The 72,089-nt window shown below is 36.6% G+C and overlaps 1 protein-coding gene and 2 non-coding genes across 3 annotated transcripts; 2 read left to right on the top strand and 1 right to left on the bottom strand.

Moving 5' to 3' along the window:
* Positions 1-38,436: 38,436 nt before the first annotated feature.
* LOC110865884 (probable diphthine methyl ester synthase) lies at positions 38,437-42,131 on the bottom strand. Its single transcript, XM_022115219.2, has 7 exons — positions 41,957-42,131; positions 41,289-41,512; positions 41,076-41,200; positions 39,792-40,021; positions 39,303-39,342; positions 39,107-39,198; positions 38,437-38,813 (listed from the first exon to the last, which is right to left on the bottom strand). Exons 2-7 carry the CDS (start codon positions 41,436-41,438, stop codon positions 38,632-38,634), a joined length of 819 nt encoding a protein of 272 aa, XP_021970911.1. The 5' UTR covers positions 41,439-41,512; positions 41,957-42,131; the 3' UTR covers positions 38,437-38,631.
* Positions 41,571-41,652, top strand: TRNAS-UGA. The gene has a single exon. It is a non-coding gene; the product is annotated as a tRNA-Ser (tRNA).
* A 26,453-nt stretch (positions 42,132-68,584) lies between the features above and the next one.
* TRNAK-UUU lies at positions 68,585-68,657 on the top strand. The gene has a single exon. It is a non-coding gene; the product is annotated as a tRNA-Lys (tRNA).
* The last annotated feature ends 3,432 nt before the right edge of the window (positions 68,658-72,089 follow it).

Raw genomic sequence — 72,089 nt, 5'->3', positions numbered from 1 at the left:
AAATTACTGTTCAATAAGTTATCTGAATGGCTTAAAATGACCATTTTAACCTTCTAACATTGAAAGAAATATATGCAGATCGATAAACAGGGATGGGAGGTCTTACTGTAACACCTCGAAAAATTTCGTCCAATAATGTCTTGACACGTGTCATAAGGGTCCGGTATGTGAAAACATACTTTAGAGGGACTAAAAGTGACAAACAGTGAAAACTATGGAACGTAAGGGTCCAAAGTGTCAACAATGGATAAATAGACTCTATGATAACCCTACATAATGTTCATAACCTTAAACGGATGGTTCATGGATCATACGAAGCGAGAAATGCACAAAAGTGAGGGATTACAAACTATAGGGGCCAAAAGTGTCAACATGTTGAATTTATACCTCTGAGTGAACTTTTGGCAGACCCGAAGCATTTTAATGCTAAAATATACTCACTAGATTATGTGGTAAAAATTTCGTGAAGTTTCGTTAACGTATAAGAAAGTTATGGCCAAAACCGTACTTGAGGGGCTAAAAGCGTCAACGTCGAATTTCATGGCTTTTCGGTTGAGCGCAAAGTTATCCGAGGACATTACCATGTTGGTAAATGTCCCAAGGTTCTTAAAAACCAAGTTTGGGGGTTTACGAGTCAAAATAACTAGCCGAAACATCGCGTGCAAGAACAGGGACCAAAGCTGCCAAGTTTGAAACATTTTTGGGCCTGCAGACCCCAGGCGACCCGCCTGGGAATCCTTAGGCGGGCCGCGTGAACCCCCCAGCATCAGAACTTCGCGAAAATTGCAAATTTGGTCCGAATTTGAAGTGGTAAACAGCTGTTAGCACCTCCTTTTGCTCCAATAAAAATGCTTGCATGCCTAGGACAACAGTAACCTCCCTTCAACCTCTGAATTCCTTCATATATTAGATCAAAGCTCTCATTTCTTTGGCACTTGTGCTTGTAAACAAGAAACACACATCTTGCAAAATCTCTCAAGACTTCTGGAGCATATCTGAACGACAAGGCCACCTCTAAGTGTTAACTAAGCATCAATAGGACCTTTGTAAGCTTCTATATCAGTCTTTAATTCGTTCTTGCATCGATTAATTGCTAAAAGTCAAACCGTTGTTCTTGAACTTTGACTTTCTGATTAAACGAGTTTTACTCAGTCACTTCTCAAATTGAAACCACACTTATGTTGGTATTCATGTGGGAAACAAACCCTCAAAAGGGTATTCTCTGATTCCCACTTTATGCATGCTAATTGTCGAGTCAAAGGCGTTCTTAAAAAGTCAACAGAAGTAGTTTTTGCAAAAATAAGCTTAAATGGTAATGTAGAGGACATGCAATCTGTTTGATCATCATAAATAACTTATAATATATGTAAGAATGTGTTTTATCATAATCAACTCGACAATCTTGAGTATAAATACGAATCGGAACCGAAAGTCTTATAAAAAGATTTTTTTTTCGTAGACTATCGATTCGGATCCGTACATGCATGTTTGAGACCTGTATTGGAGAGTACTTTGAACCATTTTTATTTTGGTAAAACTCTCTGGAATTTTTATATCTCGAGTCTATTCTTAGCCGATTCATTTGCATGTTCCGATTTATGCTTAAAGTTGACTATTTTGCCCTTTTTGATATAAACGTGATTTTTGGAAAAGTGAAAGAGTAGAAATCTTTATTTCTAATATATAAACTTGCACCGAAAATTTGAGACCCGTTGGTGGTCCAGATTTTGAATTATGGCCGATAGCGTAAAACTATATCTTAAAGTTACATAAACGGCGCATTTCGCATATGACCCATTTCAGGCCACGTTTTGATACAAAACTTTTTACCCACTGATGTTATATAATATTTTGGGATTTTTGATGATTTTTATTTGATTTTTGGCTGAACGGATCATACGTCGCTAAGTCGATTCGGTGGATGCCGGTTTTGACCGTTTAAGCCATAAAATGAGTTTTATACATTCTTTTGACCTCAAACCTTTTTCTACTGATCCTATTTGTTAAATAAATTATTTTGAGCGTTCTGGAAATATAAAAATCTCAGCTTTCTTTTGAAAACCCGGAAACGGCTCTAAATCGCATTTTTAGCGTTTTTAGCGCATAGTAAGCGTTATACTCATTTTAAACATGTAAGACTCGTACCTACTGATGTATTTGGTATATTTTCATATAATAACGGTAAGTATAAATGTTTGAACTCAGATTTCCAGTTTTGGCATTTTTAGCCCTTGTGAAATTACTAAAATACCCCTACGGTGTATAGATTGATTTTAAATGTTAAGTTTGGTATATGGGTCATACCCTACTGTTATAATATGGCAAATTAAGTATATTTACTGTATAAATCAGACCTGTAACTCAGATTACCAAATTGACTCTTTCATAATCTTTTAAATGACCAAAATGCCCTTATGAGGCGTAAATTGAGTTTAAATACATTCGGGGCATAATAGGACATAACTTGCTGATATTATATCATATTTAAAGCATATTATCTCAGGGAACTTGCATATGACTCTTTTGGTTACCCGTAACGCCCTTTTTGCGTTCGGTTCGGTTTACGTAACTAGTTTGCGTAAATTGACCGAAACGGGTCAAACGTTATCATTTTTATCTCAAAATCCAGAATGTATTTAGTATACCCACATTATACAAGTATTCAAACTTGTCGGGTCTAAATCACATTCTATCCGGTCTTTCGCTTAATCATGCGTCTTAACCGTATATTTCTTTAAGACTAACCGGTCTAAGCTTAGGCTTAATTAAAGACCCGTCAGCAGTCTAATTGGTTATTTATACCATCGTTCCAGACTAGAGCTTTCTGGTAAATTGTACCTACGCTTACTTAGGAATACGGCTGAGTTATTATTCTTGCTATTTAAGACAGGAGCTAGCTCAGGTAAATACTTTTAACTTATTTTCCCTTATACGGGCTTGGGATAGGGTATTATAAAAATACCGCTTGGTCGGGTGTAGAAACTGTTTAATCGGAGATGATTAAATTGCATAATCCCGTTTTAATCTGTGTTGATTGATAACAAATAACATTGGGGGTTAATGACCGTGTCCTGGATATCCTTGGCTCATTTTAAAAAGTGAATGGCCACGACGTAAGCACAAGGTGTAGGCAAAACACCTCCTGTTGCATATGTATAACGTATACTCACTCGTGAGAGTATCTTCTTGTGAGATTATATTTGTGGTGTGTCGATTAATCTTGTCCGGCTTGTATTGTATAATCACCGGCCCTAAATGTTGGACAACCATGTAAATCGGATACAAGATTTTTATTAATAAAATTGTCCCAAGTATAAAGATTAATTTGCCTCTGTGCATTTTAATCAATGTGTCAAGATGTTTTGTGCCGTTTGCACACGAATCACTTTTCAAACTCTTTTTCCAAAATGAGTCAGTTAATTGTATTTACCAGTGTAAACTGACGTATTTTCCAAAAGGTTGAGTGGCAGGTACTATGCGTAATTGGCTGGGAGCTCGGGGCGTCACTAGGGAATCTTGCAAGTTCTAGATGCCTAAAGCCTATTGAACAGTTTTCTTTTATTGATCCGCCTGTGGATCCTTTACCTTCCGTTGTAATACTTTGACATTACTTATATTCGGAATGTAATATATTTATCTTTTGCTTCCGCTGTGCATTTATATATTGTGTTGTTTGTCTATGATGATGCCAACTACGTCACTATACTCCCCACCGGGCCCACCGGTGACACGTGGAAAATTGGGGTGTGACAGGTTGGTATCAGAGCCAACATTGAGTGAATTAAACACTATCCTAATGTGTTTAATCTCAGTGACACAATTGCACATACTTGAGTCTAGACTTAACATAGGAATACTCCCGATTCTAATATGGAATTTACTGCTTCCGATTATTTTTATATTGGATACGTCGCCAAGCGAAGAAGCCGTAATAGGAGTTCTCCACACCGGAGCCCGAGATGCTGAGTCTCGTACCGCGGCTAAAATGGAACGAACATCCAAGGAGAAAGCATTCAGAAATAAGATGAAGAAGAAACTCCTTTTACTGAAAATCGTTTTCCTTATTAGTCCTTATAAGGACATAATTATCTTTTAATGCCTACGGGCCAAACTTATTTAAAACATCCATTAGTGATGTAGTGCCTACGGGCCAAACATATTAAACATCCAATAGTGATGTAGCGCCTACGGGCCATACTAATTGTCATATAAGACAAAAGGCAGTGGTGGTCTATGACTCCCTGTCAAGAAAAGGTAATGAACTTTGATTCACACCTAAATGCCTCGATCCCAGACGGTCATGGCTTATAAATTAAACTTGTCCACGTGACTAAGCCTTTTGTGCTATTACTAAATGCCTCGATCCCAGACGATCATGGCTTATAAATTAAACTTGTCCACGTGACTAAGCCTTTTTTTGCTATTACTAAATGCCTCGATCCCAGACGATCATGGCTTATAAATTAAACTTGTCTACGCGACTAGGCCATTTGTGCTATTATTAACTTATAAATTAGGATTTATGATAAAATCCTGAATAAAATAAATATCCTTCCTTCCCTGCCAGTAGGCATTTTTTTTTAAAAAAAAAAAAGAATCTTAAAGGTGAAATCTAGCCTACGCGGCCAAGATGGTGAAACCTACCCAAGGGATTCAGATCCTTGTTAACGCCTAAGAACGTGTTAGCACTCCTGACAAATGTGATTCGATAAATCACAACAATCAAACTTATATTGGATTCTTCCAATTTTCTTATCTAGCCTAGTGATTTAGAAATCATGGCTTGTGTCATCCTATAAGATGATCACATTATAAACATCCGATAGTGATAAAGTGCCTCCGGGCTAAACTGGTTGTCCGATAAGACAACGACAGTGGTGGTCTTGACCTCCTGTCTAAAAGTGTTGGACCAGGTCCAAGCATCATAGTCGGTAGGATCCATACGATCTCGACTAATAACATCTGAGAAGATGATCATATTATAACCATCCCTCAGAAGGGGAACGCCCACGGGCTATGCCTATTATCCTAAAGGACAAAAGACAGTTGAAGTCTACAACTCCCTGTCAAGAGAAGGTAATGAACGTGATTCGAACCTTAAATGCCTCGATTCTCTGAAATCATGGCTTACCAAAATTTAGAACTGTCCTTGTGACTAGGCCTTATGCGCCACTTTAATATCCTTAATGTTTTATAACTAGGATAAATTATAATGGAAAATACTAGTTAAATATAACTAACAAGATAACCAATATGGTTTATATTACCATGGTTGATAAATCGTCAAAGATAATGATTCCATAATAATCTCTGAATAAATCATTGTTAATAATTATGTAGCAATCAAACTACATGGCTGGATTAGATGAAGTTAACAGTCATTTGAAGGAGAGCAATGATACTACCGGAATTAATGTAACTGGAGCAGAACTGCAGGCAATAATAGATTATGCTGTTACTCGAGCTCTTGATCGACAGAATCATGAATCAAATGATACCCACTCCAAGACTCTATCTATGGCTCGTAGTAAGCCCCCTCCTAAAACATATGAGTCAAGGGGGGACGATGATCATGACTTGTCAAATCAAAGGAGTATTCCGTCTAGACAAGTTGTGTTTCATCAAAAGGCACCAGTTAAGCCCTGTTCATATAAATATTTTATCTCCTGCAAGCCCAGAGACTTTACAGGAGAAAATGGAGCCATCGATTGCATGACATGGCTCGATGAGATGGACGCTGTTGTTGACATCAGCGGTTGTGTGGAGCAAGATGTTGTGAAATTTGTTTCACAATCATTTAAAGGAGAAGCGTTGGCATAGTGGAGATCATTGCTCCAAGCCACGGGGAAAGTTCTACTCTACAACTTATCTTGGGGACAATTTGTTGCTTTAGTCAAGGAAAACTATTGCCCTCAGCATGAAGTAGAAAAGATAGAATCAGACTTCATGACTTTGGTCATGGAAGATTTGAATTGTCCGGCATATGTGACAAGTTTCAACACTATGTCCCGCCTAGTTCCTTATTTAGTCACCCCTGAACCTAAACGCATAGCGCGTTTCATTGGAGGCCTAGCACCAGAGATAAAAGGAAATGTTAAAGCATCTAGGCCAACCACATATAGGTCCGCGGTGGACTTATCCTTATCTCTCACCTTAGATGCAATCAGAATTAAGTCTGTTAAGGCTTCTGGCGAGAGAAGAAGAGAAAGAGAGGAGGAAAACTCTCATCAAACTAACAAGAAGAAGAAGGGAAGCTCGGAGCGTGGGAAAGATTCCGAGTTTAGGAAGAACTCGAGTCAGTCTGATAACAGACCCAAATGCAATAACTGCAAAAAGCAACATTTTGGAAGATGTACAATAGACCCACGCGCTAAATTGTGTGGAATTTGCAAGACCAAAGGCCACAAAACCTTAGATTGCAAGGGGTTAAAGAACGCCACATGCTACAACTGTAACGAGGAAGGGCACATCAAAACCAACTGCCCAAAGCTTATAAAGAAGCCTGAGAGGCCAGGAAAAACAAATGCATGAGTCTTCCGGATGAATGCCAGGAAGGATAACTATATAGCAGGTACTTTTCCTTATCAAGCAGTTTATGCAGAAATTTAATTGATACTGACACATGTGATTCAATAATGAACGATCACTGTTGGGAACTGTTGTCTCCGTCTTAGTAGGACTTCGGTCATTTTATACGAAGTAGAAATTGGCCGATGACACTTAGAAAATGCTCCAACAAACCTTAGATGGATATTTTATATCTAAATAGGAATCACTCTTTTCTGATATTCCTATGGAAAGCTTTCAAGCTCCCTAAATTCTTTAATATAATAAAGACAGATATGACGTTTTGATTCTCTGTCAGAAAAGTAATGGACTAGGTCCAAACCTTTAATGCCATTGATGGTCTTTTGCGACCTAGGCTAAGTAGTATTAATATATTTTAAATAACGTTCATTAATAATGTTAGTGCTATAATAGCCTGTATAGGTGATTGACACCATGGTTAGTATATATTAAGACCATCAGAGTGAGAAATAGCAGTTGTTGGATTTCAACTAAGAAATTGTTTTATTGGTATTAGGAACCAATATCGAGTATGGCAAACTCGGATAAGATAACAGTCAATCGCGCCATTGATGACGCGACGCATGCTAATGATGCTGAAATTGTAAACCTTAGAATTTCCAAAGATGTTCTTCAAAATATGATAGACGCAGCCGTTGGAAAAGCTGTGAAGAAGGCTGTGAAAAAGTTAAAGGAGCCCCATGCTGCTCAGTCCAAGTTTTATCTAGGACCACATTTCCTTACTCTTAAGGAGGATCTCGTTCATGCCTCGCATGCAAAGGATGAACTAAAAAGGAAAAGGGAGGTAGGTAACTCCCAGAGTTCTAAGAAAAAGAACAAACAAAAGTCCGACCAGAAACCAGTATGTGAGACCTGCAAGAAGTGCCATTATGGGAAATGCAGGTTCGAACCAAGATCCAAATCACAGCCCAGGGCTTGTGGGATCTGCAAGTCTAAGGGACATAAAGCATTGGACTGTAAGGACATGAAGAATGCAGTTTGTTTTGGCTGTAATGAGAAAGGCCACATCAAGACTACGTGCCCTAAATATGTCAAAGGAAATGCGGCGGAGGAAGTAAAGCCAAAAATTGAAAGCGCCTAAAATGCCTAAGTTGGCCCATAAATAATGACATCAGGTACAATTCCTTGTTGTTTTATCAGTAATTTAAATGCTAAGAGTTTTATTTTGGTTCGGATACCAGTAAACCCTTCGTAAACTATAAGTATATCAAATTTTAAAACTCTTCATAAGGACTATATATATATATATATATATATATATATATATATATATATATATATATATATATATTAAGTGTAAGGTAAAACTTACAAGTAGAAAATTTACCAGGACTATTTTTCCGTTCCTGTGAGAAATCGATAAGTCGCAAAAATGGTAGAACCGGCCGTCCCCGGAATCGAATCTGGGTCTAGGCCGCACCCTTTCGCGCGCATAGCCAACCGAGCTAGGCGCCTAGTTTGTGAAAACTCCCATTTTGATTAAATATAAGCACATGTATAATAATAAACCTTCATAAACCATAAGCCTAGTAAACTTTTATATTAGCCACAAGGTATAAATTACCAAGGAAACCTTAGTAGCCGATTCTTCTTGTATCGGCAAGGGATCCTTCCGAAAGATCTAAGAGTACTCTTTCTTCGCATAGAATACGACAATATATGTTATTTTAATCATTTTTTTTTCTTTTTTCTCTTTTCTTCTCATTGTTTTATATCGCCTGCGAATGCCAAACTATGTTTGATAAAAGTGCCATATGAGGATTTGCGTATCCTAGTGTGTCCCATAGATTGCTTCCATGCCTGATCAGTATGGAGGTTTAATGCATGGGATCCCCGAAGATATCCCAATCGTCATATTGTACTAAAGTCGACTAGTAGTATTCAAAGAAGATATCCTATATAAAAAATGTCATTATAAGTATCTCTACTTAGGGCATCTTTGCAATGGTAAGAGGAATGTGTCATTTATCTGACACCGACAGCGATAGATGAGCCAAAGCCTGAGAGTACGGAAATCTCTGACATCTTTATGTGTCATAATTAGCTTCCTTATAAGAATTACCATGTTCACCTCTTGAGAGGCAAGTAGAGTTAAGATCTATATCCCATTTCAGGTTATTATATTATGAAACCTTCAAGGTAGCTAGTACCATCATTGGAAGAATCGAAACCCCAAATAAGTAAGTTTTAAAATAAAGGATCCATATAGCCTAACTCGATATCCTGAAGAAATCGGCATTGTTAATTAAGAAAGAAGGTTCATTCTGCTTATGCATTGAATGCCACAACCCCAAATTAAGCAACAATTGAGAATTTCCATCAGCTGCCCAGGATCGTCGATTGTTCGACTAACTGAGAGAATTAACTATCCCTTAAGACTAGTTTTAAGTAATGGTTGGAAGAACCATCTCACATTAAGATAAGCATTTCTATAATAGTGATGTATAAGTATCAAGGCTACTCCTTTGGGGACCTTGCTTAGATGGGATGTTAGTTATCTACTGCTAAATAGAAGATTGGTAAGTCCAATCATCCGGTCTGATGGTTGCCTTGGAAACAACGAATAAGATCAGGCAAATCCATGACCATCTGTAAGATTGCCGGTTTTGGCAGAAAAATCAAAGAGTTGTGAAAATAGCAACCCTCCTAAGTCCTTGTTAAGAAATAAGGTTCATCAAAGACATCACTCTGGAAGGGTGTGCTAAATTAATAAGTATCAGGATAGTTAAACTCTGATTATATATAAAAATCATTCGAAGGAATCGAATGTATCATAGATCATATAACTTATGAGCTAAAAGCCTATTTAAGGAGCTTGGTGGAACTCGCAATGTATTACACCCTAAGGATTAAGGGATATGTTTCGCCAATAAGCCAAGAAGCACTATCACATAACGGTTGGAAGACTTGTGATATAATGATAAACCCGTATCGAATGCGGATTCAAGACGCAGAAATTTTCACTTCGAAGTAGGTGATAAAGTGTTACTTAAGGTATCGCCCTAGAAGGGGGGTGATGCGATTTGGTAAGAAAGGCAAGCTAAGCCCGAGATACAAAGGACCTTTCGAGATTTGTCGAACGTGTCGGGTCAGTCGCTTATAAGTTGAAATTGCCTGAAGAACTTAGCGCTATTCATAATGTGTTTCACATCTGTAATTTGAAGAAGTGTTTCGCTGACGATTCACTGGATATACCGCACACAGATATGCACATAGATGAGAGTCTGAAGTTTGTGGAAAAACCTTTGTCGATTGAGGATCGACAGGTGAAGAAGCTTCGAAGGAAGCACGTGCCTATTGTTAGGGTCAAATGGGATGCCCGTAGAGGTCCCGAATATGCGGGGGAAGTGGAATCCACGATGAAAGAAAAATATCCCCATTTGTTTCAGTAAATCTCGGGGACGAGATTTCTTTTAAGGGGGTGAGGATGTAACACCTCGAAAAATTTCGTCCAATAATGTCTTGACACGTGTCATAAGGGTCCGGTATGTGAAAACATACTTTAGAGGGACTAAAAGTGACAAATAGTGAAAACTATGGAACGTAAGGGTCCAAAGTGTCAACAATGGATAAATAGACTCTATGATAACCCTACATAATGTTCATAACCTTAAACGGATGGTTCATGGATCATACGAAGCGAGAAATGCACAAAAGTGAGGGATTACAAACTATAGGGGCCAAAAGTGTCAACATGTTGAATTTATACCTCTGAGTGAACTTTTGGCAGACCCGAAGCATTGTAATGCTAAAATATACTCACTAGAATATGTGGTAAAAATTTCGTGAAGTTTCGTTAACGTATAAGAAAGTTATGGCCAAAATCGTACTTGAGGGGCTAAAAGCGTCAACGTCGAATTTCATGGCTTTTCGATTGAGCGCAAAGTTATCCGAGGACATTACCATGTTGGTAAATGTCCCAAGGTTCTTAAAAACCAAGTTTGGGGGTTTACGAGTCAAAATAACTAGCCGAAACATCGCGTGCAAGAACAGGGACCAAAGCTGCCAAGTTTGAAACATTTTTGGGCCTGCAGACCCCAGGCGACCCGCCTGGGAATCCTTAGGCGGGCCGCGTGAACCCCCCAGCATCAGAACTTCGCGAAAATTGCAAATTTGGTCCGAATTTGAAATGGTAAACAGCTGTTAGCACCTCCTTTTGCTCCAATAAAAATGCTTGCATGCCTAGGACAACAGTAACCTCCCTTCAACCTCTGAATTCCTTCATATATTAGATCAAAGCTCTCATTTCTTTGGCACTTGTGCTTGTAAACAAGAAACACACATCTTGCAAAAGCTCTCAAGACTTCTGGAGCATATCTGAACGACAAGGCCACCTCTAAGTGTTAACTAAGCATCAATAGGACCTTTGTAAGCTTCTATATCAGTCTTTAATTCGTTCTTGCATCGATTAATTGCTAAAAGTCAAACCGTTGTTCTTGAACTTTGACTTTCTGATTAAATGAGTTTTACTCAGTCACTTCTCAAATTGAAACCACACTTATGTTGGTATTCATGTGGGAAACAAACCCTCAAAAGGGTATTCTCTGATTCCCACTTTATGCATGCTAATTGTCGAGTCAAAGGCGTTCTTAAAAAGTCAACAGAAGTGGTTTTTGCAAAAATAAGCTTAAATGGTAATGTAGAGGACATGCAATCTGTTTGATCATCATAAATAACTTATAATATATGTAAGAATGTGTTTTATCATAATCAACTCGACAATCTTGAGTATAAATACGAATCGGAACCGAAAGTCTTATAAAAAGATTTTTTTTTTCGTAGACTATCGATTCGGATCCGTACATGCATGTTTGAGACCTGTATTGGAGAGTACTTTGAACCATTTTTATTTTGGTAAAACTCTCTGGAATTTTTATATCTCGAGTCTATTCTTAGCCGATTCATTTGCATGTTCCGATTTATGCTTAAAGTTGACTATTTTGCCCTTTTTGATATAAACGTGATTTTTGGAAAAGTGAAAGAGTAGAAATCTTTATTTCTAATATATAAACTTGCACCGAAAATTTGAGACCCGTTGGTGGTCCAGATTTTGAATTATGGCCGATAGCGTAAAACTATATCTTAAAGTTACATAAACGGCGCATTTCGCATATGACCCATTTCAGGCCACGTTTTGATACAAAACTTTTTACCCACTGATGTTATATAATATTTTGGGATTTTTGATGATTTTTATTTGATTTTTGGCTGAACGGATCATGCGTCGCTAAGTCGATTCGGTGGATGCCGGTTTTGACCGTTTAAGCCATAAAATGAGTTTTATACATTCTTTTGACCTCAAACCTTTTTCTACTGATCCTATTTGTTAAATAAATTATTTTGAGCGTTCTGGAAATATAAAAATCTCAGCTTTCTTTTGAAAACCCGGAAACGGCTCTAAATCGCATTTTTAGCGTTTTTAGCGCATAGTAAGCGTTATACTCATTTTAAACATATAAGACTCATACCTACTGATGTATTTGGTATATTTTCATATAATAACGGTAAGTATAAATGTTTGAACTCAGATTTCCAGTTTTGGCATTTTTAGCCCTTGTGAAATTACTAAAATACCCCTACGGTGCATAGATTGATTTTAAATGTTAAGTTTGGTATATGGGTCATACCCTACTGTTATAATATGGCAAATTAAGTATATTTACTGTATAAATCAGACCTGTAACTCAGATTACCAAATTGACTCTTTCATAATCTTTTAAATGACCAAAATGCCCTTATGAGGCGTAAATTGAGTTTAAACACATTCGGGGCATAATAGGACATAACTTGCTGATATTATATCATATTTAAAGCATATTATCTCAGGGAACTTGCATATGACTCTTTTGGTTACCCGTAACGCCCTTTTTGCGTTCGGTTCGGTTTACGTAACTAGTTTGCGTAAATTGACCGAAACGGGTCAAACGTTATCATTTTTATCTCAAAATCCAGAATGTATTTAGTATACCCACATTATACAAGTATTCAAACTTGTCGGGTCTAAATCACATTCTATCCGGTCTTTCGCTTAATCATGCGTCTTAACCGTATATTTCTTTAAGACTAACCGGTCTAAGCTTAGGCTTAATTAAAGACCCGTCAGCAGTCTAATTGGTTATTTATACCATCGTTCCAGACTAGAGCTTTCTGGTAAATTGTACCTACGCTTACTTAGGAATACGGCTGAGTTATTATTCTTGCTATTTAAGACAGGAGCTAGCTCAGGTAAATACTTTTAACTTATTTTCCCTTATACGGGCTTGGGATAGGGTATTATAAAAATACCGCTTGGTTGGGTGTAGAAACTGTTTAATCGGAGATGATTAAATTGCATAATCCCGTTTTAATCTGTGTTGATTGATAACAAATAACATTGGGGGTTAATGACCGTGTCCTGGATATCCTTGGCTCATTTTAAAAAGTGAATGGCCACGACGTAAGCACAAGGTGTAGGCAAAACACCTCCTGTTGCATATGTATAACGTATACTCACTCGTGAGAGTATCTTCTTGTGAGATTATATTTGTGGTGTGTCGATTAATCTTGTCCGGCTTGTATTGTATAATCACCGGCCCTAAATGTTGGACAACCATGTAAATCGGATACAAGATTTTTATTAATAAAATTGTCCCAAGTATAAAGATTAATTTGCCTCTGTGCATTTTAATCAATGTGTCAAGATGTTTTGTGCCGTTTGCACACGAATCACTTTTCAAACTCTTTTTCCAAAATGAGTCAGTTAATTGTATTTACCAGTGTAAACTGACGTATTTTCCAAAAGGTTGAGTGGCAGGTACTATGCGTAATTGGCTGGGAGCTCGGGGCGTCACTAGGGAATCTTGCAAGTTCTAGATGCCTAAAGCCTATTGAACAGTTTTCTTTTATTGATCCGCCTGTGGATCCTTTACCTTCCGTTGTAATACTTTGACATTACTTATATTCGGAATGTAATATATTTATCTTTTGCTTCCGCTGTGCATTTATATATTGTGTTGTTTGTCTATGATGATGCCAACTACGTCACTATACTCCCCACCGGGCCCACCGGTGACACGTGGAAAATTGGGGTGTGACACTTACTGACTGCCTTCAGAATCTAATCGAAAAGGGTTACAGAAAAATCACACCTTTTTTCATTCCTTACACCATAACAAACACGGGTTCGGCTCTGCTCTGCTCGCTATTGATCTTGGATTCATGGGTCCAAATTACTCGATTTCAACCGCATGATGTGCTACTTAAATTATTGCTTTTATGCTGCTGCAAATCATATTCAAAGCTGACATGATGATTGCTGGTGGCACTGAAGTTGCCATTGTTCATTCCTATCGGTTTTGTGGCATGCAGGGCCCTTTCTCAGAGAAATGATGACCCGTAAACGGCTTCTAGACCATGGGATAAAGACAGAGATGGTTTTGTCATGGGTGTGTTGGTATGTTTTCTTTATTTTCAAAGTGATATATTTTTTTATTATAATTAATGTCTAATAACGAAGTTTTTGGAATTTTACACCGCCATGCTATTTATATTGACTATTATGCTCTATATCTAAAGAGAGGGTAAAAAATGACTTAATAATAAGTTTAAGGGTAAAATAGTCAATATTATACTGTGGTGGTGTGCAGACATGAAAAACTGATTAATGCAATTCACTTAAAAACAATGTTTTCAGAACCGTTCTTCTTACGAGTCCACTGGTCGGGCCGGTTGAACCAGACGTAAGAACCGGTAAAATCGAAATTTTTTTAATACAAATCTGGTTCAATCCCCAAAAAATCCAGTCAGACCCCCAGTTCCCTGTCCGGTTTTCAAAACATTGCTTAAAAACCACAAATCCAAATACCCTTTGATTGTGAGATGGTACGAGATGACCAAACTCTTTTAAGAAAAAAAATTAGGGTAAATTACTTTTTGAGTCCCTGTGTTTTATGGGTTTTAACCACTTGAGTCCAAAAGCAAAAAGTTTAACGATCTGAGTCCCCATAAGCATTTTGTTTAACCATTTGAGTCCAAATTTCTAACAGTTAAAATTTTGTTGTTAAATTTTGTTAAATGACCAAATTACCCCTATAATTAAAAAATAAAAAACTACTTTATTTAGAAACTCTCTTATACATCTGCAACTTTCTCTCCTCATTCATCATCATCATCAACATCATCTCTATCTCAAAAACAAATCGAAAACATTTCACAATCATCATCATCAATCGCGTCTGATACCGCTCAATCTGTTTTACACATCTTGAAACAGTTGGTCGGTTGAAATTCATAAGTCGGGTATCCGGATCCAAATAAATTACACTAAGGACAATCAGCCTGATGGTCTTCATCCAGAAGCAAACGACTCCGGCAGCAGCATGTAATCATTTTCTTATCATTTTCCGGTGATCCTCCTCACCTTCTGAAGAACCAAAGAATCGAATTTAGGCCGGAGCCTGTGATCGAGGGTTTGGATCTTGTAAAGAGCTTGGGAAAGGTTCCTGCAAAACAGAAAACCGTTAGGCTCGCCGTAGAGATGGGAGGGCCCCTCTGCGACCACCCTCCGGCGTGAGGATAAGTATTGGTAGAGAGAGAAAGTAGAAAGAGAAAATAGGGACGAAGGTTTAGGAAATCGTACTTGGCGTTGTACTTTGATGGGGTATTTATAGTGGTCAACTGAGATGACGTCATTCGTCCGGACGCACTTGAAGTGATCTCCATCCCCGGAGTTATGGAGGCCCGGACGTATCTTTGCGATGTCCTGGTACATAAGCGCAGGGGGACGGACATATGTTGGGTCCATCCTGGTGGAGCATGTCCGGTCACGGATATGTGTCTTCAAGTCCCCCAGTTTGTTAAGTTTCGTAAGGGACTTAACAAAATGTTGTCATGAGTTGTTTTGTTCGCGTGACGTGTCATTGCTTGAGTGGTCCGAGTTGAATGACGTGGTGTGATCTGAATGGTGCTGATGTGGTGTGGGTGATCTTAGGGATTTGACCGTCAGTCACCCACATGTGACGGTCGCGGAACCCCGCGTTGGAAACCGCAAGCGTCAGTTTGAAATGACAGCCTGATTTGATTGGCCCTTAACCGACTTAGAAGCCCTATAAAATCAGCTTTTGCCATTTCTTTTTTACTCTTTTCTTCTCTTATCTACTCCTTTTCCATTGTTACCCTCTTGGCTTTTTACTTGATTTCTTCTTCTACGAGGTGCGTCTGTCTTTCTTTTTTGATGCAATGGCTCCCGGTAAAGACAATATGTCTGAAAGCGTGAGCGTTCTTACCCAACGTCAGTTGGATAAATTTGTTAGAGATTACAGGATCCCCACGGACCTTCATCCGGTGCTTCCTTCTAAGGATGAGCCCATTTACCCTTTTCGTCAAGGGAAATTTCCCCTTTACACTCGCGTTTGTAACTTTGCGAACTATAGGATCCCGTTTTCTCGTTTCTTGATTAGGGTTTTGCAATTCTTTAGGGTTCACATCAGTCAAGTTAACCCGTTCGGATTAAGTCGTATTAGTCACTTCGAGATTTCCTGTCGTGCTCAGGATCAGAGGCCGGATTTAAATGTTTTTCGATATTTTTAAGAATTCATTACCGCCGGGGACTGGTATACGTTTGCCCATCGGAGGGGGGTACCCTATCCTTCCTCCGATGAACGATCTAGTTTGAAAAACTGGAAAGATAACTAATTCTGGCTGGACGATCGCTGTCTTCCGGAGGATATGAGGTGGCAATATAAAGACCATTCGATGTCCTTCGATCTGGACGACGACTTTGTTTTTGACAAAACTCTGGCCCGTGCCTTGGTTGCGCATCAGTCCCGGATCCGTCCTCTTCTAGAGCATTTTCTTTTATTGGGTCGTCTTTGTTTTTCTTGGAGCCATGGGGATAGGAAGTGGCCGGTCGTTCGCAGGAAAAGTGATCGTAAGTTCCGGCCTCTGACCTCCTCTTCGGCACTTTTACTTGCAATATTCTATTGACACTTTCCTTTGTTTTGAAAAATTCAGGTGCTATAATGTCTCTGAGGGATGCTTTGAAGGTTCCGAGCTTTGATGTTTTTGATTTCGATTTGGAGAATCAGGATGAGGATGAAGTTCCACTAATGAAGCAAGTAGCCTCTTCGGCTCAGGAGATTCGTCCATTGGCCGCCCCGGATGCGGCTGAACCATCTGCCGCTGATGGAGCTTCTTCCATTCCCACCCCTACAAAAGAAGCGGCTGGCTCCTCCGGATCTCAAGCTGGGAAGAGATCTATTCTGGACGACGTGGACGATGATCCAGTACGCAAGCTAGATGAAGCCCTCCAATACTGACCCTCTTCTGCTTCTTTGACCAGTAAAGGTGTCGTACCTGACCCTGCCCCGAAACCTCTTGCTCGAAAAAGAAAAGGTGAAACTGTTCAAATCCGTTCCTCAGACCCTCTTCCCATGCCGAGGTCAAAGAAAAACAAGAAAGGTTCCTCTTTTTCTGGGGGCGATGTGATGAATGAATTGGACGAGCACCTTACCGGCGGGAAGTTTTCTAGGGAGGAAGCTGCATTGGCTCGCACTAAACCAACCCCTACTTTTTCGGAGGCTTTCTTCCTAGCAATGAAGTGGAGAGTATGGAGACGGAGATTCCGGAAACTTCGAGTAAGGAGAAGGAAAAAACTCACAATGAACCTAAGGTGGTGACTTTTTCAGGTATGGCTTTGAGTTCATCTTTGGGTCCGGACTGTTTTACCGTTGGGGAGGAAGATCAAGTATCCTCTCTTCCTTCCTCTTGGTTCGGACCTGAGTTGATGTCCTTCTTTCGATATACAGATGTCTTTTCTGATGAGATGGAGATTGATCCGGCGATAGCTGAAGATAAATTCGTTCCTGACTGGGAAATTCGGAATAAGGACTCCGTGATGGATGAGCTGATCGCGAGAACGCTTCTTTTTAATATAAATACTCCGCTAGACCATTCTCGGAACCGTAGAATGAAAAGCCAGGACCTGGGAGCTGCAATCTTAACTAACCAGGCCCAGTCCAATGTCTTCGTAACCGAAGTTTACCGAAGGTGGGTCGAGGCAGAGTCCGTCAGAGAGAACTTGGAGAAAGAGATTTGCTCTTTGAAGCGCAAGGTTCAGAGATCTCCGAAGACCGATAAGAAAATCGCTCACCTTACCTCAGATCTTCAGGCTTAGTATGAGAAAGTTAAACTTTTGACCACTCAGAATCAGTCATCACAGGCGGCAGCTGCCTCCGCGGCTGAGAACAGGGATAGGGTAGCTGCGGAGTTGAAGAAATTCTCCGATTCTATGCAGGAGAAAGATAGAGAGCACAAGGCGGTCTTGGCAAAAATGGAAGAGTCTTTTAACAATGCGCGCCTTGCTTATGCGAATATGATGGCTGGTACGTACCATACTTGTTATGACTTTCTTTTTTTGTAATTATTGTTTCTAACACTCTCTTTAGAGCGGGATGTGCTAAAAACAGGGGAAGCCAATCTCAAGGCTCAGATTGAAGAGATAAAGTGTAATCATGAAGCCGAGGTTGGAGAGATCAAAAAAGAGAACGCTGTCTTGAAGGCCTCGGTGGATGATCTCCGAGCGACGAAGACCTGGCTTCTTTCCGAAGGGGCGCGGCTTCTTGCTAAGAACATTCACAAAGGTCGGGAGATGACCGTTGCTGTGGCCGCAGTGAATAACGCTATGAGCGCCGTTGGTGTTAACTCGGGCCTTCACAACGGCTATCTCCATGCTTTGAAGCTAAAGACTCCTTATGCGGCGGTCCCGCTGTTAAATCGCAATGCGGTGGAAGAACTTAATACAGCAGTTGCATGTTTTGACTCTCTTGTATTCCCTGTGGTTGAAGACCTTCCGAAGCTGATAAATGAACCGCTATCTAAGATAAAATAGGCTCTCTCTCCTTTGCAAACAGCGGATCTTCGGAGGAATAGGGTGGACATGCTTGGCTCCTTGGAGCATGCACCTTGGTAGTTTCTAGCTTGTTTAATCTGTAATTTTTATAAAGGTGGACATATCCGGTAATTTGGGGTATGCACTTTGTTTTGATTTGTAATGATGTTCTTACTTTGATAATTATCCTTTTATTGTAAATAGTTTTAATATCTTCTGGTTATGCATATTCGGTTGTTTTTGACGTAAACACTTTTTTGGTACATGCGTCCATGCCTTATGTGTTTATTTTTTCAATTTTTTGGAACGTTCTTTTTTAGGTACGGATCCGACTTTTATTATTTTCTTAGGATAATTTTCTAAGTGAAGGAAGTACGAGTGATGCCAGTTCGTCCTTGCCTTTTAGGGTTAGTTCCCCTGATTCGGCCGATGCTTATTTATAAGCTGTAACTTCGTGATAAATCTATATCATTTTATGTACTTTATCCGGAGCTGTGTTTCTCCGGTTAAGTCATGGTAAAAACATTTAAAATAGTCTGCGGGTAAAACCCTCCGCAGTTCTTGGAATTAATAAACAGTGCGGGAAAAACCATCCGCTTTACAAGGAATTCAAAGGTGACGGAGCTCATAACCTCCGTTTTACAAATTTATTTTAAGACATAAAGTTTTTCAAAGAACACATTTCTTAAGGTGCACTCCATTCCAAGTGCGAGGAATGGAGGTTCCGTCCATTTTGCTAAGAGTGTATGCACCATCTTTTCCAGTTGTCTCGATCTGGTAAGGACCTTCCCACTTCGGAGCCATTTTTCTAGTCCCCTCGGCCAAGCTTGCCTCGTTGCTCCGCATGACATAATCCCTGACTTTGAACCGGACCTCCTTGACCTTAGAGTTGTAATGTTTTTCCACCTCTTTTTTGTATTTGGCCTCTCGGATGGCTGCGAGTTCTCTTCTTTCTTCAACCAGATCGAGGTTCAGACGAAGTTCTTGTTCATTTTCTTCTTGGTTTTGTTGCATGCGAAGGGTGGGTATCCCTACTTCGTCGGGAATGACTGCTTCCGTACCATACGTCGGGCTAAAAGGAGTTTCTCTGGTGCTTGTCTTCGGCATCGTCCGGTGAGCCCAGAGGACGTGCGGTAGTTCATCCGCCCAAGAGACGCCTTCTTTCCCTAGGCGCTTTTTAATGCCTTCTACAATACTACGGTTGGCTCTTTCTACCTGCCCATTGGCCTGGGGATGGGCGACCGAAGCAAAATTTTGCTCAATGTGCATTTTCTCACACCAAGTTTTAAATGGTTTCTCTGCGAACTGTTTCCCTTGTCGCTGTTGATGCAGAGCGGCATTCCGTACCTGCATACTATATTCTCCCAAACAAACCTCAGCACTTGTTCCCCTGTGATAGTTCGGAGGGGTTTGGCTTCTATCCACTTTGTGAAATAATCAATGGCCACTAATAAAAACCTTACTCCTCCGGTAGAACTTGGGAAAGGACCGACGAGTCAATCCCCCATTTTTGAAAGACCATGCGGAAGTTACAGGGACCAAATTATTTTTTTGTTCGGGGACTGACGGGAGCGTGCCGCTGACAATCTTCACATGATTGCAACTCACTGACGGCGCTTTGGTGCATGCCCTGCCAAAAGTATTCAGCGTTCATAGCCTTGGCCACGACCATCCTTGGCCAGGAGTGGATACCGCATATTCCCCAGTGAATTTCCCTTATAACATAATTGGCTTCCTCCGGGGTTAGGCATTTTAAGAGCGGACCTAGGAAGGTCTTTCAGTAAAGCTGCCCATCATGGATCTGATATTGTAATGCTTTCACTTTTAGTTTCCGGGCCTGAGCTTTTTCCTCCGGTAATGTACCATCTATCAAATAGTCTAGGATTGGGGTCATCCAAGATTTTTCTGGTACGAAGATGGACATTACAGATTCCGCCTGACGGATGGCCGGAGCTCGCAAGGTTTCAACTAGCACCTCATTTGATAGGTGACAGAACGCTACGGAAGCGAGTTTGCTTAAAGCGTCGGCCTTCTTATTCTTGCTTCGTGGTATGTGGACTACTTTGCAAGAGTCGAACGTGGAGATCAAGCTGTTGACTTGGTCCAGATACCGGATCATATTTTCTTCTTGTGCTTCGTATTCTTTATTGACTTGATTGGCGACCAGCAATGAATCGACATGAGCGAGCATGGAGGTTGCACCAGCCTTGGCTGCAGTTTGAAGTCCTGCAAGAAGGACTTCATACTCTGCTTCATTGTTGGAAGTTTTGAATTCAAAACGCAGAGCGTAAGTGTACTCTATCCCTTCTGGATCTATCAGGATTAATCCGGCCCCTGACCCTTCTTTACTGGAGGCTCCATCAGTATATAGGTTCCATACTTTTGGGAGAGCGGACTTCCCTTGGGTGCTTTCTCCGACCGGTACTTCTGATAGAAAATCTGCCACTGCTTGCCCTTTCACCGAACCTCTAGTCCGGTAGGTGATATCAAAAGCGCTAAGCTCGATTGCCCACTTGGTGAGGCGTCTGGAGACTTCTGGCTTTCTAAGAATCTGTTGGATCTGGAGGTCAGTTTGTACCTCTATGTCGAAGGCTTGAAAATACCTTCGGAGGCGCCTAGATGCATGTACCAACGCAAGAGCCATCTTTTCTATTGTTGGATATCGAGTTTCGTAATCTTTCAGGATGCGGCTCACGTAGTAAACCGGTATTTGCGCTTGATCTCGGTGTACCACGAGTACTGCATTTATAGCGAAATGTGAAGCGGAGAGATAAACAGTGACGGTTTCTCCAGTGATCGGCGGGGTCAAAGTGGGTAGAGATCCAAGACAAATTTTTAATTCTTGGAATGCTGAATCGGCTTCCGGTGTCCATTCTATCTGACCCTTTCCAGTTCGTTTCTTTAATACATTCATAAATGGTATCCTGCGATCGGCTGCTTTTGAGATGAAGCGATGAAGGGCGACCAATTTTCCGTTCAAGGATTGAATTTCCTTGACTGTTTTGGGATGTTGCATAGAGACTACCGCTTTAACTTTGTCCGGATGTGCCTTAATTCCGGACTGTGTTATCCAAACACCCAAAAACTTCCCTTCTTCTAAACCGAACGAACATTTCTTGGGCTTAAGCTTAAGGTTGATACTCCGAAGCCGAGTAAAGGTTTCGAGTATGTCGTCGATCATGTTGTCTTCAGCTTGACTTTTGATGACCAGATCGTCTACGTATATCTCCAAGTTTCGTCCAATCTGATCCTTGAATGCTTTATCCATCAACCTCTGGTATGTTGCTCCGGCGTTCTTCAGCCCAAACGGCATTTTGGTATAACAAAAAAGACCTTCATTCGTTACAAAAACCGTTTTATCCTCGTCTTCCAGAGCCGTCTGTATCTGGTGGTAACCTTTATATGCGTCTAGAAAGCATTTGAGACGGAAGCTGGACAAGGAATCAATCTTCAGATCGATCTCCGGCAAAGGATAACAATCCTTCAGATATGCATTATTCAGATCAGAAAAATCAACGCACATTCTCCAAGTCTTGTCCTTCTTTGTTACCATTACCGAGTTGGAAACCCATGTTTGGTACCGTACTTCCCTGATGATTCCGGCGCTTAATAGCTTCCGTACATCCTCGGAGATTGTCTTTTGATGAGCTGGAGCCATATTTCTTTTTCTTTGAGCTACTGGTTTCACCGAATGCGATACTTTTAGCTTGTGTTTGGCCAGACACCGGGGAACTCCAACCAGACACCGGGGAACTCCAACCGTTTTTTGGTGCGCTCAGGGAGCTGGGCCCCAATGGCAATTTTCTGCTCTGGAAAGTGCGGATGTATGGCCCATTCTTCCGTCAAGAGGGATGGAGGTTGTACATTTCCTTCACTCTGTCGTACTTTTGCTACATGCGTTGTTGATTCGGAGTCTAGGGTTGCTACTCCCGCTTCTGTGGGAAACTTTAAAGACCCATAAATGGTAGAGCTGATGATACCGAAAGCGCACAACCCTAGTCTCCCTAATATGACATTATGGATAGACCTTGTCCCTACTACTAGGTATGTCAGATTGACGGTTCGGACTAACCTTCCAGTTCCCAAAGTTGTTGGCAAAGTGATTTGCCCGATCGGCTGTACCACTTCTCCGGAGAAGCTTACTAAGGGCATGGCAACTTGTATTAACTTTGCTTTTGTCTGCGGAGCTAGTTGCTGGAAACACTGTTGGTACATGATCTCGGTGGCGCTTCCGCTGTCGACGTAGATTCTTCGGACCTTGTGGCCCGCTATCACTATGGACACTATGATTGGTCCGTCTTTAATTTCTCTGGGGGTAATGGGAGGGAAAGCAATTGGCTGTTGCATCCAAACGGCCATATGTTGATTGGACCGCTTAATGCCTTGGCTATTTACTTTCCTGACCATGCAAATTGCTGGTTGATTGTTCGGATTTTCTGTCGAACTCCCTGAGGATTTTCCTTCTTTAACTTCCTTTACCAGATGTGACAGTTTTCCGGACCGCACTGCTTTCTCTATTTCTTGTTTTAAAGACCAGCAATCGTCTGTGTTGTGACCCCGCGCATGATGGTATTCACAATATTTCTTGGAGTTCTTGTCACCTGGATTTCGGAGTTTTGGTGGGGCTGGGAAGTTTGCTCCTTCGGCGCTGAGAATTTCACTCGGAGTTTTAGAAAGATCCGATAGATTATAAAATCTTGATCCGGAACTTCTTCCTCTCTGAGGCCTATCATTTCTGCTGTAGGGGTGTGATCGTCCCCTACTTCCGGACGGAGTTTTGTCGAACACTGACCCACCATTTTTCTTCCAGGAGGACATCTTATGATCTGACTCCGGGGCAGGATTACATGCGTTTTTTCCTCGAGCAAAAGCTCTAGCCCGTTCCATGAGTACTTCCATTGTTTTTGGGAAGTTTTCGTGTAATTTTTCGACCAGCTGGTTGTTCTGGACGCCATGACAGAATCCGGAGATTCTTAACTGTTCCACTACTCCACTGATCTGCATGCTTTCTCGATTGAATCGATCGATGAAACTGTCCAAAGACTCTCCATCCCTTCTCCGGATGTTGTGAACTTCAGTAATTTCTTTAGAATAGTGCCTTTGCTGGCTAAAGTTCTGGAGAAGGAGCCTTCGGAATTCTTCGAAATCATTGATGTCCCCTTCATTCAAAGTATCAAACCATACTCGGGCAGCCCCGGTAAGTGTCTGTGCGAACATGAAACACCATGTCGGCATCGGCCATTGCTCCACACGTGCGGCCCCATCGAAGTCAAACATATGATCGTCCGGATCAGTGGTACCGTCATATTTCTTGACTGTAGTAGGCATTTTGAGCTTCGGAGGGAGCTTAGCGTGTGTGATACGGGCACTGAATTTGGATTTTGCAGTCATGGAAACCAGATGATATGGTTTGGTGAGTTCCGGATCATTAGCTGCTTCCGTTTGTGTTTCATTTCGTGTGGCCATTGCTGGAGATGGTCCGGAAGATCCCTGCATGTACCCACTATAAGTTTCCGAAGTAACTACCGTGGAGAAAGTAGGTGGAGTAAAAATTGTAGGAGCCATAGTCCTTACCGGTGTTTCCTCATGGAAAAGCCTGGTTCGTAAACCGAGGATCTCTTCATCTCTGGCCTGTTGGGCTTTTAGTCTTCGTAGAATACTTGCATTTTTTGACAAAAATTCGGCATCAAATTCTGATGCTTGGGAAGTGGGAATCAGTATGAACGGTAGGGTTGTTCCTGGTCTTGAGCTCAAAGGAGCTGAAATTGTGGAACTAACACTTTCCGGTGCTGTAGTTTGTCTACTAACAGCTATGGTTCCCGAATTCATAGAACTCGAGGCCGCCATAGATCAGTTCGTTGCTCAAGAAATTCACTAAAGTGAAGGACTGTGAGCTTGTAAAATCGGATGGCGCCAATTGAAGAACCAAAGAATCGAATTTAGGCCGGAGCTTGTGATCGAGGGTTTGGATCTTGTAAAGAGCTTGGGAAAGGTTCCTGCAAAACAGAAAACCGTTAGGCTCGCCGCAGAGATGGGAGGGCCCCTCTGCGACCACCCTCCGGCGTGAGGATAAGTATTGGTAGAGAGAGAAAATAGGGACGAAGGTTTAGGAAATTGTACTTGGCGTTGTACTTTGATGGGGTATTTATAGTGGTCAACTGAGATGACGTCATTCGTCCGGACGCACTTGAAGTGATCTCCGTCCCCGGAGTTATGGAGGCTCGGACGTATCTTTGCGATGTCCTGGTACATAAGGGCAGGGGGACGGACATATGTTGGGTCCGTCCTGGTGGAGCATGTCCGGTCACGGATATGTGTCTTCACCTTCTTATCATTTTCATCTCTGACAAATCCTCCGGCAGCTCTAAATCTACTTCCGGTGATCCTCCTCATCTTCTTATCATTTTTAATCCAATCGGTGTGTTCCGACTCCGGCAGCAGCATAGAAGAATGGCAGATTCTCACCAAATACAATTTCTCATCTCAAATTCGCCTAAATCCTCATCTGTTCTGCATCGTCATTGTGCCATGTAATCATTCCTTTACTTAAATCTCTACTGAAAACCATTATGTGGGTTGATTTTAGGATGCTTTGGTGGTAGTGGTGGTATTGGAGGTGGGTGTTTGAGAGAGAGAGAAAGAGGGATGAGAGAGAGGGCGGATGAGAGATGCAGATCCTTTTAATTTGTTGTGAGTATTATAAAAGGTAGAAATAATACTTTGTGCATAGAGACTTGTACTGTGTGTAAATGACTAAATTACCCTTGTAGTTAACAGATTAGGTGGATGGAGTTAGAAATTTGGACTCAAATGGTTAAAGAAAATGCTTATGGGGACTCAGGTCGTTAAACTTTTTGCTTTTGAACTCAAGTGGTTAAAACCAATAAAACACAAGGACTCAAAAAGTAATTTACCCAAAAATTTATTGAACATAAAGAATATATATTATTTGAAGGTGATTAGAACATGCAATGAAAAGGGGTGCACCAATAATTGCCGAATACTTGGGCGGGGCGGTTATCATATGACTGATCCACGATCCGACGGTTTCTTCTTGTATTCAAAGCAGCCTTGAAGATGCTGGTGTGTCACCACACCAGAGGAGGTAATATTTTCAAAATAATATATAAAAAGAATTTTGTTAAAACATAAAATATAATAATTATGTTACATTATGTAAACATAGGTTAACTGCACACACAACGTCAACATTGGTTGGTGATCTGGCGGAGGTAAAGAAGGTGTTCAAAAGCACTGATGGGATCAAAATGAATTCAACCAAGGTGAGATATCTTTTCGGTCATTTGTATTCTTCAAATGTTAATATTGACGGACAACATCGGTTAATGATACAACTTGTTTTTGTTTTAGTCTATGATTCATTGGACACAGCCTAGGTGCAGCCGGAGGTCTGGAAGCCATTCAAACAGGATGGTTGCATCCCACCATAAATCAATTTGTATGTTTTATATATGTGCTATATAAATTGACTTTTAGTTTGTGTTGGCAGCACTCCGTTAAATCTTTAGTAACTGAGTTTGTTTATTCCATGTTGGGGTGAAGTAAGTATGATTGGATTTTGTCTGTTGAAATGAGCAGGGTGGTGGAGGAGACAGTTGTAGAGGTGGTTGATTTGAAAATGAGCTCAGATGGCAGGAGTCGAAGCAAGAGCCCCATGGCTTCACGCAGTTCTTATCGTGATGCTCCGTATTGGAGGGATTCTTGTCGGAGCTACAGGTTTCAGCTCTAAACTTGCAATTCGGTTTATATATTTCTGAACTTGGTTTAAACGAGTGCAAAACGCTCTGCGGCGCTTAAGTCTTAAAAGCTGAGGCACGAGTACGCGACCTGTTTGGTACTGAAAAACATTAATAACTTACATATAGATGATATATTGATATCTCAATTCTATAAGTACAAATCAGATCAAAGTTAACCCGAAAGTCAAAATCAACCAGAAAGTCAAAGTCAAATTGCTAGGATGTCCTCGGCTGACTTGAGAAGCACATGCGAGGTACTCGAGAGAGAGTATACAGAATGGTGCATAGAAAATATGCTGACCAATCAGAAAGGTACAATCGTTAATTGTAAGTGATTGTTTGGCATTCTTCTTATAGGGGTGTATGGTTGTATGTGATGGTGTTAAATGTTTAATCGGGTTGTGTTTTATCTCAAAACTTTTGCTAAAAAGGTAACACGTCAAACGGGTCAAATAAGTTAAAAGTTGCTCAAAGTTCATTTATGCAATTGTACGTGACATTTACTATTATAGAAGTTGGACAAAAGTAGCTGTTTGCGGGTTGGATAGTTTTATATGATATTTTTTTTAATTTTTTATGGTGGTTTTGCAGTTGAGGACGAGGGACTAAAGACGGCACTTGAACAACTATCAGAATTTGAGAGAAGGGCGAACAAGAAAGCGATTGAATCGATTGTACTCAAGGGTTTGAATCTTGAAGATACTAAACGTGCTGGTGAACGCCTTATTCTTCATGATGTTTGCATGAGTTTCTTTCAAAGACACCATAAAAAACCCGGCACAGGCACCTATTATGTTTTTTTTCTTAAACTTGTATATTTTCTCCAACTTTTGTTTTAGAAAAGTATGTAGTAAGGTATATAAAGATTCCCTCGGTTAATCATTCGCATTAGGAACGAACTAGCAAGTTTATGTGTCGCTACTAACTCCTTCGATTCATGCTCTTGAAGGTTTGTGATGCGTGTGGGACGTAACGAGCTTAACGGACCGAACTAACAAGTTTATGCGTCGCTACTAACTCCTTCGATTCATGCTCTTGAAGGTTTGTTATGCAATCATCTTGTGACGCGTGTGGACTTAACGAGCTTAATGAATAAAACATAAGGATCTTAACAAACCAAACTAACCCGTATTCTTTTGGTTCCGAGTTCGGTGATGATTTTTAATGGCATCTACAATGATAGAAGTGTCCGAATATGTACATTGTTGGGTGTTCTTAATCACCCAACAATCCTGTGAAATTTTCAAGCTTTAGAGTACCACATTGTAACTTGTTATCGCCGCCGCATCGCGCGGGTCCCTACTAGAAGGTTCAAATGAAAACCACTAGTTATTGTGAAAACTAGAAAACTAACTAAAACCCACTAAAAAGGAGGGGGGAAGACTTTTAATGAAGGAGGGGTAAAATTGGAACAAAAGATATATAATTTTTCAAACATTTCCCATTTCTCCATACGTTATCATTTTAAAACAAAAATGGCACCATAAGATCACAAATTTTCTTATCTTTCATTCAAGTATATTCGAGCATATTTTTTATGACATAAAAAAAGATTTATGGTGCCGTCTTGTTTTCAATACTATTATTATAGTAGTGCACATGTGCAATATAACATGTACTACAATGTGCATTACATGCTTAAAATTAGTTTTTTGAGTCTAGTTTAGCTTTTAGGGTTAGTTTTTTTGGAGGTTTAGGATTAGGATTAGGTTTTTGGGTGTGGGGGGGAGGGGGGTTTAGGTTTTTGGGGGGTGGGGGTGGGGGGGTTAGGTTTTTTTCGGGTTTATGTTTAGGGTTTAGTTTTAGGTTTTCGGGAGGGTGGGGGTGGGGAGTTTAGGTTTTGGGGGGGGGGTTAGGCTTTTGGTGGGAGGGTGAATTTAGGTTTTTTTTGGGGGGGGGGGGGGGGGGGGTTTAGGTTTTTGGGGGGTGTCGGTGGGGGGTGGGTTAAGTGGTTTAGGCTTTCCGTATTAGTGCACATGTGCAGTACAACCAAATTTTTTTTTTTTTTTTTTTTTGAAATTTTTTTTCCATATATAAAAAGTAGCGATTTTTCTAAAAAAATTGTAAAAAAAAAAAAAAAATTGTATGTTTTTTAGGTTTTTTTAGGCTTTTTTAGTTAGTTTTCGAGTTTTCACAATAAAAGTGGTTTTCATTTGAACCATCCCCTATATATATATACTAGGTTATAACCCGAAAATTTTCCGGGTAGGAAAATTTAATTTACAACAAATAAAAGTATAAAAATAACACTTTTAACATCTAAAGTATCATCTTTCCATTTTCTCCACCATAAATTTTTAATTCGGTTTCTTAAACTTTTTCTTGTTGTAAAGAGCCATAAAAACATACAAAAGCAAGAATGTATATTAATCATGTGTATTTTTTTTAGTATAACGGATTATTTTTTAAAAATTTATAAACACGTATAGACAATAACGGATTATTTTTTAAAAATTTATGTTGTGGTTAGCCACTCTCATTTTTTTAGCCTAACTATTGATAGAACATAAGCAAATCTATAATATGCTAAATCTGATGAGGAAAAGGAGAGTTGCAAAGATTATTTTGGCCTGCTGCTCATCGATTAGAGCTACCTACATAATGTTCACATTCACACCCACATCAAAAATCTAAATATCCAAAGTAACAGAAAAGGTTTAATGGTTCTAAACATACCTTTGCGATTAAGAGCAAAATAACAGGGAGGCGGCGATTAGATCAACATAACAGGGAGAAACACGGTGTATGTACGTGTGTGACGGATCTGCAACTAACGCCGGAGATGGCAAATCCCACTCATTTGCAAATCCGTGACCGCGTAAAAACGACTACCTCTTGACGCGGTTGAATGACGGAGTTACAACCAAGACACGGAACCTTGCCCCACCCACATCAGCTACAACAAAAAACATCAACCAAAAGATACATGTTTGGATTTAGTATAACCTTATCAATTTGTTTCATGAAGAAGATTAACATTTTATCAACAAATAAAGAAACTCAGACATAAATCAAGAATGAATACCACTGAAGTAGGTCAAGACAAAAACTTAATCAAACCCAAATGAAATCGACCAAGTTGCATTCATCCACTATTTGTTGTTTGTAATTTCTTTTTTATTCTAAAATATCATACTACATAAAATATCCTAAACAAAGGGACACCATGAAGGTATAAAACGGTAAAATCTTCTTCATAAAAATATTTGTGCGCCCAAATCCAAACTCTCAACCAAACATCATAGAACCCTAACAATTTTATCATAAATTCGTCATTAGCATGTAACCATTACAATCGAAACGAACCTCAGAAGAAGCCGCAGTCGAGAGACTCAAACGAAACGAATCTCAGCCCAGACTTCTTATTCCAAAATCACACGATCTTCACAACGAAAGAAGTAATCTGCAAAAAAAAAAAACAAAACAAAACAAAAAAAACAAAATTAGTTGTCTGCTTAATTTGGGTCAGACTTTTAATGCTCTTAATTCAGTAGCATTTGAAGTAAATCAATCAATTCTACCGATTAATTTCTTCAAAATTTGAAACATTCACAACTAAAAAATATCATAAAAGATTATAAAACGTACCTGTTTGAGGTTACCTTTCGGTTATGACAACACTCTGAGGACTGGCTCAACTAACTCCACTTACCACGTTTAAACCAATCGCGGTTCCAATGATAATAGCAGCAAACTAAATCATTCATTTGACCATCTCCACCTCCAGTCAACATTTTTAGGAGCTACTTAGTCAGTATGCTGCTTAAAAATAAAATCTTTAGCAAGTAAAAAAATGATCATGAGTCCTAACAACTGAATCCAATTAACAAAACCATACAGTTGTCAACAACGTGGAAAAGAATAACAACCTGAGCTTCAAGTTTAGCAATATGAGCGATTAATGAACCACTATCCCTTCGATTAATCGATTCTTCATCAAATCATGCTTCACAAAGACGAACTCTCAACATGTTATGATCCATTCCCATACCTGAAATAGATCAACGTATGCTGTCAGCAGCTATCAAAACACAAAATCCTCAAAACATGAATCAAACTTGGCAAATAAAGAGCAAAGAAACAATACACATTAAATCGTTAAACATCACCAAAATCCTAAAATTTCAGATCAAATGGAGTTAATGAGCTAAGATGGAGACTGCTTACATGGACACTCGATCTGGTCGGTAATCGCACCTCCGATCAGATCAGAAAACTGCATACTGAAATAGGGTCCTTGGAACCGAGGCAAGAGACGGAGAGCAGAGGTGAACACGCACGCATCACAAACGCGAGGAGGTATTTATATATTTTTTTATCTTTATGGTAGGTTCTATCATCTTGATTTAAACCATACTTTAAAGAAAGCAAAACACCTATTGCAAAAAAAAGGTAGAATGTTTTAATTAACGTAGATCTAAACTGAAAACCTAAACTCCAAACCTTTTATTTCCAAACCCTTTTAATTCTAACCGAATTAAACATCTTGAACAACAAAAAAATTGAAGATTTACAATAATGATTGACTTCAAAATTCAAATTTAAAATAATGATTGACTTCAAAATTTAAAATTTAAAATTTAAAATTTGAATTCTGAAAATTAATCACTAACATCCAATACCGTAAATTAAGCAAACTTATTAGGAAAGTCTAACATTGCCAAGCAAAATTGCTCCAACATTTATTTATAGAAAGAGATACCTTAATTTAGGAAAGCCATATAATACTAAAATATAAGAAAATAACGAAATCTTTGATGGATTGTAATTAATACATATTAAAACAGTACAAAATTTATTAGAAACAACCCAAATATTCAAATTTAAAATATATCATAGTTAGATTTGCAAAAAAAAAAAAATTTACAAAATTATACACATCAGCATAAACAATGAAACCTAAAATTATACCGAAAAAAATAAATAAAAAATTAAATAAAGCAAATTCCTTGTAAACAATGAATCATAGTTAGATACCTTGTAAGGTGGTTGTTCTCCCCACATTAATGAAGCAAATTCATTAGGTATTTCCTATCAGTGAAAACAAAAAAAAACAAATAAAAAATTAAATACATAAGTCTAAATACAATATGTTTAGTAATCATAAAACCAATAAACATACCAAAAAAATAGGATCATCGTCCTCAATCAACTTTAAGAATGAAGGACTGTTGTTACTCAAATCCATACCTGCACATTAAATGTGAACGGTTTTAAACACGTAAAAACGATAAATTATTTATAGAAATAAATTCATAATAGCGAGAAAACATATAAAACCGAAACAAACAAAAAAAGGTTTCAAAAAACGTAACACCATTTATTTATAGAAATAGAAACCTTAATTCCGGAAAATTATCATAATAAAAATACATCACTAACGAAATTTAAAATTGCTCAAAATTTTAAATTTAAAAGTTGATTCCGGAAATAGAAATAGAAACCTTAATCCCAAAAAATTATCATACTAAAAATAAACCACTAAAATTTACATTTGAGGTTTCAAAAATAAATCACTAACGAAATTTAAAATTGCTCAAAATTTTAAATTTAAAACTTGAATACCGAAAATAGAAATAGAAACCTTAATTCCGGAAAATTATCATACTAAACATAAATCGCTAACCAAATTTAAAATTGCTCAAAATTTTAAATTTAAAATTTGAATTCCGGAAATAGAAATAGAAACCTTAAAATTTTAAATTTGATGTTTCAAAAAACGTAACACCATTTATTTATAGAAATAGAAACCTTAATTCCGGAAAATTATCATACTAAAAATAAATCACTAACGAAATTTAAAATTGCTTAAAATTTTAAATTTAAAATAGAAAACTCAAAATTTAAAATTTAAAATTGGAATTCTGAAAATTAAATCACTAACATCCAATCCCGTAAATTATCATACTAAAAATTATCATACTAAAAATAAATCACTATTTATTTATAGAAATAGAAACCTTAATTCCGGAAAATTATCATACTAAAAATAAGTCACTAAATTTAAATTTGAGGTTTCAAAAATAAATCACTAACGAAAATTAAAATTGCTCAAAAATTAAGATTTAAAATTTGAATTCCGGAAATACAAATAGAAACCTTAAAAATTTAAATTTGAGGTTTCAAAAACGTAACATATTTATTTATAGAAATAGAAACTTTAATTCCGGAAAATTATCATATTAAATAAATCACTAACGAAATTTAAAATTGCTCAAAATTTTAAATTTAAAATTTAAAATAGAAACCACAAAATTTAAAATTTAAAATTTGAATTCGGAAAATTAAATTACTAACATCAAATCCCGTAAATTATCATACCAAAAATAAATCACCATTTATTTGTAGAAATAGAAACCTTAATTCTGGAAAATTATCATACTAAAAATAAATCACGAAAATTTAAATTTAAGGTTTCAAAAATAAATCACCTAACGAAATTTAAAATTGCTCAAAATTTTAAATTTAAAATTTGAATTCCTCAAATAGAAATAGAAACCTTAATTCCGGAAAATTATCATACTAAAAATAAATCACTAACGAAATTTAAAATTGCTCAAAATTTTGAATTTAAAATTTGAATTCCGGAAATAAAAATAGAAACCTTAAAATTTTAAATTTGAGGTTTTAAAAAACGTAACACCATTTATTTATAGATATAGAAACCTTAATTCCGGAAAACTATCATACTAAAAATAAATCACTAACGAAATTTAAAATTGCTTAAAAATTTTAAATTTAAAATTTAGTATAGAAACCTCAAAATTTAAAATTTAAAATTTAAAATTTGAATTCTTAAAATTAAATCACTAACATCCAATGCCGTAAATTATCATACTAAAAGTTATCATACTAAATATAAATCACCATTTATTTATAGAAATAGAAACCTTAATTTCGGAAAATTGTCATACTAAAAACAAATCACTAAAATTTAAATTTGAGGGTTCAAAAATAAATCACTAACGAAATTTAAAATTGCTCAAAATTTTAAATAAAAAATTTGAATTCCGGAAATAGAAACCTTAATTCCGGAAATTGTCATACCAAAAATAAATCACTAACGAAATTTAAAATTGCTCAAAATTTTAAATTTAAAATTTGAATTTCGGAAATAAAAATAGAAACCTTAAAATTTTAAATTTGAAGTTTCAAAAAACGTAACACAATTTATTAATAGAAATAGAAACCTTTATTCCGGAAATTATCATACTAAAAATAAATCACTAACGACATTTAAAATTGCTTAAAAATTTAAATTTTAAATTTAAAATAGAAACCTCAAATTTTAAAATTTAAAATTTGAATTCTGAAAATTAAATAACTAACATCCAATCCTGTAAGTTATCATACTAAAAATAAATCCCCAATTATTTATAGAAATAGAAACCTTAATTTCAGAAAATTATCATACTAAAAAAAGGAAATTACGAAATCTTTAATGGATTGATAATTAATACAATACAAAATTTGGTACTAAGAAAACAAAGACATTCAAATTTTAAAAAATATCATAGTTAGATTTTCAAAAATAAAAAATAATAAAAATAACAAAAAAATCACTAACATCCAATCCCGTAAATTATCATACTAAAAATTATCATACTAAAAATAAATCACTATTTATTTATAGAAATAGAAACCTTAATTCTGGAAAATTATCATACTAAAAATAAGTCACTAAAATTTAAATTTGAGGTTTCAAAAATAAATCACTAACGAAATTTAAAATTGCTCAAATTTTAAATTTAAAATTTGAATTCCGGAAATAGAATTAGAAACCTTAAAATTTTAAATTTGAGGTTTCAAAAAACGTAACACCATTTATTTATAGAAATAGAAACCTTAATTCCGGAAAATTATCATACTAAAAATAAATCACTATCGAAATTTAAAATTGCTCAAAATTTTAAATTTAAAATTTAAAATAGAAACCTCAAAATTTAAAATTTAAAATTTGAATTCTGAAAATTAAATCACTAACATCCAATCCCGTAAATTATTATACTAAAAATTATCATACTAAAAATAAATCACCATTTATTTGTAGAAATAGAAACCTTAATTCCAGAAAATTATCATACTAAAAATAAATCATGAAAATTTAAATTTGAGGTTTCAAAAATAAATCACTAATGAAATTTAAAATTGCTCAAAATTTTAAATTGGAAATTTGATTTCCTCAAATAGAAATAGAAACCTTAATTCCGGAAAATTGTCATACTAAAAATAAATCACTAACGAAATTTAAAATTGCTCGAAATTTTGAATTTAAAATTTGAATTCCGGAAATGGAAGTAGAAACCTTAAAATTTTAAATTTGAGTTTTTAAAAAACGTAACACAATTTATCTATAGATATAGAAACCTTAATTCCGGAAAATTATCATACTAAAAATAAATTACTAACGAAATTTAAAATTGCTTAAAAATTTAAAATTTAAAATTAAGAATAGAAACCTCAAATTTTAGAATTTAAAATTTGAATTCTGAAAATAAATCACTAACATCCAATGCCGTAAATTATCATACTAAAAGTTATAATACTAAATATAAATCACCATTTATTTATAGAAATAGAAACCTTAATTTCGGAAAATTATCATACTAAAAATAAATCACTAAAATTTAAATTTGAGGTTTCAAAAATAAATCACTAACGAAATTTAAAATTGCTCAAAATTTTAAATTAAAAATTTGAATTCCGGAAATAGAAATAGAAACCTTAATTCCGGAAATTATCATACTGAATATAAATCACTAACGAAATTTAAAATTGCCCAAAATTTTAAATTTAAAATTTGAATTTCGGAAATAGAAATAGAAACCTTAAAATTTTAAATTTGAAGTTTCAAAAAACGTAACACCATTTATTTATAGAAATAGAAACCTTTATTCTGGAAATTATCATACTAAAAATAAATCACTAACGAAATTTAAAATTGCTCAAAATTTTAAAATTTAAAATAGAATCCTCAAATTTTAAAATTTAAAATTTGAATTCTGAAAATTAAATAACTATCATCCAATCCCGTAAATTATCATACTAAAAATAAATCACATTTATTTATAGAAATAGAAACCTTAATTCCAGAAAATTATCATACTAAAAAAAGGAAACAACGAAATTTTTATTGGATTGATAGTTAATACAATACAAAATTTGTTACTAAGAAAACAAAGACATTCAAATTTTAAAAAATATCTTAGTTAAATTTTCAAAAATAAAAAATAATAAAAATAACTAAAAAGTTATACAGATTAGCATAAACGATTTAACCTATAACAATTATCGGGTCAAAAAACACCAAAACAACCATAAAATTAAACTTACCTCTTCAGTTCGACGAAGATTTAGAGTCCGACAGTTGCATAAAATTTAGGGTTTCTCAAGAAAAAACAAAAACCAAAATAATAAAATCACTAACAACATCACTCTTTGAAGACATCAAGAATAGATCCATTCATAAGATTAGAATCGGAGAATTAAAATCATCATCAACAACAAAAAAAATTACAGAAATAACAACATACCTTTAATTTTTATAAAATCAACTTTAATTTTTGATCGAATCTACATAAATAAGAACAAAGAAAACGTTATTAGCAATAGAAACAATTTTTATAAAATCAACTTTGTATACAATCGAATAACATAAATAACAACATACCTTTAATTTTTTTGGTCGGATCTACAGAAATCAGAAAAAAAATGGTTTTTAGCAATCGAAACAATCTTTATAAAATCAACTTTGTATAAAGTCGAATAACATAAATAACGCAGATCTTGGTTCGATTTGGTCTATTTACCTTTGATTTGAACTGGATTCTTGGTTGAAGATTGTGATCGGAGAACATAAACAAAGATTATTTCGCTTGGATCATGTAGTTTAGCTTTGATTTGTGAAGGATTTTTTGATTTAAGCTTGTGATCGGAGAAGGTAGGTAGAAGAGATAGAACAGAGAGAATGAAGATCACCGATTAAGAATTGGTATGCACAATAATTGAGTAAAAACAATTTAAAGGACCCATATTCAAAATGGGTAATCTGGAAAACCCGAAACCCGACCCAAACTTTTTCGGATCCCGCGTATTTCTTTGGTTTTAGGTTTGTGTTTTGTGAAAGTTGGTTTGTTTATAGAGAATTACATGAATTCCCTCCCAAAATCAAGGTTCACTAAACCAATGGATGCTACATCAGCAAAATGGCTCCACCATTCAAGGACATATAGCCCAAATCATCTCATTTATTAATATATATAGATAGGGATGGGCTCATGCGAGAACCACCCTTATTGTGAGAACCTTGAGAACCAATGTGAACACAACCTAAAATAGCTAAAAAAAACCTAAAAAAACCTAACCCCCACCCCCCCCCCCCAAAAAAAAAAAACCTAAACCCCCCTCCCCCACCCCCCAAAAACCTAAACCACCCCCCCCCCCCTCCCCCAAGCTAAAATGCTAAAAACTAAACCCCCAAAAAACCTAAAAAAATTTAAAAAAAAATCTAAATAAATTTTTTTGAATTTTTTAATATTTTTTATGTTAAAATCGCTACTTTTAGAAGCAAAAAAAAATTTTTTTTTTTTAAATTTTAAAAAAAAAAATTTTTTTTTTTGCTTCGAAAAGTAGCGATTTTTTTATGAAAAATATTAAAAAATTCAAAAAAAAAAAATTTTGTGTGATTTTTAGGCATTTTTGGTGTGTTCACATTGGTTCTCGCGGTTCTCACAATAAGAGGTGGTTCTCGCATGATCTTCTCCCTCTCTCTCTCTCTCTCTCTCTCTCTCTCTCTCTCTCTCTCTCTATATATATATATATATATATGTATGTATGTATGTAGAAACGGGATCAGGAGAAATCGCTTGGAAGTGTGAAAAAGGTGAGAACAGATCCTGGCCGAACACGTGGCGCGCGATATAATCAAGGCGGATGGGTTTTTGTCCTTTTATCTTCTTTTTCAATGCATTTCTCACAACACCGTTCTCATTTTTGGCGTGTAGGATTTTTTGGCGTGTAGTTAGAAACCAGGGCCGTCTATGGCCAAGTGCAGAATGGGCCTGTGTACAGGGCCCAAACCAATATAGGGCCCAAAAAATTCTTTTTTTATATATATATATTTAAAAAAATCTTTATGTTTTTTAAAAAAAATTATTAGGCCTGTGTTTAAATGTTACAGAGCCTGTTTATTAAGTTTAAATGGGTCTGTGTTAATGTACTAGTCTTGGATCCACCAAGTCCATCAAACTCCCCTTTTTGTTTTAGAGAAAGAGCCTTAAGAATGGAAGAAATATAATGATAATAAGATTGTGAGTTAACTGGGATTTATGGGTAGGATAATATAAAACTGTAGTTTCAGTCAAAGCGCTTTTACCCAATCAATAAGACAAATAGATTCTTCAGTTAGCCGATATTTTGTATTACTCCTTCCTGAAACGATTTCCAGTGCACGAACCCCAAAACTATTAGGCCTGTGTGTAAGTGTTACAGGGCCTGTTTATTAAGTTTAAATTGGCCTGTGTTTAAATGAACTAGTGTATGGGTGTGTGCACAAGAAATGAATAAACCCAACTGAAATGGGTCTACCTTAGTATAAAAGTTTAATAGGCCCAGATTAATAAACAAACATATTTCAAATCAAACTCATTAGAGGGTGCTGGGCATTGTGCGACTGTGCGGGAAAAGAAGACCATCAGACGCTGTGTTTGCTGTGACGCTGTGTGACCAGACTAGGCAATCATCATCATCGACGTAAAGGGTTTTGTTTAAGGGCGAAATTGAGGGTTAACCAGGATATCATCATCATCATCGGTGCAGGAATTTTTTGGAAAATCGAATCAAGGGTTTTGCGAATAGGGCCCAAATTTTTATCTACACAGGGCCAAAAAAAATTTTTCATTTTCGGAGACGGCCCTGTTAGAAACAATAACTAACTGGTGTTTTACTGTTTTTTAGAATGCAAACGATGATATAAAGAAACTGTGTTAGCGTTACAGTTTCTCTTTATATCACCATTTATCATACAACATATTCGCTTCATTCAACGTCACTCACTTTACGTGATCTCAATTTATAACATACAACTGTAAAAATACAACCATCCAAAACCCTAAGGTCCTCATTCGTCTTATTTTATAAAAAATAAATTGCATAACATGAAATGTCAAAACACCGTTACAATGGTAAAACCCAGTAAAATCTCACTTATAGCTTAACGGTAAATATATAAAACATCATATTGCATATTTGCATACACAATACTATTCTTTAATATCTTGCTGCATAAAGTCAAAAAAAATTGTCAAAATAACATTCCAAACAGCAAAATAGATAAAGTCAACATAGCATACAAAGGTACATAACTAATAGTCAGTACATTTAGCTGCAAAATTTGAAGTATTGTATCAATATTTTGTTTCAACTTCTATAGAAATCAAGCATTTCTTCTTCCACAGGATGAGTTTTGCCAACTATTGTGAGGCAATGAAGAGGTGGACCAAAGTCAACCGTCCTCAACTGTTTCATTGAACCCGCTACCACCATCTGATTCTCACTTCCTAGCCGTGCAAAACCGACACAGAGCGTGTCTTCATTGTAAGCTGTCGGATGAAAACAAAAGAAGGGACGTAACCCGATGAAAATACAGAAAGATGCTTTTACGGTATTCATAAAATTTGCAGCACTTAGTTTTTTGCCTAAAATTACTTTTTTGTTGGTTTAAGAAGGCGAGCCTAATGTGCAAGACGCTGAGGAAAACGCATCAAGGGCAAAAAGGCACGTATCAAATTAATATTTAAACATCTTTATGAAGCCATCTACTATATTTATAAAAAATAAAAAGAAATATATAAATATTATTATAGTCGAAATTCAACAAGCTAAAGAAATGTACCAGATTCTCCACGTAGTTGTTCCACCTCTAAGAGCTGATCAATAGCAACACCAATTGTCATAAAACTAGGAGGCTCATATTGCTTCTTCCCTCTGAAAGATTATTAAAAAAAACATAAACATTAAAAAAAGCCAGTAAAGGTATGCTAGAAACTTAGAAAGAAATGAAACTACAAATCCACTGTATGTATCCTAACCTGCATAAGGATTCCAGTGAAGGTTCTTTAACACGTATATCTGCAATGCAAACAGAGCTTTGTGGTAAGTTTAACATACTAATCACTCAATTAACGTCACTCATTCGGTGTACAAGTGGCAAAAGGGTCGGTTGGCTAATGGGTTCGGGTCAAAAAGGGAAATTTAAGTTTCAGTCAGGTTGCATTGACCCGTAAACATTTTTTCCCCTTGTTCTTGAATATGATTATTATGATCATACAAACAATTTATCAAAAACAATAATCCAATTATTTAGAACAAACATTTGATGCATTTCCGCTAGCTGTTATTTTTATTTATTTAACCCATCCCGTTAGAGTTTAACAAACACCCAAAGTTTAAATAAATGTGTTGAAACTGCCCGCCTCTGCGTATCAGGTATTGTTCAAAATTTGAAACTGTTCAGAGATTTCTAAAATGAAAGGTTTATAATTTATATAACAAGATTATATGAATAACTAAATTATTACCTAATAAACACAAAGTATGTAGTCCAAGCCCTCGATTTTTCTGAATTTTCTCATAGAAACTGTCGGGCCTCCACGTTTCAGTAAAGAACGGTAAAGAAACAGTCTCTCCATAACGGTAAAGCTGTAAGCCACATACTCCAACTGCATTCATCACTGACGCGTTATATATCACCTTAACTTCCACGTCCATTTTCTTTGCGCGTACCACTAGATCACTGTGTGTTGTGGCTCTGTATATATAACGTAAGTATGTCAACATTGGGATAACAAATGCAATAGAACACAATCAAGACTGTAGAAACTATTCTCTATAGTCTGTTAGTAATATATGGGTGTAAATGAGTCGAGCCTATCCTGAACTCGCTTAAGTTCAAGCTCGACTCGTTTAATTAAAGAGAACTCGAACTCAGCTCGTTACGGCTCAAGTATGGCTTGTTAATAATTAATCAAGCTAGAGCTCGGCTCAATTTTCATTTATTAAATCTTTAATCAATTTAATTATATGCGTATATAATTATAGTTTTACACATTTAACAATATACTATCGAGTTAATTTTATCGTAATTACATACATAGTAATACTTTATTATATTCATAGTTGTTAAAAGCCATCGCCTCAGCCTCTTGCGCCTAGGCCCAATTTCCTAGCAAGGCGAGGCAATTGCGCCTTAATTCTCCATGTGATGGTTTATGCGCAGATTCCGGCCAAATTCTCTAAATTCCGGCAAGATTACAGCTAGATTTCTACTTTTATCTAACGAAACTACTTTTCTACACTAATAAACTAGCATTTTAACTTTTGGTACTAGATAGACGATATTAAATGTTATATAATAGCTTTAGTTTATTTTATTTGAAGAATCGTATTAATTTTTTATTATAGAAAAATATTTTAATTCTTTTTTTGCTGTGCGCTTTTTTTTCTCAGGCTCACGCTTTTTTCGCGCCTAGGCCCCAGGCGAGGCCTATGCGCCTTGGGTGCGCCTAATGCCTTTAATAACTATGATTATATTTATATAAATAATAGGCTTGTAAGCTTGTGAGCCTAGTCAGGCTCGGTATGTGAGGCTCGTTTATTAAATGAGCTCCATTTTGTGCTCAAGCACGTTTGAAATCGGCTCGACTCGAGCTTTTAGCAAGCTGACCTCAAGTAGCTCAGTTGCCCTTACTACCAAATGTGGTTTAAAACTAGGATGCAAATGAATATGGAACATACTATTGAGCAACTACACATATTTTACAGTTGAAAATGAAAAGTAAAAGAAAGTATGTATCCTTACTTACCCAAAAGGATCTCCAACGACGAGAAAGGCAACATCAAACTCACGAGCCTCCAACAACATATCATCCACCTTTTCCTCTACCATTTCCCTGTCTGCAACAATAAGCGCCTTCCCATACAATTTTTCCTATAAATATATATTTATTATTATATCACCTTCCTCTCCAAATAATCACTTAGAATGCAATAATCAATCTAAGAGTTAGAGAAATTACCAGGGTGGAGATACCATCTTCGGAGATGCCGAAAGAAAGAAGAGAAGTGTATGATTCGATGTAGATTTTTTGGGATTTTTTAACGGCTTCTAATCCTCGCAAAGTTATGTCCTTTTCGTCTCCCAATCCCAGTCCGATTATGTACAACATCTCTCTCTCCGCTGCAACTTTCGTGTGGTTTGGTTTGGTTGCTGATGCTTCTGAGGTTGAAACCCTAATAACCCCTTTTCAAAGTGAAAGAGATGATTATTAAAAGTATATACAATGATTCAAATAACAAAAGTCGATATGTCCGAGTGGTTAAGGAGACAGACTTGAAATCTGTTGGGCTTCGCCCGCGCAGGTTCGAACCCTGCTGTCGACGATAACGTTTTTTTTTCAAGATTCTGAAAATTTAAAAAGACACTGATTTATTTGTTATCTTTTTCAGGAGATCGTCAATGATTACCGTTACAATAGTAATGCTTCTGGTTTCAATTTTAGGCCTATGTAAGTGTTCTAAGAATTTCGTTTCATCTGTTAACTTGTTTTACCAAATCGCCAATTCTATGAAATAACAGGTCAATGAAGGTTCGATTAGTGAGCAGCAGATGAAATAACAGGTCAATGAAGGTTCGATTAGCATACAAAAAGAGTTTTAAAGAACGATGATGATGATGATGATTTACCTTAACTGTCAGCGGCGATGAAGGTGAGCAGCGGCGGCGACTGAAGTGAACTGTGAAGGGTTGAGCGGCGGCCGGCGATGAAGGAAATTTAGGGTTTATTTGGTGAGCGTGAAGTCGTGAACTGTGAAGAAGTGTGAAAATTGATTTCAAAATTTTGGGTCCACACCCCATATATTTTATTTTATCTTATTTTATTACCATTAACTATTATTATTATTATTATTATTATTATTATTATTATTATTATTATTATTATTATTATTATTATTATTATTATTATTATTATTTCCAAACTATAAATTAGCAAATTTTTGTTGCTTTGATAGTTGTAAGATGTGTATTGGGTGTTTTTCAAAAAAACTTTGCATTTTTAAGTTTTAACCCAAAGGTTTTTATGTTTGTCATTTTAAACCCTTTGACATTTTTAGTTTTAACCCAAAGTTTTTCAACTTTTCAATTCAACCCCAACAATTTCTTATTTTCAACTTTGGTCCCTTATACTTTTTATCTTATGCAAGTTTTTCGTTTTACGTTTCGTTCTAAATTTTGCGAGTCAACACGCAGCAACGTGCGTGTAGGGTGCAACGTTTTTTCGTCTGTTTTCCCTGTTTGACAGTCCAGTCGCAGCGCGTCTATTTTTCCCACGTTTGAAAAGTTCATCGCAACGCGCGAATCCTAGATCGACTTAGTTATTTTTTTACGTTTCTATATAATTTCTTCGCATTAACACGTCGCGACTGGGGTGCGTGGTTCAACGATTTTACGTATTGTTTTTTGTTCGGTGTTATTTTTTACTTATTTATTTATTTTGTTTTGAGTAAATTTCAAAGTTCGTCCTTTATGTATGTCTAATATATCAAAGTATGTCCTTTATCTTTAATAACATCAGAAAACATCCTTAATGTTTGAAAAACCAATCAGGTTATGTCCTTTACCCTAAACCTTGTTTGTTTTCCCAGTTAAATCATGTCATGTGAGAAGCACATGAGGGTATATTGATCTTTACCTTAATACTAGAAAAATAAAATTATAAAAAATTCAGAGAGATATGCAGACCCTTATCCTTCCTATTTTCATAAAATGCCCCAAACACACACCTCCTGGCTCCCTCTCCCTCTCCCTCTCGAGCTCTTATTCCGGCGACCAGAAATACCGACGGCCGGTTAAAAAGACACCACCACCCGACGGTGGTGGTGAGCGGCGGCTGCGGAGTATCAGCGAGAGAGAGAGACGAGAAGATAGAAACAGAGAAAGACCGAGAGAGAGAGAGAACCGATGGTCGGAGACGCGGACCGGCGGTCGGTTCGTTTATCCGGCGGTCCTTGTCTGGATACGGTGGTCTTTATTTCTGTCCGACAAGTTCCGGTAAGCACGCCTCTGTTTCCCCGATTTCTTTCAGTTTTCCTGATGAAGAATATTGTTGATGATGATTTGTTGATTTTTGGGATTCACGGCGACGGCAGTGGAGGTCCGACGTAGATCTAGGGTTTGATTTTGACATAATATGAATGAAAATCATATATGCATAGTCGGAATAGGTTGTAGATCTGTCTTAGGGTTTTGATTGAACCAGATCTGTTGATTCCATTTGAACGACGATGAACAGGGTTTTTGAACTTAAATCTAGGTCGTTTGTGTGGACAAAAATGAAATTAAAATATACTCTCATGCTCGGAATTCATCATAGAACAAACACAGTTGTTCGTTTTCATCATCTGATCATGTTGATTATTTATCAGTGAAGTGGTGGTGGTGGCAGATCGGTGGTGGTGGTGGTGGTGGCGGTGGCGGTGGCAGGTGGGTTGTGGTTGTGGGGGTAGGATAATTATAAAGAGAGAGAAAGGGAGAAGACATTATTTGTATATATACACATATATAATTCTAAAATTGTTTTATTTATTGGTTTTATGTTTATTTATTATAATATTTAGGATAAAATGACTAAAATACCCTTATGTGGGGTTGACATAGTCAACTTTAACCATGAAAACTAATTGTGTTATGACTAAAGGACATAACCTGATTAGTTTTTCAAACATTAAGGATGTTTTCTGATGTTATTAAAGATAAAGGACATACTTTGATATATTAGACATACATAAAGGACGAACTTTGTAATTTACTCTTTTGTTTTTACAAGCTCTTCAGATGTTGGTGTTCGTTGGTAGTGGTTTGGCATTAGTGCTACTTGGCACAATTTTACTAACGTGTTTAACCTATTAAGTTTTTTTTACTAATAATTTGTTTCGAGTTTACCGTTATACCTCCTTTACTTAAGAAAAACTTATTTCTTCACGTGCATAGTTTGATGTACGTCCCTATATAAATTCGATTTTCTCTACGTGTTGACGTAAACTTTTTCTGGAAACGAGTTAGGCCAAATATAATATGTTTTCGTTTAAAAAAACATGTTTACGTGCATATTTTTATGTACGTTTCGGTATAAATTTGAGTTGGTGTATGTTTCGAAGTAAACTTTTTTGGGAAACGAGTGAGGTGATGTTTTGAAATTTTGTTTCAAATCGAGTGGAGTCAAATTAGGGTTTCCTTTTTTCCATTTTTTTCAGAAGCTCTAATTCATCTCTTTTGATTATACGTGTCAGCTTTTCCGTTATACCTGTTACATTTTCTATGTATGACTCGGGTCACATATAATACGTTATGATTGTTGGGTATAAATTTGATTTACTTTTTTGATCCAATTGCAATACTTATATAGGTAACGTTGAGTTTAATCAAATACGTTGAAACACGTGTTTTCATATGGTTAACGCATCAAATAACGTTTGGACTAATCTATTCGATGTTTACGATGTATCACGCCGCAACGCGCGCGGGTCTTGTTCCTAGTTTAAATACTTTAAATAAGTAACATTTTTAGGCATAATGGGTTATACCTTATGCTTTGTGAGGTTTTCAAAAAAAAAAAAAAAAAAAAAAAAAAAAAAAAAAAAAAAAAACTTAACTTTTTTACTTTTAACCCAAAAGTTTTACCTTTTGCAACTTAAACCCCACATATTTTGTTTTATTTTTTAATTTTAACCCAAAACTTTTTCATTATTTGCAATTTAACCTAAGTAACATTTTTAGGCATAATGGGTTATACCTTATGCTTTGGGAGGTTTTCAAAAAAAAAAAAAAAAAAAAACTTGACTTTTTTACTTTTAACCCAAAAGTTTTACCTTTTGCAACTTAAACCCCACATATTTTGTTTTCTTTTTTAATTTTAACCCAAAACTTTTCATTATTTGCAATTTAACCCCACAACTTTTACTTTCAACTTTTGCCTCCTATACTTTTCATCTTTCGCAAATTTCCGTTTTACGTTTCGTTCTAAGTTTTTCGGGTTAACACGGCCCGACGTACATGTGTGGTTCAACGTTTTTACGTCTATCTTTTCCTGTTTGACATGATCGTCGCAACGCGCAGGTTCTAGGTCGAGTCAGTGTTGGTGTTCCCAGGGGCGCAACTTAAGTAGGGCGGGAAGGGGCAGCCGACCCCCCGAACTTTTCGCTCAGTAGTGGAGAGTATATAGTTTTCGTATAGAAATTTTTGGGCGATTCTGTAGAAATTTTTGGGTATATACGTTTTCGACCCCTCATCGGAAATCTCAAGCTTCGCCACTAGGTGTTCCCTGGCGGTGGTCTAACATTGATACTATTTGGCACAGCTTTACGACCCGCCGCAACACAGGGGTGCGTAATTTTAGTTTTTTATTAAAACACAATTATCCCTATATAATTTAGCAAATTTAGTTCCCTCACTAAGTTACTATTCAATTTTTGTTTGTTTTAGTTGTTGCTTTAAAGATACTCTCCAATCAATACATAACACATAACCACTACTTTTTATTTGTTTTTTTTTTCTTTTTCTTTTTATCATAATTTTGATACAGCAAGCACATTAGTACAAGGTCTTTGATTTTTCATTTATATAAAATGATACTTATAAAATATTAAATTACTAAAGTATATTGTTGCTTATACTTAGATTGCTTGAAAAAACATATACATCAAAACACATATTAAATGTTTGTATCTACTAACATTTTAATATACTTATTGGTTCAATAACCATAAATTTATTATTAGTCTTCAAACTAATTCAATTATTAGATTTTTACCAGCACATCACAATTTGTGTACCTAAATTACGTATACGATTACGAGCCCGCTGCAACGCGCGGGTCTGTCATACTAGTTTCATATATAAATAACTAACTTTTTTGTGCATTAACATTTGTAACTTGTGCTTGGGGGATTTTTCAAAAAAAAAACTTGATTTTTTAGTTTTAACCCAAAAGGTTTTTACCTTTTACAATTTTAACCCTACAAAATTTGTTTTTTTTAACTTTAACTCAAAACTTTTCATTATTTGCAATTTAACTTCACAACTTTTGTTAATTATACTTTTCGTCTTTGGTTTAACGTTTTTACGTTTCGTTACGTATAGTTCTAAATTTTTCGAGTTAATACGATGCAACGTACGAGTGTGGTTCAACTTTTTTATGTTTTGTTTCAAATTTTGCAAGTTAACAGGGCGCAACGTGCATGTGTGGTTCAACGTTTTTATCTCTATTTTTTCATGTTTGACAGGTTCGTCGCAACACACAGATCCTAGGTCGAGTCAGTGTTGGTGGTCGATCACGGTTGTGTGACATTAGTACCATTTGACACTGTTTTACGCCCCGCCGCAACGCGGGGTGTGCTTTAGGGGTTCTCCAAAGAAAAATGGTTATACATATGGTTGTTGTAACCTTGTCTTTAGGGGTTTTCCAAAAAAAATTGATTTTTTTATTTTTCACCCAAAAGTATTTCATAAATTACTTTTAAATCAAAACTATTTGTTTTTTTTTCTTACTTTTAACCCAAAACTTTTTATCTTTTGCAATCTACCCTCACAACTTTTTTTACTTTCAACTTTGATCCTTTATAGTTTTCATTTTCCGCAAATTTTCCGCTTTATGTTTGGTTCTAAATTTTGTGACTTAACAATCGCAATGTGTGTCTTTGGTTTAACGTTTTTTCGTTTCGTTCTAAATTTTGCGAGTTAACACGACGCAACGTGCGTGTATGGGTGAACGTTTTTTACATCGTCTATTTTTTCCGTTTGACAGGTTTAACATAACGTGGGGGTCCTAAGTCGACTTAGTTATAACTAAAGAATCCCCGCCGCAAATGCGGCGGGTCTCAATTCTAGTTCCACTATAAATAAGCAACTATATTTTGCTTAGATGAGTTGTAACATGTGTTTGGGGAGTGTTTCAAAAAAAAAAATTTTGATTTTTCACTTTTAACCCAAACATTTCATATTTTATATTTTGGCCCCTTTTAATTTTTTACTTTTAACCCAAAGTTTTCCATCTTTTATAATTTAACACAACACTTTATTATTTACAACTTTGGTCCTCCATACTTTTTATCTTTCGCAAGTTTTTCGTTTTACGTTTCGCTATGAATTTTGCGAGTTAACATGTCGTAGCGTGCATGTGAGGTTTAACGTTTTTTGCTCTATTTTTTCATATTTAACAGACCCGTCGCAACGCGTCCATTTTTTCCCTTTTGAAAAGTTCGCCGCAACGGGCAAGTCCTAGATCGACTAAGTTATTATTTTCTACGTTTTACGTTTCAAGTTAATTTCTTCGCATTAACACACTGCAACGGGTGTACGTGGTTCAAAGATTTTAGTCTGCTTTTCGTTTAGTGTAATTTTTACCATTTTATCTATTTTATTTTTACGATGTTGATAGTCGATGTCGTTGTGGCATTGGTAGTACTTGGCACGGTTTTATGAACGTTTTTAACCTATTAAATTTTTTACTCATATTTTGTTTCGGTTTACCTCTCTACTTCCTTTACTTAAAAACTATTTTTTACGTGCATATTTTATATACGGGTATGTATAAATATGATTTGTTCTACATTCCGATGTAAACTTTTCTTATAGACGAGTCAGATCAAATATAATACGTTTTCGTTTAAAGAAACCATTTTTACGTGCATATTGTTATGTATGTTTTGGTATAAATTCAAGTTGTTCTATGTTTCGATGTGAACTTTTCGGGAAACGATTCAGGTCAAATATGATATGTTTTCGTGTTTATTTTATGTATGTTTCATAAAGTTTGTTTCGAACCGAGTGGAGTCAAATTATGGTTCCTTTTTCTCCCCTTTTTTCAAAAGCTCTAATTAATCCCTTTTGATTACATGTGCATATTTTCCTTCATACCCATTACGTTTTTTATGTATGAGTTGTGTCACATATAATACGTTATGATTGTTTGATATGAATTTGATTTACTTTACATTTTATCCAATCACAATGCGTGTACAGGTTACATTGAGTTCACTTGGATACGTCGAAATGTGTGTTTTCATATGGTTAATGTATCATATAACGTCTGGACTAATTCATTCAATGTTTACGATGTACCCGCGCCGCAACGCGGACGGTTCTTAACCCTAGTTATGAATATGAATTAGCAACATGGGTTGTGCTTCTGGGTTTGTGCTCTTTGCTTAATCATGTGTACTTTGAAAACCAGTTTAGAAAACCTTGGGATGGTTTGGTCTTTCGTTTGACAGCTGTAACACTCTTCAACCCTTTCAATATATGAGACATCTGCCCTTTGCCAGTTATATGCCACGTTTCTTTGGGGTTTAACCTGCATAAGAGAGAGAATTCTCTGATCTCTCTCTTCCTCATTCCTTTCTAGCTAAGGTCAATGGTTTATCGGCTCCTTTTGCCGATTACCGACCATTTACGCACCCTCGGTGGTCTTATTTTATAGACAGAGAGTGGTTTCTAGAGATAGAAATCGAGAGAGGGTGTTGCCCCGCTGTTGTCGGCGGCCGCCTACGGCAGCAGCGGACCTGTGCGACCCTCTATCTATCTTTTGTGTTTAGCTTTCTTTGGTGTAAAGTTGAATTCATGGTTGCGTATCATATGAACTACAACAGATGTTCTTCGTGTAAACCCTATGTGGTAGCCTGTGTGGCCACCGGTTTATGTTGGTTTGATAATGATGGTTGTTCGACCCGATTATTTGTGTTGTTTCGGTGCTATGGCTTTGAAATATAGTTGTCTAAGCCGGTGTGAAATTGGTTCGATGACGGTAGCAGTTCTTGAGCCCTAATTGATGATGGCGCGGGTTCATCTAAGGCCTTTTTTGTTGCCAAGTCGATGACGATGATGGAAAATAATCTGAGATTAATAAAGGTGTGGTGATGATGATGGGCAAGCCTCATCTGAACCCTGAATATTAATTCTGAAACGTTTGCTCTTCCCATTTTTATTTTTGATTTTGCCTTTTGTTTTAGTTTTGTGATTTGAGAAAAGGAAGAAAAGTTGCGGCATGATATTAGAATTTTAGATTTTTGAAGTGAAAAAGAAAACGGAGAAAAATGTTATGGTGTGCGGCGCTTTGTTGTTGTATATAGAATTAGGGTTGAGTTGATTTGTAAGTCCGATTGAATAGTGAAGGAGTAATGGTTTGGTTGTCCGCTGCGATAATATTGTTAGGCTTAATATAAAAAAAAAACTAATACATCAATGAAATATGAATTGTCAAAGTTTTCTCAAGAATAAGAAATGGTTTTATGTGTTTAGTGGCTAGAAAGAACAAATGGTTTTGGTAAAATAAACATGTTTTAAAAATTGATTTAAGGTTGATGAAAAGGTGACGTTTCATTAACCAAGAAAAAAAAAACACATCTGATTTTACGATAACTGTATTCAAGGATTAATTGGACCATGAATAACAAATCACATCAACTAATCACATATTAGTGGGTTGGATACAAGTATATGAATTGGCTGATAATCTAAAAGGCTACAGAAGAAGACTACATGTTATCAAGTGAACTTAAAGAACATCCGGTATAAATTATTTTTCCGTAATGTCTCTGCCGCACCGTATTATTTCAACTTTTGTTTTTGGATTTTTAGGTTGTTATAGCGTGTCGTTAACATCCGGTATAAAACTGTACTCCCGTCACGTCTCTGCCGCAACGTATAGGTTGGAACATGTTCACAAAGAGAACCCGCCGCAACGCGCGGTGGTTTAACCTAGTATATATAAATTAGCAACTTACTTGTGCATTATGAGTTGTACATTATGCTTTGGGTATTTTCCAAAAAAAAAGTTGATTTTTTACTTTTAACCCAAAGGTTTTTACCTTTTGCAATTTTAACCCTACATAATTTGTTTTTTTTAACTTTAACCCAAAACTTTTCATTATTTGCAATTTAACTTCACAACTTTTGTCACTTATAATTTTCATCTTTCGCAAATTTTCGTTTTACGTATAGTTCTAATTTTTTCGAGTTAATACGACGCAACATGCATGTGTGGTTCAACGTTTTTACCTCTATTTTTCCATGTTTGACAGGTTCGTCGCAACACGCTTATCCTAGGTCGAGTCAGTGTTGGTGGTCGATAAAGGTTGTGTGACATTAGTACTATTTGACGCCGTTTTACGCCTAGCCGCAACGCGGGGTGTGCTTTGGGGGTTTTTCAAAGAAAAAATGGTTATGCATATGGTTGTCGTAACGTTGGCTTTGGAGGTTTTCCAAAAAAATGATTTTTTTTTTTACTTTTCACCCAAAAGTATTTCATAAATTATCTTTAACCCAAAACTATTTGTTTTTTTACTTTTAACACAAAACTTTATATCTTTTGCAATCTATCCTCATAACTTTTTTTACTTTCAACTTTGATCCTTTATAGTTTTCATTTTCCGCAAATTTTTCGCTTTATGCTTGGTTCTTAATTTTATGACTTAACACATCGAAACGCGCGTCTTTGGTTTAACGTTTTTACGTTTCGTTCTAAATTTTGCGAGTTAACATCACGCAACGTGCGTGTGTGGGTGAACGTTTTTAGCCGTTTGACAGGTTTAACATAACGTACGAGTCCTAGATCGACTTAATTATAACTAAAGAATCCCCGCCGCATTGCGGCGGGTCGGAATCCTAGTTACTATAAATAAGCAACAAATTTAGGCAATACAACTTGTAACTTGTGCTTTGGGAATTATTCAAAAAAAAAAAAACTTGATTTTTTACTTTTAATCCAAAGGTTTTTACGTTTTGCAATTTTAACCCTACATAATTTGTTTTTTTTAACTTTAACCCAAAACTTTTCATTATTTGCAATTTAACTTCACAACTTTTGTCACTTATACTTTTCATCTTTCGCAAATTTTCGTTTTACGTATAGTTCTAAATTTTTCGAGTTAATACGACGCAACGTATGACTGTAATTCAACTTTTTTATGTCTTGTTTCAAATTTTGCAAGTTAACACGACGCAACATGCATGTGTGGTTCAACGTTTTTACCTCTATTTTTTCATGTTTGACAGGTTCGTCGCAACACGAAGATCCTAGGTCGACTCAGTGTTAGTGGTCGATGACGGTTGTGTGGCATTAGTACTATTTGACACCGTTTTACGCCCCGCCTCAACGCGGGGTGTGCTTTGGGGGACCTTGTATAGATGGAATGTTAAACATCTAATGTTAGAACAATAGATTGGTAAGTCCAATTATCAGGATCTGAAAGTTGTGTTGGAAACAACAAATAAGATCATTCGAAATTCGTAATCATCTTAAAGTGCCAGTAATCGGCAGAAAATTTAGGATTGATAAAATTCGCAACCTTCTTAAGTCCTTAATAAGGAATAAGGTTCAATCGACGGTATCACCCTAAGAAGGGTGTGCTAAATTTTAATTTCTCAGAGTGAGTTAAGCCCTGGATATATAGGAACACTCGGGAAATCGAATGCAACAAAGGTCAATAGCCTATAAGCTAAAACCTATATAAGAAGCCTAGTTTCATATATTTTTTAACTAGGTTAGAACCCCGTGTATTACACGGGTTGAATAAATGTAATTTTATATACTCAATTAAAACAATTATTATTTAAAAATCTCGTGTATTACACGGGTTGAACAAATGTAATTTTATATATTAAATAATAAAAAAATTATATATCTAAGAACCTCATGTATTATTGTCACACCCCGAATTTCCACGTGTCACCGGTGGGCCCGGTGGGGGTAACGTGACGTAGTTGATAACATCATAGTCAAACAACACAATATATAAATGCACAGCGGAAGCAGGAATAGATTCATTTCAACTTTACATAAACGTAATATTTAATATCACAAGTAGTTGAAACGGATCCACAGGCGGATCAAATAAAATAAGATAAATGTTCAACAGACTTTAGACGCCTAGAACTTGCAAGATTCCTTACTAACGCCCTGAGCAGCTTCCAGCCTATTACGTACTTGTACCTGTCACTTAGACTTTGGAAAATACGTCAGTTTTCACTGGTAAATACACTCAACTGACTCATTTGAAAAGAGTTTATGAAAATTGGTTTAGGCGCACAAGGCACAAAACTATTTTTGACACTTGATTAAGATGCACAAGGCAATATTAATCTTTTATACTTGGGACAAACTATATCTCATGTTATCAGTTTTACATAACTTGCTCTACATACGGGGCCCGGTCCTATGCCGGTTCAAGATTAACCGACACACCACTATTCCCTTATTGGGAATCCCATATTGGGTATAATCAAATAATAAGCATAAAGCATCTGTCAGGTGTATGCCTACACCCCGTGCTTAGGTCGTGGCCATTTGCAATTAATGAGTCAAGGATATCCAGGACACGGTCGCATTAACCCCCAATGTTTCAGTCAAGCAATACGAATTAAAACAGGTTATTTGAATTTCCCGACACATTGGTCTTCGAATCCCATACCTGACCATGCGGTATTTATATTACCGTATCCCAAGCCCGTAATAAGGAAAATAAGTTAAGAGTATTTACCTGAGCTAGCTCCTGTCTTAAATAGCAAGAATTATAATAACTCAGCCGTATTCACTTAAGTAAGCGTAGGTACAATTTACCGGAAGGCTCTAGTCTGGAACGATGGTATAAATAACCAATTAGAATACTAACGGGTCTTTAATTAAGCCTAAGCTTAGACCGGTTAGTTTCAAGGAAATATACGGCTCAAGCGCATGATTAAGCGAAGACCGGATAGAACGTGATTTAGACCCGACAAGTTTGAATACTTGTATAATATGGGTATACAAAATACATTCTGGATTTCGAGACAAAAATGATAACGTTTGACCCGTTTCGGTCAATTTACGCAAACTAGTTACGTAAACCGAACCGAACGCAAAAAGGGCGTTAAGGGTAGTCAAAAGAGTCAAATGCAAGTTTCCTGAGATAATATGCTTTAAATATGATATAATATCAGTAAGTTATGTTCTATATTGCCCGGAATAATTTTAAACTCAATTTATGCCTTAGAAGGGCATTTTGGTCTTTTTAAAAGATAATAAAAGAGTAAAATTAGAAATCTGAGTTTCGGGTCTGGTTCATATAGTAAATATACTTAATATAACATATTATATCAGTAGGGTATGACCCATATACCAAATTTATCATTTAAAACCAAACTATGCACCGTAGGGGTATTTTAGTAATTTCACAAGGGCTAAAAGTGCCAAAACTGGAAGTCTGAGTTCATATACTTATACTTACTGTTTTTATATGAAAATATGCTAAACACATCAGTAGGTATAGGTCTTATATATTTAAAACAAGTATAACGCTTACTATGCGCTTAAAACGCTAAATATGCGATTTAAGGGCGTTTTCGGATTTTCAAATTAAATCTGAGATTTTTATATTTCCAGAATACTTAAAATAATTTATTCATCGTATAAAATCAGTAGAAAAAGGTTTCGGGTCAAAAGGGTGTGTAAAACTCATTTTATGGCTAAAACGGTCAAAACCGACATAAGCCGAAATGACCAGGCGATCTAGGATCCGTTCAGCCAAAAATTAATTAAAAATCATCAAAATTCCCAGAATATTATATTACTTCTGTTGGTAAAGAGTTTCGTATCAAAACGTGGCCAGAAACGGGTTCTACGCGAAAAGGACCGTTTATGTAAATTTATAATATAGTTTTACGCTAATGGCCATAACTCACAATCTGGACCATCTACTGATCCGAAACTTTCGGTGCAAGTTTATATAATAAAAATAAAGATTTCTACTCTTTCACTTTTCCAAAAATCACGTTTTATATCAAAAAGGGCAAGGTAGTCAACTTTATGCATAAATCGGAAACATGCATTCGAATAGGCTAAGCATAGACTTAATCAATGAAAATTCCAGAAAGTTTAACCAAAATAAAAATGGTCAAAAATACTTTCCAATACAGATCTCGAACATGCATGTACGAATCCGAATCGATAGTCTACGAAATAGTCGTTTTACAAGACTTTCGGTTCCGATTCGTGTCTATACTATAGATTGTCGAGTGGATGATGATAAAACACATTCTTATATGTATTACAAGTTATTTATGATGATCAATCAGATTGCATGTCTAATATATTAACATTCAAGCTTATTTTTGCGAAAATCAATTCTGTTGACTTTTTAGAAACATGTTTGACTCGACATTTAGCATGCATGTAGTGGGAATCAGAGAGTACCCTTCAGAGGGTTTGTTTCCCACATAAATACCAATCTATAACAAGTTTCAATTCGAGAAATGACTGAAAGAAATCCGTTTAATCAGAAAGTCAAAGGTTATGAACACCCAGTTTGACTTTTAGCAATAAACACAACAAGAACGGATTAAAGAACGAATTGAAGGCTTACAAGAGTCCTATAGGTGTTTAGTGAACACTAGGAGTCGGCCTTGTTGATCAGATTTCCTCCAGAAAGCTTGCTTGAAAGTTCTTGGTAGAGAGCTTCTTGTTCTTCAATTGCAAATGATCAAAAATGAGGTGATGATCTGATTTAAACCAGAATTTTCGAGGTTCCTGTAGTAGTAGGCATGCAAGGCATGTTATTGGTGCATTTGGAGGCGAAACCAGCTGTTAGGCACCCAAAATCGGACTCAAATAACCCATTTTTGAAGTTTCTGTCGCTGGGCAACCCACGCGGCCCGCTTGGGCTTTCCCAGGCGGGTCGCCTGACCCCTGGTTCAGCCAACCACTTTTAAACATTGACAGAAATGACCCCTGAACTTGTACGCGATGTTTCGGCTACTTTTCTCGACCCGTAAACCCCCAAACTTGGTTTTTAAGAACCTTAGGACTTTTACCAACATGGTAATGCCCTCGGATAACTTTGCGCTCAACCGAAAAGCCATGAAATTCGACGTTGACGCTTTTAGTCCCTTAAGTACGGTTTTGGCCATAACTTTCTCATACATTGACGAAACTTCACGAAATTTTTACCACATATTCTAGTGAGTATATTTTAGCTATACAAAGCTTCGGGTCTGCCAAAAGTTCACTCAGAGGTATAAATTAAACATGTTGACACTTTTGGCCCCTATAGTTTGAAATACTTCACTTTTGTGCAATTTCCGCGTCGTATGATCCATGAACCATCCGTTTAAGGTTATAAACATTATGTAGGGTTATCATAGAGTCTATTTATCCATTGTTGACACTTTGGACCCTTACGTTCCATAGTTTTCACCGTTTGTCACTTTTAGTCCCTCTAAAGTATGTTTTCACATAACGGAACCTTATGACACGTGTCAAGACATTATTGGACGAAATTTTTCGAGGTGTTACATCCTCACCCCCTTAAAAGAAATCTCGACCCCGAGATTTATTCAAACAAATGGGGATATTTTTCTTTCATCGTGGATTCCACTTCCCACGTGTATTCGGGACCTCTACGGGCATCCCACTTGACCTTAACAATAGGCACGTGCTTCCTCCGAAGCTTCTTTACCTGTCGATCCTCAATCGACAAAGGTTTTTCCACATATTTTAGACTCTCGTCTATGTGTATATCTGTATGCGGTATAACCAGTGAATCGTCAGCGAAACACTTCTTCAAATTACAGATATGGAACACATTATGAATAGCGCTAAGTTCTTCAGGCAAGTTTAACTTATAAGCAACTGCCCCGACACGTTCGATGATCTCGAAAGGTCCTATATATCTCGGGCTTAGCTTGCCTTTCTTTCCAAACCGTATCTCACCTCTTCAAGGTGATACCTTAAGCAACACTTTTGCACCCATATCGAAGTGAAAATCCTTGCGCTTAGGATCCGCATAACTTTTCTGCCTATCCCTGGCAGCTTTCAATCGATCGCGTATCTGCACGATCTTGTCCGTCGTCTCAAAAACGATATCTGGTCCAGACAATTGGACATCTCCAACTTCTGCCCAACAGATGGGCGATCTACACTTTCTACCGTATAGGGCTTCAAAAGGCGCGGCCCTAATACTAGTATGGTAGATATTTTTATAGGAGAATTCTATCAAGGGTAGGTGGTTATCCCAACTGCCACCTAAATTAATCACACATGCTCGAAGCATGTCTTCCAATGTTTGGATGGTACGCTCACTCGGTCCGTTTGACTGCCAACCGTTATGTGATAGCGCTTTGTGACTTATTGGCGAAACATATCCTTTAATCCTTAGGGTGCCATACATCGCGAGCTCCACCAAGCTCCTTAAATAGGTTTTAGCTCATAAGTTATTTGATCTTGATATATTCGATTACCTCGAATGATTTCATATATTCAGAGCTTACTAGCCTGACAATCAACAGATTGGCACACCTTTCCAGGGTGATATCTTTTGTTGAACCTTATTTCTTAACAAGAACTTAGGAGGTTTGCTATTTCCATGAATCCTTGATTCTCTGCCGAATACTGGCAACTTATAGATGATTATGGATTTGCTCGATCTTATTCGTTGTTTCCAAGGCAACTTTCAAACGCCTATAGTTGGACTTACCAATTTTTCTGTCTAGCAATAGATGTTTAACATCTTATCTATACAAGGTCTCCCAAGGAGCAACCTTGATACTTATATAACAACTATTATAGAAAAGTTGATCTTAAGGTGAGATGGTTATTCCAGTCACCGCTTAAACTAATCTTAGGGGATAGTTAATTCTCACACTTAGTCGAACAATCGACGATCCTGGGCAGCTGATGGAAATTCTTAATTGTTGCCTATTTTGGGTTGCGGTATTTCATGCATAAGCAAAATGAACCGTCTTTCTTATTTACTAAAATCGGAGTTCTTAGAACTTTGAATTTTGGGCTTTACGAAACCTTATCCAAAACTTATGGGTTTGGCTCTTAGTTCTTCCTGTTTCGCTGGTAATAACAGATATAAGATCTTTACAATAACTGCAGCCCTACGCGGGATGTTTGTCCTAACATCCTCTTGCCTCTCGGAAGGTAAACATGGTAATTCTTATAAAGAAGCTATTTATGACACATAGAGGTGTCAGAGATTTCTGCATTCTCAGGCTTTGGCTCATCTATCGCTTTCGGTGTCAGATAAATGACATATTCCCTTTACCATTACAAGGATGCCCTAAGTAGAGATACTTATAAGGACATTTTTATATTGGATATCTCCTTTGAATACTACTAGTCGACTTTAGTACAATATGATCATTGGGATATCTTCGGGGATCCCATGCATTAAACCTCCATACTGATCAGGCATGGAAGCAATCTATGGGACACACTAGGATACGCAAATCCTCATATGGTACTCTTATCAAACATAGTTTGGCATTCGCAGACGATAGAAATCAATGAGGAAAAATAATAAAATAAAATAATTAGTATATATTGTCGTACTCTTTCTGGGGAAGAGTACTCCAGATTCTTATGAAAGGATTATCTCCGAGGATGGGAGAGAGGTCATTAAAGATTCCATTGGTAAATTATACCTCATTTTTAATATATGAAGTCCTTATGAATGTAATCCAGAGTTTGCTAAGCTTACGGTTTGCTAAAGGTTTATTATCCCTTGCATCAATGCAAAAATACTTGACAGTCATTATCAATGCTAAATGGTATAGGACGTACCTATTGCTATTATTGATGTGCACTGTCGCAGGTATTCAACCGGTAGTCTAGGCGGTTCCTTTCTTATCCTTTCCAGACCTAGCTGCTCCTTTCTTGGCAGCCTTAGGGCAATTAGTACTGATGTGCCCCTTTTCACCACAGCTGAAACAGTTTGCATCCTTCATGTCCCTACATTCGTGGGACTGGTGGCCAGTTCTTTTACAGATGCCACATTGCTTTATCTTTTGGCTTAATCGACACTGCCCCCAATGTCTTCTTTTACAGGTTTTGCATGTAGGCTTTTTGTTGGAATCCTGTTGGTTATTGTTGAGCTTGGATTTGCTCTTCTTAGGATTCTGAGAGTTATCCTCCTCCCTTTGTCTTTTGTCATTAGTTTCATTCATGAACGACTTTTGTCTCACTACATCTAGAGTGAGAGACAAGGATAGATCTACAGCTGATCTGTAGTTGGTTGGCCTTGAAGCCTTAACATCCCCTTTTATTTCTGGTGCCAAACCACCGATGAAACGCGCAATGCGTTTTGGTTCCGGGGTGATTAAATAGGGTACTAGTCTAGATAGGGAGTTGAAGTCGGTAACATATTGCTGGCAATTTAGGTTTTTCATTGAGAGGTTCAGAAAATCTGTCTCCACCTTTTCCACTTCGTGTTGTGGACAGTAGTTCTCTTTGATAAGGTCCGCAAACTTGGACCATCCCATAAGGTATAGGGGAATTTTCCCCGTGGACTGCATCATGGCCTTCCACCATACAAGAGCCTCTCCTTTAAAAGATTGTGAAACAAATTTTACCACGTCCTTATCAGCACAATCGCTGATGTCCACAACCGTTTCCATTTCCTCAAGCCATTCCATAGCATCAATTGCTCCTTTTTCGCCATTGAAATCTCTGGGTTTGCATGAGACGAAATATTTGTAGGTGCACCCGCCCTCAGTTGAACGGGGCTCATCATAGAGTACTAACTCCTGAGGTTCGCTCTTTTCATCTGAAGAGTGAACGGAGCTCTCCTTACGAGCTGGTGTATTCGTTTCCGTATGGATCTTTGAGTGAGTGACACTCGGTTCCTTTTTGTTCTCAAGCACCTTATCCACAACTTCACTAATTGCTGCGCTAATCAAGGCCTGAAGAGTAGTGCCATTCACATTTATATTTATACTTGCATTCTTGTTTTTAGCCGCTGCACTGCTGTGCGCTTCGTCGGAAACCTCCATTCTGGAGCTTTGGTACTAACACCAAAAATAACGTATGCTTAGATGCAAGTTATTATGAGATCATCGTAATAGATGATTTATAAAGTCATGGTATTACTAAACCATAATGGCTGTTTGGTTTATAACTTCCTTATAGTATGCTACTAGAAAGTAGGTCAATTATATTTAGCCTAGGTCAAAAAGGACCATCAATTACGTTCATGGTTTGGACCGAGTCCATTACCTTTTGACTGGGGGTCACAATGTCACAACTGTCTTTGTCATAACGACAATCTTTAGATAGTTGGAAGGCTTGTCATGAAGGACATTGATAATCATAGGCCCGAAGGCCTTGTCACAAAGGACATACAAAAATATGGCACTTAAGGCATCAATATATAAGCTGCAATCCTATTGGATCAGAGATCTTAAGGTTCGAACATAGTTCTTCACCTTTGGACAGAGAGTCAAAGACTACAACCGTCATCCTGTGGAAGATAATTTATTTTGCCACAAAGGCTAGTCAATGTACATCATTCCGACTAACTAGATGATTGTGAGCCCCAGAGGAGTCAGCCATGGCGAAGCTTTGAAGGCTAACTAACCATGAAGTCATAGCTTACTTAATTATAGGGAACTGTCGAACTTGATAATTTAAATAGCCATGGTGCAAACAAACCATATAGGCTAATAGATAGTATTTAGTTTATTTGATCATGTTTTGCCTAGATTTTTAAATAAACCATCTTTGGCGTTTAAATGGAATAAATCCTTTATACTTACTAGACAGGGGACATAAGTCACGACTGTCAATGTCATAGCGACATCTTATATAGCACAACGGCTTGTTCCATAGGACTTTTCGATGGCACAGAAGCCTCGTCACTAGGGAAATTTTTAATACATAATCAATGATTCCTCTGGATCGGAAAATTTCATAATTCATTGTCTTGACAAGAAGTTATGAAATAAAACTATCGTTTTCATGTATGCATCCTTGCCCGTAGGTATACATCCCAGGGGGATGTTTAGATGTGTATATCATGTTCGACGTTTATTAGCCATGATTCCTATCGATCATATAGGCTAATTAAGGAATTTAAAAGTTCCTAATATAGAGGTGACCATCGTGATTTTATCGCATCACTGTTGTCGGGAGTGTTAACAAGTTTTCAGGTGTTTTAACAAGGACCTGAGTCTCTTTAAGCAGGTCTTACCATCGTAGCCAGGTCCCTAACGACATTCAAGCTAGGTTATACCTTCTGAGACTCTTTTTAATATAATTGCAGGCAGGAAAGGAATGATATTTATTTTATTCAGGATTATAATTATCCCAAATTTATTGAAAATATAACTTTGGCATAAAAGCCTAGTCACGTAGACAAGTTTAATCTATAACCCATGATTTCTGAGAATCGAGGCATTACAATTTATCCTAGTTATAAAACATTACGGATATTGAGGTGGCACAAAGGCCTAGTCACAAGGACATTTATAAATTATAAGCTAGGATTTCAGAGAATCAAAGCCTTGAGGGTTGAACCTAGTTCATTACCTTTTTCTGACAGGGAGTCATAGCTACCACTGTATTTATTAAAATTTCTGACCCGTGGGCCTATCAATTAACATCTCGTAAGATGTTAAGACATATAGTCATTGTACTGATGATACGTTCAGCGGTCAAAGTAATGACATGACGCCATGATCAGTGTCATTAATTTAATCAACTGTCGTTCAGTGGTCATAATGATGACATGACGGCAGGATTAGCACTTAATTTATATCAACTGTCATTCAGCGGTCAGAATAACGACATAACGACAGGATTAGTACTTAATTTAAATCAAATGTCATTCAGCGGTCATAATAATGACATGACGACCAGATTATCGTCTAGAGGGCTTTTGAGCATAGCTCACCCCCTTAGGACAGGGAATCTCAAAAGATTCACAACTGTCGATGTCGCAATCGGACAGTGTATTATAGCTCGTGGCACTTCATCCTTAAGGGATGATTATTTTACTTACAGGGAATTTTAAATAAATTCCAAATTTTCAGATTTATTACCCGTAGGCACTTCATCCTTAATGGATGGCTATTTTACTTGCAGGGAATTTTAAATAAATCCCAATTTTCAAATTTATTACCCGTAGGCATCAAGTCATTATCAGACTTGTATACAGATATAATCTGTAGATAATTTATAAAAGAGTGGCTTGTGTGATTTTACGGTCACGCTTAGCCAGGAGTGTTAACATGTTTACATATGTTAACAGAGATTTGAATCTTTTCAACCAGGTTTTACCATATTGGCCAGGCCTTTTATTAAGACATTCGAGCTAGGTTTTACCTTACTAGGATTCTTGTTAAATGGCAAATCAAATAAAAATTGATATTTTCCACTTATTTAATATTTCTTATTTAGAATGAAAGTCCAAACGTAATCATTCCATTATATAAAAGTAAAATTATAAAGTTGCCCTAAGCGGGACTTGAAAGAAATAATGTTGTCCTCGCAGGGACTGAAAGATAAATATGTCCTTATAAGGACTAATAAGGGAACGATCTTCAGTAAAAGGAGCTTCTTCTTCATTTTATTTCTGAATGCTTTCTCCTTGGATGTTCATTTCACTTTAGCCGTGGTACGAAGCTCAGCATCTCGGGACTCCGGGTGTGGAGAACTCCTATTACGGCTCCTTCGCTTGGCGACGTATCCAATATATAAAATAATTGGAAGCAGTAATTTCCAGATTAGAATCGGGAGTATTCCTATGTTAAGTCTAGACTCAGAAGGTTAAGGAATGTGCTATTGTGTCATTGAGATTAAACACTAAGGGCTAGTGTTTAATTCACTCAATGTTGGCTCTGATACCAACCTGTCACACCCCGAATTTCCACGTGTCACCGGTGGGCCCGGTGGGGGTAACGTGACGTAGTTGATAACATCATAGTCAAACAACACAATATATAAATGCACAGCGGAAGCAGGAATAGATTCATTTCAACTTTACATAAACGTAATATTTAATATCACAAGTAGTTGAAACGGATCCACAGGCGGATCAAATAAAATAAGATAAATGTTCAACAGACTTTAGACGCCTAGAACTTGCAAGATTCCTTACTAACGCCCTGAGCAGCTTCCAGCCTATTACGTACTTGTACCTGTCACTTAGACTTTGGAAAATACGTCAGTTTTCACTGGTAAATACACTCAACTGACTCATTTGAAAAGAGTTTATGAAAATTGGTTTAGGCGCACAAGGCACAAAACTATTTTTGACACTTGATTAAGATGCACAAGGCAATATTAATCTTTTATACTTGGGACAAACTATATCTCATGTTATCAGTTTTACATAACTTGCTCTACATACGGGGCCCGGTCCTATGCTGGTTCAAGATTAACCGACACACCACTATTCCCTTATTGGGAATCCCATATTGGGTATAATCAAATAATAAGCATAAAGCATCTGTCAGGTGTATGCCTACACCCCGTGCTTAGGTCGTGGCCATTTGCAATTAATGAGTCAAGGATATCCAGGACACGGTCGCATTAACCCCCAATGTTTCAGTCAAGCAATACGAATTAAAACAGGTTATTTGAATTTCCCGACACATTGGTCTTCGAATCCCATACCTGACCATGCGGTATTTATATTACCGTATCCCAAGCCCGTAATAAGGAAAATAAGTTAAGAGTATTTACCTGAGCTAGCTCCTGTCTTAAATAGCAAGAATTATAATAACTCAGCCGTATTCACTTAAGTAAGCGTAGGTACAATTTACCGGAAGGCTCTAGTCTGGAACGATGGTATAAATAACCAATTAGAATACTAACGGGTCTTTAATTAAGCCTAAGCTTAGACCGGTTAGTTTCAAGGAAATATACGGCTCAAGCGCATGATTAAGCGAAGACCGGATAGAACGTGATTTAGACCCGACAAGTTTGAATACTTGTATAATATGGGTATACAAAATACATTCTGGATTTCGAGACAAAAATGATAACGTTTGACCCGTTTCGGTCAATTTACGCAAACTAGTTACGTAAACCGAACCGAACGCAAAAAGGGCGTTAAGGGTAGTCAAAAGAGTCAAATGCAAGTTTCCTGAGATAATATGCTTTAAATATGATATAATATCAGTAAGTTATGTTCTATATTGCCCGGAATAATTTTAAACTCAATTTATGCCTTAGAAGGGCATTTTGGTCTTTTTAAAAGATAATAAAAGAGTAAAATTAGAAATCTGAGTTTCGGGTCTGGTTCATATAGTAAATATACTTAATATAACATATTATATCAGTAGGGTATGACCCATATACCAAATTTATCATTTAAAACCAAACTATGCACCGTAGGGGTATTTTAGTAATTTCACAAGGGCTAAAAGTGCCAAAACTGGAAGTCTGAGTTCATATACTTATACTTACTGTTTTTATATGAAAATATGCTAAACACATCAGTAGGTATAGGTCTTATATATTTAAAACAAGTATAACGCTTACTATGCGCTTAAAACGCTAAATATGCGATTTAAGGGCGTTTTCGGATTTTCAAATTAAATCTGAGATTTTTATATTTCCAGAATACTTAAAATAATTTATTCATCGTATAAAATCAGTAGAAAAAGGTTTCGGGTCAAAAGGGTGTGTAAAACTCATTTTATGGCTAAAACGGTCAAAACCGACATAAGCCGAAATGACCAGGCGATCTAGGATCCGTTCAGCCAAAAATTAATTAAAAATCATCAAAATTCCCAGAATATTATATTACTTCTGTTGGTAAAGAGTTTCGTATCAAAACGTGGCCAGAAACGGGTTCTACGCGAAAAGGACCGTTTATGTAAATTTATAATATAGTTTTACGCTAATGGCCATAACTCACAATCTGGACCATCTACTGATCCGAAACTTTCGGTGCAAGTTTATATAATAAAAATAAAGATTTCTACTCTTTCACTTTTCCAAAAATCACGTTTTATATCAAAAAGGGCAAGGTAGTCAACTTTATGCATAAATCGGAAACATGCATTCGAATAGGCTAAGCATAGACTTAATCAATGAAAATTCCAGAAAGTTTAACCAAAATAAAAATGGTCAAAAATACTTTCCAATACAGATCTCGAACATGCATGTACGAATCCGAATCGATAGTCTACGAAATAGTCGTTTTACAAGACTTTCGGTTCCGATTCGTGTCTATACTATAGATTGTCGAGTGGATGATGATAAAACACATTCTTATATGTATTACAAGTTATTTATGATGATCAATCAGATTGCATGTCTAATATATTAACATTCAAGCTTATTTTTGCGAAAATCAATTCTGTTGACTTTTTAGAAACATGTTTGACTCGACATTTAGCATGCATGTAGTGGGAATCAGAGAGTACCCTTCAGAGGGTTTGTTTCCCACATAAATACCAATCTATAACAAGTTTCAATTCGAGAAATGACTGAAAGAAATCCGTTTAATCAGAAAGTCAAAGGTTATGAACACCCAGTTTGACTTTTAGCAATAAACACAACAAGAACGGATTAAAGAACGAATTGAAGGCTTACAAGAGTCCTATAGGTGTTTAGTGAACACTAGGAGTCGGCCTTGTTGATCAGATTTCCTCCAGAAAGCTTGCTTGAAAGTTCTTGGTAGAGAGCTTCTTGTTCTTCAATTGCAAATGATCAAAAATGAGGTGATGATCTGATTTAAACCAGAATTTTCGAGGTTCCTGTAGTAGTAGGCATGCAAGGCATGTTATTGGTGCATTTGGAGGCGAAACCAGCTGTTAGGCACCCAAAATCGGACTCAAATAACCCATTTTTGAAGTTTCTGTCGCTGGGCAACCCACGCGGCCCGCTTGGGCTTTCCCAGGCGGGTCGCCTGACCCCTGGTTCAGCCAACCACTTTTAAACATTGACAGAAATGACCCCTGAACTTGTACGCGATGTTTCGGCTACTTTTCTCGACCCGTAAACCCCCAAACTTGGTTTTTAAGAACCTTAGGACTTTTACCAACATGGTAATGCCCTCGGATAACTTTGCGCTCAACCGAAAAGCCATGAAATTCGACGTTGACGCTTTTAGTCCCTTAAGTACGGTTTTGGCCATAACTTTCTCATACATTGACGAAACTTCACGAAATTTTTACCACATATTCTAGTGAGTATATTTTAGCTATACAAAGCTTCGGGTCTGCCAAAAGTTCACTCAGAGGTATAAATTAAACATGTTGACACTTTTGGCCCCTATAGTTTGAAATACTTCACTTTTGTGCAATTTCCGCGTCGTATGATCCATGAACCATCCGTTTAAGGTTATAAACATTATGTAGGGTTATCATAGAGTCTATTTATCCATTGTTGACACTTTGGACCCTTACGTTCCATAGTTTTCACCGTTTGTCACTTTTAGTCCCTCTAAAGTATGTTTTCACATAACGGAACCTTATGACACGTGTCAAGACATTATTGGACGAAATTTTTCGAGGTGTTACAATTATACCGAATAAATGTAATTTTATATACAAAATAATAAAAACCCGTGTATTGTACGGGTTGAATAAATCTAATTATATATACTAAATAATAAAAAAAGTTATATCTTTAAAAACAGTGTGTGTTACACGGGTTAAATAAATGTAATTTTGTAACCTTGTATATTACACGGGTTGGATAAATGTAATTTTATAAACTAAATAATAAAAAAAAATTATATCTTTATAAACCCCGTGTATTATACGTGTTGAATAAATCTAATTATATATATTAAATCATCATCATCATCATCATCATCATCATCATAGGTTAGATTATATATGGGCTTATACGTGTGAATAATTGTGATTATTGAATGGTTGAATTTTGAGGGTTTTGAAATGTGAATTTGATTATGATAGATCATATTTTAGTTTTAAAACTTCTAGAATGATTGAATCTAATAAAAGGATTATGATTTCCTAGAAACAAAAATAACTGAGTTTTTTTTTTCTGATCATTTTGAACATGAGCAAATAGAACGATAGCATCTTAATAAAAAAAAATAACTAACTACAAATGTGAAACCCAATAATTTTACTTATGTCCCATTTGAACGGAAAAGATAATTACAAACTAAATTAAAAAAAATGCAATATGAAAAATAAGAGATAGAATAATTGATTTTTTTTTCATAAAATATGAGATAAGGGTAAACTAAATAAAAAAGGTGTCAATTTGGTAAATAATAATATTAAGTATGAAAAGGTAGGAAATTACAAATGTGGACATCTTCATTGAATGACATGTGTCCAAAATCAGGTTTCTTTTATTATATAGTATATAAAAGATTGGTTTGTGTCACCAACCAAATTCTTATTTGTTTATATCTTTATTGGTTTGTGTATTTATCTTTTATCAATTGATACGATTATTTATATAATTTTAAAAGATATTATTTATTGATAAAATGGTATAAAAGGATAAACTTAAAACATGATACATGGCCGCCATGTCCCTAGACTATACATGTAACTTTTTGATAATTTCAGTTATCTTTAACTAAATCAATTAATTAACCTTTTATTCCTTTTATAAAATATCTTTTTTTTCATAAGTAATTAAAAACTGTCAATTTGGTAAATAATAATATTAAGTATGAAAAGGTAGGAAATTACAAATGTAGACATCTTCAATAAATGACACGTGTCCAAAATCAGGTTTCTTTTATTATATAGTATAGATTTAAAATTAATAACAAGTCATTAACGGGTCTTAACAGGTTAACGGGTTTTAACCTATTTAGACATGAAATTTAAACAGGTCTTATCGTGTCGACCTGTTTAGACACAAAACCTGTTAAGATCAAACACGAAACCTATTAACTTTGTATCGTATTATCGTGTTCGTGTCAGAATTGTCAGCCCTACTCATGGGGCGTGGTTTTTACTCTCACTAGTGCTCTTCACTCAGTCATATTTTTATTTTTTCATACACAAACAATATTATTATTATTATTATATCTTTAAACAATAAGAATGTGAATAATTTGATTTTCATGGATAACACCATCGTGGTGCGGCGTTCCACGTGTGGCTAAGGTGCTCCCTTATGCCACACCCCTTACCATATAAATCATACCAGATAGCTTTAGACTATGGGATGGGGCGTGGGTTGGGTACAAACGCCCACGTTACCATTTAGGGTGGGCTTGGGTTTCGGTGTGGCCTCTTGAACGGGGGTTTCAGCCCGAGCGTTGGGCGGGGCTACCCACATGACATGGCGGAACCTCATTGGCCAAGAGCACTAGCCCTTTGAAATTGGCTTTTTTTCCACGCCACCCCAGCCACGCCCCACCATACCCTTTTGAAATTGGCTTTTGGTCTTGGGTGCCCCATACTCCATGTGTCGCACCACGCCCCCAACCCACGCCCCACCATACCCCACGATCTTAGGGTGAAGGGAGCGCCCCCTAATGAGGTGAGGAGAAACAAGTTTTAACCCAATCGTACGATACCATGTCATTTCCCCTCTTGCCCAAAAACGTACAGGGTGCACCCCTCATGAGGTGGGGGAAAACCATTAAAGAAAAAAGAAAAAAAAAACATGATTGGTTGAAAAGTTGGTAGGCCCACCTTCATCCCCTCTCTCTCTTCCCCACCAATCGGTGACTATCCACCGAATTCCCTCCTCCTCACGCGGCAAAACCTACCGGCGGCACCCTCCCCGCTCGCGGCAAACCCTCCCGGTTCCCATTCCCCGCGAACGCCCCGAACAACCTTATAAATAAGTCCATGTAATATGGCCATGAAGTTCACCATATTATTAATGTTAAATATTGACTTTTATTTGTTACTAAAACATCTATTAAACATTAATTTTAATATAAACGAGATAACGTTAGTTTTATAAGCCAAGATCGAGCTTAAACTTTAGTTCGTTAAGATTACAAGGTCAAACCGAGTTAGCTTTTTTAGACTGCTCGGTGTGAGGGACGTCCCCGGGCCGGCCTGGTGCGGCGACAGGGCTGCACACCGCCCCCGGGTCGTCCCCGTCCTCTCCGTCTCCCCCTTGACGCTCGTGCCTGGCCTCCTTTTGATTATTTTGTTTTCTTTTTAAAGAAAATAGAGGAGAAAAGATAAGCTTGAGTGTACCAATTTTCTCCGGTGGGTAGCATGCCTTATTCTAAACCATACCCCTTCTTATAAGAAAGGTTAAAATCGTGAGCACCGTACACGCCATTAGCATGAAGGTCTATGTCGGGATTTAGGTATCGATCTGCTTATATGTCACTACCTGTGCCTGCGCGGGGTTTAGTTACTCTTTGCTACTTATTATGTGCCTGTATATATTTGGTAGCATAATAAACTTTGGTGACCTGGTTTGTGTATTTCTAATATATATTGCTTTGCATATTTCATGGATTGTTTGTTTAATACATTGAATGTTCATAGCAAATCGAAAAACATGCCTTGCAACCATGTTTAGTTAGAGAAAAAGTTTCAGTACACTAATGTTCTTATGTTGTGATAAGGCAAATGTTAACATCAGCCGTTCTAGCTCAGTTGGTAGAGCGCGTGGCTTTTAACCACGTGGTCGTGGGTTCGAGTCCCACGGATGGCGTATTTTTCAAAATGATTTTTTTGTTATGATCAATGTTTTAAAATCCGATTTTTATACCGTACCAGATTGGGCTCAAAAACGGTTTAACCAGGTGTATATCCCACCCCTAGGGAATCCACAAATTCTTAAATTTGGATAATCCAATTCCAATATTTCACAGCTGAAAAACGCGTATAATTTAAATTTTGATTATCCCATTTCAATGCCTCATGGCTCCAAAAACGCCTTGCGCATTCAAAGACCGCCTATTGCTTAGTATAATAGTAGTTGTAAGGTGATTGCGTTTCATGAAATTTTATGGAAATTGTTTTATGAAACAATTTTGTAACACCTTAGCCAATTCCACATCGTTCTCATATATCATCAACATGTTTTGGACGCATTGGTTGTGTATGAGAGAACAACTCAACAATTGAGTGTGCTCGAGTGAGATTAAAACCCAGACGAGTAACCTCCTGATAAGTCTTTACTTCAGATAACAAAAAACAAATCCATAAGGTTCTCATTGGCAAAGCAAACAATAATGGCGATATGAAAGACCGTATTTTACAACTTTGGTTGTTTAGCACCATATAGTATTGCTTCATACAATACGCTCCAATGCTTTATTCTGCAATATTATATTTATGTTATGCCATCTATTAATACAAAATTATATAACCCTACAAAAACCAACTTAGTTGCATCTTTTTATTTAAAAGTCACGTCCCTTAAATAAATTATTATTAACGAAAAAGATAATTGCCAAATAAGAGCACTTCTCAGAAAAGAAAAGCCGCGGAAAAAAAAACCGATTACGAACACTACTCATAGATCACGTTTTGTATATTATAATTAGAGTTAAATGTTATTTTAGTCCCTGTGGTTTGGGCTATTTTGCCACTTTAGTCTAAAGGTTTCATTTTTCGTATGTGAGTCCAAAAAGGTTTCACCGTTGCCATTTTAGTCTATTGGGTTAACTTCATTCATTTTTCTTTTTGTTAACAAGAAGGACAATTCGGTCATTTTATATGGTCAAATTGCCCTTCTAGTTAACAGAATTACATATAAAATGACCGAATTGTCATTCTCGTTAATAGAAAAATGAATGAAGTTAACCCAGTGTACTAAAATGGCAACGGTGAAACTTTTTTAGACCTACATACGAAAAATAAAACCTTTGAACTAAACTAATAAAATGACCCAAACCACATAGACTAAAATGACATTTAACTCTTGTAATTAAATTAGAAAAAAAAAAAATTAAAACGGTTACGACGGTGGACACGAATTGTCATTCCCACTAAATTTGGTTTTCAGCCCCAACTATACCCTTTCGTCGTTTAAAATTTTATATATTAACTAGATTTTTCTTTATATCATACACTTTTTTTAAACACAAACCCCCTAAATTTCACACACTGCTTAAATTATGTGATTTGAACTTGCGTCACTTTTAGAGAGCTAAACGCCTAGTGCCCTATAAAAAATAATATATAACAATAGTGGTAATAGTTAAAAGTTATAAAATAAGTTTTTTTTTTGGAACGACCAACAAAAGTCAGATCATCATCCAGATAAACCCAATAACAATAGATCACTCATGTTGACAATGTTGATGATTGCCCCGTAGTGGTAAGACTTCTGGCTCAACAAAAAACAATTTCACTTCAAACGAGACTCAAACTAAAGATCTCCATGGTGAAAGGTAGGGGCGGACCTACCCACTGGCGTGGGTGGGCGGCCGCACCCCTTGAAAAAAAGATATTTATGTGTTAAATTTCACGCAAAATCCCGACCGCACCCCTTGGAAATTTTCAACTGACGCCCTTAAAAAAATCTTATAAATTTATTAAAAAAAAATTTTAAACAATAATTTTTATTAAAGTATAACCTATACTTTAGTAGCATGGTTTTGATTTTTTTGTTGTTCTAGACTTTACTATGGCTTAAAAAATTAAAACTGAAAATTATGGACTATGGGTGAACATGTTTGTTTATTTTGTTTTAGTGTTTAATATTTTATATGAACTTATGGATCGATTTATACGTAATAGAAACCATGAGTAGGGAAGTTTTGACGAGATTTTTCAAGAGGAACCATTAGGAAAAGCTCCAGATGATATTTTGCATAGATTTCAAAAAATGAAAACCCATTGGGCATAGTTTTAAACATTTTGTAATGACGTTTGACGTATTTTTGATGGTTATATAAATTTTAGTTTGATGTTTTTTTTTGTTTTACATGACCCGACCCAATATGAACTGGATTTTTTTTATATACCTAGGGTCCTAAATCTTTAAAAATATTCCACACCCCTTAGAGGTGTACAAAACGGTTTTTTTTTTGAAAAACCGGTTCGTTTTTAACCGAACCGGTTTTTTTATCCAAAACAAAAACCGGTTTTTTTTAATAACCGGTTTCGATTACTAACCGGTTTTTCAAATCCAAAACATTAACCGGTGGGAATCGGTTTTTAACCGTTAAAAAAAACGGTTTTTAACCGGTTTTCTTAAAACCAACCGGTTTTTCAAATCAATAATACTAACCGGTCACCAACTGCCGGTTCGGTTCGGTTCGGTTCTAAAACTGGTTTTAAAAAAACCGGTTAAAAAAACTGGTTTCGGTTTTTTTTTCGGGTTACGATTCTAAAACCAGTTTTTTTGTACACCTCTAACACCCCTATGGAAAAATTTATGGGTCCGCCACTATTGAAAGGTCATATGAGTGACAATGAATCATAAGTTCATAGACGTTACAAAATAAGTACATAACTAGTAACTAGAGCCGCACGCGGCGCGCGTTGCGGCGCGGGTACATCACAAACATAGAATGGAACGTGTGCATGTATATCGCAAACATCGAATGAATAACCTGACATATTAGGTGTTTGCTATGTTTCATGAAGCAAAGTGTTAGAAAATTACCACTGCATAAACTGCAAAATAATTAGAGACAGAAAGAAACAGTTAACGAGTGAACTGGGCTTGTGTTTGACACAATTCCCTTAAACAGATTCGTCGTCTGTTCCCAGGATACGCCGGTTCGAAGCAGCACCGCGCACTGCCGGACTTGAGCACTTGCCTGAAAAGAAAACCGGAATGATGTTGTAAAGACTGAGAGAGAAGAAAGGAGAAGTTGTTTTTGGTGTGTTTCAACTGATCAGTCTAGCCATCATTTTATAGTGCTAGAAACATAACCGAAATCCTGCTCTTGATTGCAGCGAATTAAAGACCAAATAATGGTCACTAGTATTTCGGTTATGAAACTGATAATTCATGAGCAAAACTGTTAGAATTTAAAACCGAAATAATGTCATTAATTTATTTCAGTTTCAAAAAACCATAACAGTAGTCAAGAGTCTCAAGTGCAAAAACCTCTCCACGCGGACCCGGGTTTTCGGAACTGCATTCGTGTCCGCAGGACGTGCTGGCATACGCGAGTTCAGTTGA

Source organism: Helianthus annuus, chromosome 6 (assembly GCF_002127325.2).
Source record: "Helianthus annuus cultivar XRQ/B chromosome 6, HanXRQr2.0-SUNRISE, whole genome shotgun sequence".
Taxonomy (NCBI): Eukaryota; Viridiplantae; Streptophyta; class Magnoliopsida; order Asterales; family Asteraceae; genus Helianthus; species Helianthus annuus.
Note: the sequence above shows the minus strand (reverse complement) of the source record. Positions and strands in the feature narration are given on the sequence as shown.

What these genes read in the sequence shown, in the direction of transcription:
- LOC110865884 (XM_022115219.2), bottom strand. Translation starts at nt 41,438, where the DNA reads ATGTTGTACATAATCGGACTGGGATTGGGAGACGAAAAGGACATAACT. An exon ending in AAGATGGTATCTCCACCCTG is followed by an intron (nt 41,201 to 41,288) that starts GTAATTTCTCTA and finishes ATATATTTATAG; the next exon opens with GAAAAATTGTATGGGAAGGC. An exon ending in GTCGTTGGAGATCCTTTTGG is followed by an intron (nt 40,022 to 41,075) that starts GTAAGTAAGGAT and finishes TTATATATACAG; the next exon opens with AGCCACAACACACAGTGATC.